The following is a 72,089-nucleotide window of genomic DNA, read 5'->3' on the forward strand; positions in this document are numbered from 1 at the left end:
AGGCTCTACTACTTGTGCCTAGAAAAATATTATTCATTGATAAATAGTAGTCCATGTATATGCATAGTTGTGCATAGAATTGAACTATTATTAAAAAAAAAAATTAAAAAGAGGCACCTGTGTTTATGGAACAAGAGGATCATCCATTACATAAGTTGCAGTGTCATCAATAGAAACATCATCTCTAATCATGTCAATCCTTTGTAATAATGAAGAGTGCAAAGAGATGACCAACCAAGATGGAAGCAGTGTAGAATCATTGTTATTATGACCAAATATCATCTCCATACATGATCCCACCCTAGTGCCAACCTCGATCTAACTCAATTATCATAGTTGCTTGTCCAGACTATTTATTCCATCAAGATTAATAGTAACATCAACAACTCGTATCCCCTCAACTACATCTACACTAGTTTGCAATGCATTTGAGTGTTTTAATGGGTGTTGAGTTGATATATGTATCGTGTGTTATGCTAAGTGATGACCACCAAAGTCTTGTGCACCCTATTGTGCATCTCTAATCCTATATGCAACCTCTTGTAAAGGTATCCTCTAAATATCGACAATTTATGAATATGCCTATAATAGATCATCTAAAAAATATAATGTCATATCTATATGTCTACATTCTCCAATAAGGAAACTTATATCTCTCAGAGTAGTAAGATGTGTGACTTTGTAAACCTCATCACTCAGCACGATAGGTGCAGTACTAGAAAATGCCTCTGAAGATGATCTAGGTTGACTAGGTCTTCTTATCATATATCTAACCAAAGTGTCATATGTAATGTTACTAGTAGCAATTTCAATGTGTCATATCCTATCAATTGCTTCCCTCTAGGAGCAATAACAACTCTAATGGCAATAGTGGCCATCACTGGGGTCACAACTAGAACCCTCTGACCCATTAACTATCAAGGTTGACCAGCCAAATGGTACTCATCATGATCTGCAACTCTGCCATGTTCTTGACCAGAGTATCCTAGAAGATCTAAATAGTTGACGTTCTACCCCAAATAGAAATCCACATACAGTTTCTGGGAAAAATATAATGGCATTTGGTCATTATTGGGATAACCACCATTTTTTGTGATAAATCAAAGGTATGTGATGCATGCAATCTATGGCACAAGACATCTTGTAACCTGCTAGGCCTTCACCTAGGCCCGACCCTCATAAAATGGGTAAAACTCTCATTTGATAATCTCCTTTAGGACTAGGGTATAAACTTGGGAAAATGACATATCACTCGAGACCTCTACTCTGAGGCTTGCAAAAATTGTTTCAATAGATTATGTTGAGAATGTAGTTCATGATCTCAGTTTATGACGAAGAACTTGAAGACTCATATAGATCTTCTCAAAAATACCTCTATATAAATGATCGACAGATCTATCAATCAATTGTCTAAGTCATGTCATGTTTGTAGTTGAAAAATGGAATATACTATCCATATTAGGAGTACAAGGGTGAACACGTGATCCCTATTCCTCTCCCTATCCCTCTCCCTCTCCTTGCCCCTATCCTAGCCCCTAACTGTAAGACTGGCCATGATCTTGACTCTGCTCATGTCCTAGTCCCTAATCCTGAGGTTGCTCATGTCCTAGTCCCTAATCCTAAGGCTACCCATGATCTAGTCCTTGAAGCTCATCACTATCATGTGAAGCCATCTACATGGGTAACATGTGCAAATAAAATGTTAAGTAGGTCCTATTAAATTCTGATACCTATCACATATTGTAAAACTTTGAAGGTGGACTATTAGGTTCTATTAGACATGTTAATATGTTATTTAAATTAAGATGTCCTATTAGGCCCTAAGAGGTATATCCTATTAAGAGATAATAATTATATTATGTCTTAATCTATGTCTTATTATAGGTTAATAGGTCAAAATAGGTGTTAATGTACATATAAAATTAAATGAAATGTCATCTACAAATGAGGAGAGAGTGAGAAGAGAGAGAGCAAGGAGAGTGAGTCAGAAGAGAGAGAGATATATATATAGGAGAGAAAGTGAGAGGAGAGGGAAAGTGAGAAGAGAGAGAGTGAGAGGAGAACTCGATAGTGAGGAGAGAGAAAGTTAGAGAAGAAAGAGTGAGAGGAGAGAGTGAGAAGAAGAGAGGGCGAGGAGAGAGAGAGTAGAGGAGAGAGAAAATTTTAAGAGAGTGACTGAGGAGAGGAGAGTGAGTTTAGGGTTTGGGATTTAGGGATTAGGGCTTAGGGCTTAGGGCTTAGGGCTTAGGGCTTAGAGTTTAATGGTTAAGGTTTAGGGTTTAAGGATTAGGGTTCAGGGTTTATGATTTAAGGTTTAGGGTATAGGATTGACTATTTAGGGTTTATAGTTAAAGGATTTGGGTTTAGGGCTTATAGTAAATGTATGATATTAGTTTAGGTTATAGGATTTACTATTTAGGGTTTAGGATTTGAGGATTAGGGCTTACGATTTTGGTTTTAGGGATTAGGGGTTAGGGTTTAGGGTTTAAGCTTTATTGTTTAGGGTTTATGATTTACAGTTTAGGGTATGGGATTTACTATTTAGGGTTTATGATTAGGGTTTAGGGCTTAGGCTTTAAAATATTAGTTTAGGGTATAGGATTTATGATTTAAATTTTATTGTTTACAATTTAGGGTATAAGATTTACTATTCTAGGTTTGAGGTTTAAGGATTAGGGTTTAGGGCTTAAAGTTTAAGGATTAACTAGGGTTTAGTGTTTAAGGATTAAGGTTTACAATTTACAGTTAAGGGTATAGGATTAATTATTTAGGGTTTACAATTAATGGATTAGGATTTAGGGCTTACAGTAAATGTATGATATTAGTTTGGGGTATAGGATTTACTATTTAGGGTTTTAGGATTAGGGTTTAGGGCTTAGGATTTAGGGTTTAGGGTTTAAGATTTAATATTCAGGGTTTATAATTTATAGTTTAGGGTAGGGTATAATTTAGTGGCTAATATTCATAAATTGGCTAATTTTAGAATTTTTTGGGTATTAATTGAGTTAATAATTTAAGATTTGATACAACTTAAATCACCATAGTTTTATAAAATTTAGTTCTAGAATATTTAAAATCGCTCAATAATTTATTTTATTGAAAAATTTTAACTCAAATATTCGCCACAATATTCATTACATGAATTGATTTGAGTTACCTAAATATAATATATTATTGGAGAAATTAAATTGAACTGACCAATAATTATCATAATTATTAGTTAATTTAGGGATATATCACCAATATTTATTATTCACTATTGATTTAAAGTATATGTAACACTTCTCATAACATTCCACAAGGTAAAAAAATGTTCAATTTTGATTTGTAATATTCCATGGTGATTAATGAACTTCCAATTATTATTGAGATTCGTCAATATTTTATACAAAAAAAATTATGATTCAAAAATAATTGCCAAAATTAATCATAGTTAGAATAAAAAATTGAGAGTTTCGCCAATATAAATAATTTTTTTTTTTCAAAATAATGAAAGATTCGCCAATATTTTATATCTTTTTTTGGAGGCAGCTTTCTTAAAGTTTACCCTAGTTTAGGATATATGATTTACTATCTAGGGTTTAGGATTAGGGTTTAGGATTACAGTTTAGGGCTTAGGGCTTATGATATTAGTTTAGGGTATAGGATTACAATTCAAGGTTTAGGGTATAAGATTTAGTATTTTTGGTTTAAGGATTAGGGTTTAAGGCTTAGGGTTTAAGGATTAGAGTTTAGGGTTTAAGGTTTAAGGTTTCGGGTTTACAATTTATGGTTTAGGGTTTTAGGATTATGGTTTTTGGCTTAGGGTTTAAGAATTAGGGTTTAGGATTTAGGTTTAGGGATTAAGGATTAGGGTTTAGGGTTAAAGATTTAGGATTTATGGTTTAGGGTTTAGTTTTTCCAACTATAGTTTTAACTATGGTTTTTTACTATACTTTATATTTTTCCAATATTTTCTAACACATAGTACTAGATTTTTGTTTTTTGTTTTCTATTGACCTAATTTTTTTTTTCTTTCACTTTCTATCTAGACCTAGAGTTTTTTGTCATTTTTTAAACCTATTATTTTTTCCAACTATTGGTTTCACTATGTTTTTCCAATATTTGCTAACTATATTGTTAATTTTAAAACTATGCAAAATAATAATAAAATACTAATTTACATAAAACTAACTATAATTTAACATGTAAACATAAAACTAATTAAAAAACAATAAATAACTATGTTTTTTCAACTATACTTAATATATTTCAAATATTTTCTACTACCTAGTAATAGATTTTTGGTTCTCATTTTCTATCAACCTTGACTTTTTCATTTTTCATTTCCTATCTAGACCTATAGTTATTTCATTTTTCAAACCTATTATTTTTTCCAACTATATGTTTCATGATGTTTTTCCAATATTTACTAACTATATTATTATGTTTAAAATTATGCAACATAAATATAAAAAAATGCTAATTTACATAAACCTAACTACAATTTAAGATGTAAATATAAAAATAATTAAGAAACAACTAAAATTTCATTAAAAAATAAATAAATTTTCATTAAAAAAAACTAAAAGTTCATAAAAATAATAATTAAATATTCTTTCAAAAACACAAAAATGAACAAAATACATATCGAAATGCTTGAAAGTAAAAAATGCAGATGGCAATGTTGTTTCCACTGCAGATGTCATTGGCTTTGCTCTAAGCCCTTGGGTCCTCAAGCTATAGTAGAAAATGACAAATAAATCAATGATTTGTGATTTATATTTTTGATGGCTTGTAGGGCTTCAATTGAAGCCCATTGTCGATGTGCCATGCAGGGCTTCGATTGAAGCCCAGGGCTTTGATCATAGCCCATACTATCTAGGCTTCCAAAAAAACTCTATGGGGCCTTCATTCGAAGCTCAGGCTTCGGTCAAAGCCCTTCAATGTGGGTGATCCCACTTTCCATCCAATTTCTTGGTGATGGATAGTGGGAAGCATTATTGTGGCTTCACCCAATCAGCAAAGAGAACGTTACATATAATGTCCATTCCTATGTTAATATTCCTATGTTAATTATCATTTGAATGGGAACCACCAAATAAAACATTCAAAATGAGCCTCATATGCACTTACATAGATATAAACATATAATGTGCAATTTGAAAATGACATACGTAGAAAAAATCTAAATTTAATCAAGCACAACTTTCACAAGATCTCTAAGGTAAATGTTGCTCCACCCCTACTTCTCATAGTAATCAAGAATTTGATAGTTTTCTTTGCAGATACCAAACACTCATGTAATTCACATCATTGTGCCATTTCTTAGTTGTAACATAACCAAGGAAGCATTTTCTAGTTTTAATATTGATATGTTATAGTGGGATGCCTAATTTCAACCACAATAATAATACATAGAAAATGAAGAATCTCACAAATGTCATAATGTTACCCTTACCCTAAATCAATTTAGGATTGAAAAACTATTTTCAATTATTTCGATGAAGTATAATTCATCTACATATCAGGAAAACTCATTTATTACTTCTGTGATCTTGATATAAAACATTAAAATAAAGATTTTGGATAATTGTCAAGTTTTTCAAAGATGGAAATCATAATTTCAGAATCCTTTTAACTTGGGTTAATCATTCTAAGAGTAGGTGAAATTTTTCTTTAAAATAAATTATGGATATCAAAAGAAAATTTTCACCCAAAGGAAATAAACATATAATAGGAGTCAATGAAGAGAAGAAATATAATTAAACTATCATGGAAAATATTCTTTGTACTTCTTTTTAAAAACTAATTATTTTGGGTGAAAATTTTACAAAAGGATTGGAACTACTTTTTGGCTTGTTTGAAAAGATTATTAGTCCTGCCTATATAGGTAGAGACTTTTGTTTTTACTTATAGTTTTACAATTAGTTTGCATAGAATAATGTGAATTGAACTAGATTTGTAATGTTATATAATAATTTTATTTTTATTTTAACTATGGTTGGTTTAAACTATTTACAAGTAGCATTATCCCTGTCTGAACATAATTGTTTGACATCTAATTTGAAGTTTTTAAATTTGTGGCACTTTTGCAATATAAAACAGTATACATTTTTGCAAAATTGAAAGTCTAGTTTCATAATGAATTCCTTAACATTTTAAGGTAAATTACTTTTACTTTTTCTAATTAAAATATTTTTTATATAATGGCTATCTTTCTTAGTCTAATCCCAATGAATTAAGTATAAAAAGAATAATTATTCTTCTTTTTAACAAAATGTATCTCTATTGGACACATAGTTGTCAAGGTTAAAGGTTAATACTTTTGTTTCATTATAACATACTTCCAATGTTTTGTTTCTATATTTTTTATAGATAATATCTTTATTTATATAAATTACATAATTCGTATTAATAGTTCATTCATTTTTTTTATACTGTCTGATTTCTTTTTCTTTTTCCATAATGTCATGATCAAAATTTATTTTTGATGTATTAGATAGCAGTCAAAACAAGGGGAGTTGACCCCATAGTATAGAAGGTTGGAGAATAGCTGGTAGTTAAGAAATATATTTTTGATGAAAGAAATTTGTTAACAAAGAGATAAATGTAGATTAAAGAATTTGTTCTTCCTAAATTTTTATCAATGGTGAAAATTCTTGTATGCTAAAAATCATATTTTCTTCCTGTATTAGACAATGTGAGTTCAATTATATTCAATACATTTAAGAAACATTATTGTAATATATAGATTTGGGATGCCACATTAGGCCTTTAATTTTGTTTTTCCATATGACTTACTTAGTACAAAGAAATATGTCAATTTAAGTTGCCACTGGTGATAAATCCACAATCTTTTTCCACATGACTAAAAAAAAATACTACCTTTGTTGACAAGATAACACTATTTTATTTTAAATACTACTAAAGAAATTTCTTAATGTACATAACCCCTCTCTTTTGACTGATATATAAATATGTCAAAAGCATACATCCAATTTCAATAAAGATTTCTACACAACAATTAAAATTAACTAAAACAAATCTTTCCTATTAATCTGGTTGTACTTTGCAAAGTGACATGCTAGGGAAGGTAATTGGGACATAATTAAATCACCTTTCATTACTTTTAAGGAGACTCCTTTCACACACTCTCGATACCTTCTACTATTTTGATATTACAATGCAAACTTTTAGATGAAATAAATGCATCTTTATTGTAGATGCACAACAAAGGTAGGATGTTTAATTTTAATCAATATGATTTATTGTAACATTGCAATGATTTATTAGAAAGATTATTTTTCAATAGATTATATTAATTTTCCATATACTAATTAAGTTATTAATTAAAATCAAAATAACTAATTTAGGCTAATATAACATTATGAAACTATCTAATAAAACCTACATTGTCATTTTTGTTTCCTCATGTAAATGAATATATATATATATATGTGTGTGTGTGTGTGTGTGTGTGTGTGTGTGTGTGTGTGTGTGTGTGTGTGTGTGTGTGTGTGTGTATGTATGTATATGTATATGTATATGTATATGTATATGTATATGTATATGTATATGTATATGTATGTATATGTATGTATGTATGTATGTATGTATGTATGTATGTAAATTTAGGACTTTATGACATTTGAATAAAGGTTAGTACCTTAATCTACCTTTTTCTTTCTTTCTAATGCATATATTTATTTATTTTTATACACTTCTTCTTATTTGTTAGATATTATCTTCTTCCAATTTTTTTTTTCTTTATTACTCTCTCAACATTTTGTCTTTCTTTCTATTACTTTTGTGTATATATTTGGGCCTTTCAACCCTTATGATACTCTGGCTTTTGACCTTATATTTCATCAAGGTATCTTTACATGGCTTCTTACTTCTCAAATATGGTTATATCTACATACATTTTAACTGCAAGGTAAACTTTAAGAAAGTCGCCTCCAAAAAAAGATATAAAATATTGGCAAATCTTTCATTATTTTGAAAGAACAAAATTATTTATATTGGCGAAACTCTCAATTTTTTATTCTAAATATGATTAATTTTGGCGATTATTTTTTAATCATAATTTTTTTTGTATAAAATATTGACGAATCTCAATAATAATAGAAAGTTCATTAATCAACATGGAATATTACAAATCAAAATTGAACATATTTTTACCTTGTGGAATGTTATGAGAGTCGTTATATATACTTTAAATCAATAGTGAATAATAAATATTGGTGATATATACCTAAATTAACTAATAATTATGATAATTATTGGTCAGTTCAATTTAATTTCTCCAATAATATATTATATTTAGGTAACTCAAATCTATTCATGTAACGAATATTGTGGCGAATATTTGAGTTTAAATTTTTCAATAAAATAAATTATTGAGTGATTTTAAATATTCTAGAACTAAATTTTATAAAACTATGGTGATTTAAGTTGTATCAAATCTTAAATTATTAGCCAAATTACTAGCCAAAAAATTCTAAACTTAGCCAATTTACGAATATTAGCCACTAAATTATACCCTAGTTTTAAGTCTAATATAATCACAACATCATCTAATGGGACAAGATTCATAAGAATGTTTCTAGTATTAAGTCTTTAATTTTGTTTTTCATGAGGCCATCTTAATAGTCTCTTAGAATATTACATAAGTTGGATGGTTTTAGATGTTTTTAGAACATTAAAAAAATAGAAATTAGTTAAATTTATTTGTTGGTATGTAGGAACTATTTCCAAAAGTAATTTAAGGAAGCTCAGTATGAACATCAAAGGCTTTGTAAGTGATGGTTCAATATAATGAAGATTGTTGCTATTTTTTGTTTACTCTTTATATTTTAGTTTTTTTTTTTAAATTTGGAATATCAATTTAGTATTTTGATTCTTAGTATGTTTAATATTTTTTGTTTGGAAATATTTTGGAACATTTTTCTAACAAACTTTTTTCATTTATTTATTAGCCTCAATCCTACCCAATTTATGCAAGGAAGAGGCTAGAAGATGCTATAGCATCTTGCATTAGAAAATAAAAAGAGAAAAAGAAAACTGGAGGCGAGGGAAAGTGACCAAAATTAGAGGAAAAATAATAAAAAAATAAAAAGGGGAAAAAAGGAGAAAAAAGGAATTTCTATTTTCAAGGTGCATAGATGTTGTAAATAGAAAAATAAATAAATATGGTTGTCATTCCATTTATCGAGGTGTGTAGGTGGAATTCTAAAAATTTGTGGAAATTTTCTTAAATCATGTATTTAATATTTGTTGGGCCACATGGTGGTGCTTAGTCATATTTGGGTGGGAATTAAATATTTGTTGTAAGGTATTTGAAATTACCTTTTATCCCACATTGGTTGTGTTTGTAACAACTTGGGTAGTAAGTGCCAATTTAAGCAAGGCATATGAGCATTTGTAATCAAGCTTCAAGGTGTGATCTCTTAGTAGAAGCTTGGGGAGAAGGAGGAAGCAAGGAGTGATTTTTCCTGAGTCTATGGATAGAGAGCCAAATGTGAGGCAGTTTACAATAGGATTGTGGTGGAGATGTGAGTTTGTGAGAAGAGCTAGTGGTTGCAATTTAGAAACAAGGAGATTGCTTGGTGGGCTTGCGAGTACTAGTTCGATCTTCCTTGGAAGTTTCTACTAGAGTGTGGATTTGGATTTTATCTCAAGGGATCTTGTAGAACTATTATTGTAATTGCTATTATATTTGGCCATAACTGAGAAGGCCTTATAGCGTGACACATTGCATGTAATTAGTTATATATCTATGAATAAATTATTGTGACTTGGCTCCAAATCTTGCATTGTTGTTTATCTTTTGTGGTGTGGTTATTTGTTGGGGGCTAGGACATCTCCTTTGTGGATTCTCCTACCTTGCACTATATCACTAGTCATGTTTCAGTATTCTAAAAAATAATCTTTAACATTATTTTAAAAATGACTATTGTTATAGACTAAAAAAATATCAATTTATATATATTTCAAAAGATATATGATATAATTGTACCTTTTATTCATATTTTAAATGATATATGATATGATTGTAACACTTTGAATTTAAAATATTGTAAAATGTTCCCCAGTGTATATCCACAAGAATAAAATAAAAAGTGGTTGAAAATGATGTAACATACTCAACGGGTCTTCTCAATTTTTTTTGGAATAAAATATAAAGTAGTTGAAAATAAAGTCATGATTGACATAGCATATTCACCAAGTCTTCTTTAATTTATTTTCAAATAAGTTTGACTTGACTAGCATTCTGTTTGATTTCACTCAATAGTTTCATAGTAGACAGTCACTTTATGCAATCAAATTTATTCCTTTCTTTGGAATTGACGTTCAATGATTGGCTTCTCCATGGCAGCAGTCTCTTCATTCATTAAAGATTAACACAATCAAACCATTGTAATTTTAGTGGATCCCCTTTTGATCCTATAGACCTTTGATCTTGTGAACATTAGTAAAACTCATTTCATTTTTTCATTTTCATTAAATTCAAGTACTTTCTATGAATATAATTACTTAACATGAACGTTACTTGTAATTTTGGTGTCAATGATTGAAAGTGTCTTGTATGGATCACTCACTCTTATCCCATTGGAGAAATTGTTATAAAAGAGTAGTGTGTTGATGGCACTAGCTATAGTGGCATCAAATTGGATACCCAACCTGCCTAAGTACCCCATACATCCATCAATTTCATTCAAACGATTAGACCTAACATGTCAGTTTTAAAAATTGTTAGATTCACTTTCTAATTTTTGTTTTTGTTGTTTTTGATATGCTCATGAGTGTATATAATAGTTTTAGTATATGTATTATTTCATAATAATGTTTAATTCTTTTATTATATATTTTAGAATTAGTTTTAATTCTTTAATTTTTTGGGTTTATGTTTATTATATTATTATTTTATTTTTTAATGACATAATGATTTTAGTATATAATTTTTTGTACAATAATATTTAATGGTTAAATAAACTAGTTTTAGAATTAGTTTTCTTTCATTATTTTTTTAACTTTATGTTCATTTTTACTATACTTAATAATTAAAATTTAATGTTTTATGTAATGTATTTTTATTATTTAGCTAACTTAATATCGATATTTTTTAGTTAAAATAGCTAACATACATATAATATTATTAATTTATAAATTAAATGTTATTTAGCTCAATTCAATTGATTAAGCTAATACAAATAATTAAACAAAATAAATCATTTGTTTAAGAATGAAACCCTACATGCTAATTAAATGTTAATAATTGAATACTAAGATAAAGAAAATAAACATTTTGTAATTTCTTTTAAAACTCTAAATTAAAGTGGTAGTTTGAACATCTATACATTATTAAAAAAAAAAAATTATAGCACTATGTAGATAACAAATTCAAAAGAAACTTTATCATCGTGTATTACAAAAAAATTAAAAACCATGACTTGTTGAGTCAATCTTCCATAACAAATGATGTCTCTATCTAAAAATTGTGCTCCCAAGAGTTTGGTAATAAGTAATTAATATATAAATATGAGATCAACATGTGATTATCCAAAAAAATGTTGGCCATAGTCCTCCATATGAATATTATCAACACCTGCAAATAAATGAGTTTGTTATAAGATTAATTGCTAAATTAAAAATTTAGAATTCATTATAACATTGAATAAATAATTTTCTTACTATCTCCACCTTGCATTGTGTCAATGATTGTTATTGTTTGGTTAAGATCAAGAGGAAAGGATAATACATGTTCTCGGATGTTGTTTTGGTTACTTATTGTTGTAATGACATTCACATTTAATAAATCAACACACAAACACATATATATTAAATACACAAAACATAACTTGTGCATTAAAGACACATAATTTATGAAAATACTTTTTAAATTTTTATTACCATTAGTAACATGCATTGCACCCATTGTTGTTGTCTTGAGTAGGATATCTTCTTGAGATTTTGGTCCAATATCTAACACTGCAATAACATTGTACATTTAACACATCAAATGAGATAAAATTAATATACAAAGCAAGGGCTCAAAAATATTTTTTTGATTTCGTAATTTCATTACCATCTTCGATTTGCATTGCATCTGGTATTTTTGGGTTAAGATCAATTGAAAAAGGTGATGCATTTTGTTGGTCTTTTCATTGGTCATCTAATGCTACAGTAATATTTGCATTTACACATAAACTTAGATTTAAAAAAATTATTTAAAAAAATTGTATTATTTAATTTATAATTGATGATCTCCAAAAAATGTATCTCGTGTGTTCATTAAATATGAAAATGTAATTTTCAAAATAAAAAAATTGACTAATATTTTTATAATAGTAAGAAGGAATATTTATAGTAAAAAAATTACCATCTATAACTTGTATTTCATTTATAATTGTTGGCTTCATATCAATGGAGAAAGGTAATTGATGTCATTGAGTACTTTGTTGATCATTCAAACCTACAACATAATAGATGTTTATCATATAGAAAAGAACTTATGTTATATATAAATTGTTAAAATACATTTGGGAAAATGCACATACCTTTATGCATAGTAACATCTCTTTCCTCTTGTATTCTTATGCCTGATCGATTGGTGAGCTTCTTTTTCTTTTTCCTTCTAGATATTATAGAGGGGATCTAAAAAAATTTAAGCTCCTTAGCTAGTTTACTTAAGTTTGTAGACATAGAATTATGTTTTTTTAAGTAAAATGGTGTTCACATATTTTACTTGGACTAAACCATGGTGATATGCATTTCATAGACATGTTCTCTGAGCTAGGGATTGGTTCAAATTTGAAAGATGAAGCAAATGTTGCATGAACATCTTTTCTAAATCTATCAAACATTGACTAAGCATGTTTTTTTTTCATCTTCTCTAGTTGGTAAATTTTGAAGCAATGAAGTTATATAGTCAATTGAATTTTGAAAGTTATCATTCGAAGCATTAAACGATTTCAAAACATCTGTAATAGAAATAAATTTGATCAAGTTAAAAATATATACATAAATTCTTACAATGAACATAATAAAATCATGGTTTTTAATATTACCAATACTTTGAGCTTCAGCCACATCGATAACCCCAAGCACATCTAGATCTTTTGATGGCATGCAACCATCTATAATTGGGAAAAAATATTATTATTAATTTTTAGAACCACAAATCATTTAATTATTTATTGTTAAGATATAAACATTACCAGTCATAGTATTTTCATTAATAGGACTCCCCCTAACTTCATCATTTTTACTAACTAATGGAGTCACATCATCTATAATTTAATAAAAATAATTCAGTAAGTTCTAAAAAATAAATAATCATTAAAAAAAATTGAAACTTACTATCAATTTGACTTTTTTGGCTTATTTTGTTTCTCTTTAAAAGATTTAGAACCTTCAACACATGTTTGCACATGTTTCCTTTTCTTGCCCATTGACAATCACAAACATGCAAATCTGGTCCAAATTTCCTTACGATGTACCATTGTGTTGGATTAGTTTGGCTTTTTATCCTATGTGTATTAGGAATAAGAATGTCGAGATAACAATCTAAATCTGCTATTGTTTTTCATATCCCTAAAGCAGTTATGTAATATCTTTCCTTTTTGAAGTTAGTTAAGAAGCCAAATAGCTGCAAATATTTTTTTTTTTTATAGTATGCCTCTACCCTAAGGAGAAGTGTATGAATAAGAAAATTTATTCTCCTTGTGCATTTCTTAGAATAGTCACTTAAATAATGACTCTTAATGTGAAAATGATATGACTCTATAGATGCATTTGTTTCTTTGTTTGCATGAAGAAAACTTTGAAAAACATTTGCCCACATCTCTCTACGAAAAAAAAGTCTAAGCATATAATATAAAAATGTTAAAAGATGTAAATAAAAATAAATCATGTAATGAATATTTAGATAGACTTACCAATGCAACTATCATGATTACACCAATTTTTTTGAAAATGCTCAATAAATTTCTTCTCATCTTTAAATTCCTCCATGAATTTTTTTACGAAATGAGTAATGGCGGCTTCATTTTGACTCATTGCATATATTATTTCACCCAATATATCAAAGATTTCTGTTCCAACATCCCTATTACTCACAAACCTATAGTGTAAAAAGTAATATTAGGTGATGATATAAGGATGTAATTTTTTCTATAGTTTAATTAAATTTTGATGTACCTATACACATTGTTAAACCATGCACTATGTACATGCCAAATACATAAAAGTACTTGATAATCAAAGGATGATCTACAAGTTATATTATAAAATTTTGATAGTGTTCTAACAAAAATGATTGCTAAATATTAATATATTGTTCACAACTAGGAAAAATATATTCTTTTAAACTAAAAATTATGCAATTATAATCTTATGTAAATATAAACTAAGGCTAATAAAACCTGATTGCTTCAATCTTAGCAGTAGCATCATCTGTCATGAATGCATTAACATGCCAATCTTGTTTGATCTACTTCCCTCTTTCAAAGACTATGGTTAGCCATTCATTTATATCCTCAATTTTATTTCTTAATGATATGACCCATGCAATTGGTACATTGGCCCCTTGTTCATCAAATACAAGCATGGTATATAACTCGTACTAGACATAAATAAAAAACTAATAAATATTGATGAGATAGACCAGTAACTAAATGAAAATCTAAAAGTACTTTTGTCATTTTTATACTTACACCGTATTAATTTGTTGAGAATGTTGAGTCCATTGCAATAATTGAGTTATGTGAATGCTTCACCATCATTTCTTGCATCCATGGTGTTTGAATACCGATGATAAATGGAACATTTTCCACATTGTTTGGTTTTTTATAGTAGAAAATGTTGTCTTTCTCCTCTAGAAGCCACAAAGTTACACTTTTTGAATCATCTTCATTTTTTTGGGACTGAATAGAGTGTACTCTTTTCCATGCATTTAATACATCTTTTCTCAACAAATATGTATCCATTTTACTCATAAACTTTGTCAAATTGTGATCTAAATAATGTTTCTCACATATGGTCTCAATCCTAACACCCATTTACAAAAAGGATTCACTATAGGACTTATATTCTTATGATAACCTTGGTGCAATTCTAGTCCTTGGATCAACAGAAGGGTCCTTCTTTCCATGATAAAATTCACCATTAGCATCCTAATGGCTAAATTCATTATATGTAATTATTGAAACATTTGGTCTACCATACATAACATTAACAATAAAGTGGGTTTGACAACCCCTTTTATGTGTAAACATTCATATTCTTTCCTTATTTTTAGGTAACCTATTTTTGTTATCCTCGAGACCAAACGAACAATTATATTTGTTTATGCATGTTAAATTATGTATATGTTAAATGGTATAATAAATGAAAATATGAAGTTGACATGCTTATGATTATATTAAGCACAAACAAACCTTAAATACAACTTGGTAGTTTTCTTTGAAGGATTTGTTGACTCAGACTCTCTGCACACAATTTGCATATAAATGTTGTTTTGGTATCATCTAATAAACCTTCTCCTTTAATAAATATGGGGAGTCTCTCAAGAGGGATGACAACACATAAGTCCATCACTTGACTGGCATCATCTCCAATGGGAGTCCACTCTAGGTCAACACTTGAAAAATAATTTCTTTCTTTGGAAATTTCTTGCACATCTAGTTCAATGAGTGATTTTCATTTATTCCTTTTACCCATCCTAAGTAATATTGAAATGGTTAGTAATCCTCTATATTATTAAAATATATGGGAACAACTATATTGATACCATTAAATATATTAAATAAAATATTTTACTAATATCTATAATTATATCATTTTTATAAATAAAATAAAATATCATATTTCATTATTGCAAGGTTTGTTCATTTTATAATAAGTTAATCTTTTTGAAAAAAAAAATTTATAGTTTTTTCAATAATCTTTTCAATCAATTATGTGTCATATCTAAGTTTAAGAAGAAAATGAAAAATAATAATCATAATGACATCCTAATAAATATAATTATCATAATGAATGATTTCATTTTTATTAATGTGTTTAAATGAAAAAAAATTAAATTAACTTGATTAAATTTTAATTTTAGTAAATATTTATCAAATCACTAATGGATATTAAAATTTTAAAAATACATATTATAAGCTAATTATATAGATTTATCAATATATTAAACTTTTAATTTAATTTTAACTTAAATATAACTAAATAAAAGTATGCAATTATTTAAAATAATTTTAATCATAATCATATTTAAACATTTATTTTATTTTGAATAATGAGATAAAAAAATTAATTATGTGTTTATTGTTACAGCATATTTATCTTAATTTTTTAATAATTGAATACCTTTGATTAATGGAGTAATAAGAAAGTGAGAAAAATAATTTAGTCCTAGGTATAATAATTTATTTTATATTTATAAATGAAAGTGATTTAAAATAATTTAAATTGTATTAATATATTTTTAAAAGTTTGATATATTAATTTTTATTAATATATTAAAACTTTGAATTATATGAAACTTTTATTTTGGATTAATAATATATTAAAAGAATTTATAATGGCTTAAATATGAAAAAAATTCTCACATGTAATGTAAAATGTGTATAAGACTTTATTTTGAAAAGTAATTTGGTTTAAAAATAGTTAAAAAATTAATATAAAAAATGATATAAAGTAGCAATATGTATTATGTATATTATGTTATTTTTGAAAAGATTATTACATCAAAATCATTTTATAAAATAAAAAATAAAAGAATGAAATAAAACAAATTTATTAGGAAAAATTGGTACTTTTTTAAAAAGTAGATTTATGTCTTCAATTTAACTGTAATCTGATAACCTTGATAACCTTAACCTCATATTGCAGAAAAATCATTGATTTAGGAGAAAATTACATATAATTAATTATATAAAAACAATTGATTGAAAAATAAAAAGTAATAATAACATAAGCAAATACAAAATATTTCACATAATCTAGAATTTAAATCAATGAATCTTAGCAGAAAGATCAAAGAGAAGAACTTATTGAATTGAATGGCAGCCTTCCAATAAAAACCATGATTTTTTCACCAATTTACTTTATTTTCAGGAGCATACCAAAAACAAAAGCAAAAATTAGAAAGTGAAAAGAACTTATTGAATTGAATGGCAGCCTTCCAAACAAAACCGTGATTTTTCCACCAATTTACCTTATTTTCCCACCAAAATACGCTCAGGAACATACCAAAAAACAAAAGCAAAAATTAGGAAGTGAACCTGACAGTATTTAAAACTTGACATGTCAGGTCTAATCGTTTGAATGAAATATATGGATGTATGGAGTATTGGGACAGGCGGGGCATCCAATTTGATGCCGCTATAGCCAGTGCCTCCGTTGACAATGGTTTGAATTTAAGTCATAGTGACACTTACACACAATGTCTTGTCAGATATCTTTCAGATTAGGTAATTTTGACCTTGTCAGAATGTAAGAAAACAATTATTTTATAAGCTCCTATCATGGTCTTCCACGACATTTATTCTCGAAGAACATTTATGTTTCTAACTTCTTGCTTTAACGCCCCGGGGAGGTTCGATCAATGGCTGAAAATTTGGCGATGAATAAGAAGTGGACAAAATCCCGGTTAAGACTTGTCTTTGCAGTTGCTGTGTTTATTCAAATGAGTAGCTATGCTGCAACAGTAGTCCAGGCCGGAGATACTCTTTCTTTGGGCGCATCGCTTGTTGGAAATCAGACATTGATTTCAGAGAATGGCAAATTTGAATTGGGTTTCTTCAGCCCAAACAGAACCGATAACTGGTACGTTGGAATGTGGTACGCCAATATGCAACAAAAGATGATCGTTCGGGTGGCCAACAGAGAGACTCCCGCGAGAAACAAATCTGGAGTTTTGAAGCTGTCAAGAGCAGGTGAATTGGATCTGTTGGACGCAGAGGGTGCGTCTATTTCGTCGGTCAACATTTCGAAGAAGGCATCCCGTGCTGTGATACTAGATTCTGGTAATTTTTTTGATGCTGAGCGCTGATGAAAACAATTCTGAAACGATTTCGCAGAGTTTAGACAACCCGACAGATACCTGGTTGCCTGCAATGAGATTTGGGGAACAACTAAAACTGGTGTCTTGGAAAAGCTCGTGGGATCCTGCTCCTGGACTCTTCTCCTTCCAGTTGGATCCATCTAACGCCAAAAAACTTGTGCTAATGTGGAATAACTCTGTCAAGTATTACTCGAGCGGAGTTTGGGATGGTAGAATTATCAGTCGTGTTCCAGAAATGACACACAAAAGGTTTTTCAATTGAAGGTAAAGAGAGACAAATACACAGAGATAATAACTGATTTTATTGCCTTACTGCCTTGCACAAATGCATTACATAAGGCCTCTATTTATAGAGGGTATGAGAACTCTCTACACACAACACATTTTACACATGTTACACTATATTAAATATAATATTACATATATTAAAAACATGGGCGGCTGGAACAGCAGAGTGTCTGCTATGTAATTCATTATAGACGGTGGATAGACGGCTGAGTTGTGGGCTGGAGTGTTGATTGTGGACGGCTGCATTGGGTTGGTTGTCTGCTTTTAATGATAGAAATTACTAACTACCACCAACACTCCCCCTTAATTTTTTTCATTAACAATTTTTGCATCAGTAATACCCAATTTCTCTCACAGATATTCAAAGTTATTCTTTGGTAATGCCTTAGTGAAAATATCTGCCAATTGATCTTCAGATTTGCAAAACTCAAGGTGGATTTCTCCATTATTGACCAATTCTCTGATGAAGTGGTACCTTGTATCAATATGTTTGCTCCTCTTATGAAATACATGATTTTTACATAATGCTATTGCTGATTTGTTATCACAAAGAATTGGCGTTGGTTCCTCCTGATGATGGTGAAGATCAAGCAAAATTCGATGCATCCATACCGCTTAACATACTGTGGAAGTGGCAGCTACATATTCTGCTTCAGCTGATGAGATTGTCACTATAGGTTGCTTCTTTGATGCCCATGATACAGCTCCTGATCCAAGGTGAAAGATATATCCAGAAGTGCTCTTCCTGTCATCAATGCTACTTGCAAAATCACTGTCAGTATAACCCATCAAATCAAAATTGTTAGCTTTGGAATATAGAATTCCATATCCCATTGTTTCTGCAATATATCTCAATATCCTTTTTCCAACTTGCCAATGAGAATTTTGTGGTGATTCCATGAACCTTGAGATTAAACTGACACTATACATGATGTCTGGCCTTGTAGCTGTCATATACATTAAACTTCCAACAAGTCTTTTAAACATAGTTGAATCAACATTTGAGCCCTTTTCTTCCTTGCTAAGTTTTGTTCCTGTTGCAATTGGAGTTGACACTAGATTGTAATTCATCATTTTAAATCTCTTTAAAACATCCTTTATATACTTGGATTGACAAATGAAGATACTTTTGTCACATTGAATAACTTCAATACCTAAGAAATATCTCATCAACCCTAAATTTGTCATTTCAAATTCTTTCATCATTTCTAACTTGAACATGTCTATTGATAGATTTTCAGTGAATATTAAGTCATCAACATACAAGCATACAATCAAAATCTAACCTTCCTTATTAGTCTTAACATATAACGTGGGCTCATTGTTACTTCTATTGAATTGATTACTTATCATGTATGAATCAATCCTCTTATACCAAGCCCTAGGAGCTTGTTTCAAACCATAAAGTGCCTTGTTTAGTTTATATACCTTGTTTTCATGCCCACTAACCTCATAACCAGGTGGTTGTTTAATATATACCTCTTCATCAAGAAAACCATTCAAAAAAGCTGATTTTACATCCATTTGATACACTTTTCAATCATTTTGTGCTACTATTGCTAAAATAGTTCAAACTGTGTCAAGTCTAGCAATTGGAGCAAATGTTTCATTATAATCAACTCCATATTGTTGTGAAAAACCTTTAGCAACTAGTCTTGCCTTGTGCTTAACAATTTCACCTTTTTCATCAAATTTAGTTTTGTAAACCCATTTGACTCCTATACATTCTTTTCCTTTAGGTAAATCCATTAATTCCCATGTGTTATTTCTTTCAATAGAGTCAATTTCTTCATCCATTGCCTTGATCCATTTATCTTCTTTAATTGCTTCATCAAAATACAATGGATCACAAGAAAATAAAGCAAAATTTGAGTAAATATCTACATTCTCTTCTTCTTGATCATATATTTCTTTTAAGCTTCTTGTCTTCTTACCTTTGTAACCTATTGTTGAGAATGTTGAATCAGATTTATCACTTAAATTTGAACTTGGAGGTGAGGCACCTTGCACAAAGTTCCTTGGTGGAGTGTTGGGTGTTGATTGAGTCCCATGTTCGTTTAATTCATCATCACCTTGTAATATTGGTGCTCCTCTTGTGACTTGTTTGTTATCATTTTCATGCCATGAATCTTCTTCTTCAAATTTAACATCCCTGCTAATGATCAATTTCTTTGAAACAGGATTATACAATCTATAAGCCTTTGATTCTTCACTATAGCCAATAAAGATGCATTTTTCACTTTTATCATCCAATTTCTTTCTCAATTTAGATGGAACTAATGAATAAGCAACACAGCCAAAAACTCTAAAATGGGATACTGTATGTTTCTTACCATTCCATGTTTCTTGTGGAATTGTGTTCTTAACACTCTTTGTAGGACTCCTATTCAAAATGTATACAGCACATGCTACTGCTTCTGCCCAAAACTCATTGGATAGATTTTTGACCTTCAACATACTCCTTGCCATTTCCATTATGGTTCTATTCTTCCTTTCTGCTACACCATTTTGTTGTGGTGTGTACCTTGTGATAAACTGCTTCTTAATTCCATGAAATCTGCAAAATTCTAAAAAATCATTAGAACTGAATTCACCACCTCTATCAGATCGCAATACCTTGATGTAGTAACCACTTTGTTTTTCAACCAAATTTTTGAACTCCTTGAACTTTTCAAAAGCTTCACTTTTTTGTTTGAGAAAGTATATCCAAATCTTCCTGCTAAAATCATCAATAAATGTTAAAAAATATATACTTCCTCCTAAAGATGGAGTTTGCATAGGTCCACATATATCAGTGTGAACTAATTCCAATGGTGCTCTTGCTCTATATGAACCTCCTACTGGGAAGCTTTCTCTATGTTGTTTTGCCAAAATACAACTTTCACATGAACTTGGTGGTTTTAGTATTTGAGGCAATCCTTTCACCATATTCTTCTTTTGTAATAAGCTTAAAGCATCAAAATGAAGATGACCATACCTCAAATGCCATAGCCACGACTGATCTAAGTATACTGTCTTGAAACTAACTTCTTTTCCTCCTTGAATGCAATGAATCTGAAGGGGGAACATTTGATTTTGTGTCATCTTGACCCTTGCAATTAACTTGCCACTAGGATTTCTATCCAATATTGTGCAAACATCATTATCAAAAGAAACTTTGTAACCCTTTTGTACTAGTTGACCAACACTCATGAGATTGTGTTTTAATCCAGGCACAAAATACACATCAGGAATATATCTTTTTCCTCCATTTTTTGTCAAGACATTTATAACACCTTTTCCCATTACAAAGACTTTACTATCATTTCCTAGCTTTACTTCAGATTTTACAGAATCATCCAAGGTAGCATAAAAATCTTTATTTATAGTCATATGGTTACTACATCCACTATCTAGGAACCATATATCACTAGAGCTTTCTTGAGCAACATTACAAGTTATAAATAAACTTCCTGAATTGTTATCAGATACATCTGAGTAATTAGCACCATTCTTTTCAATATCTTCTTGTTTCTTTCTACATTCACTTGCAATATGACCAAATCTCCTACAATAATGACACTGAATTCGAGATTTATCAAACCTTGATGATGGGTGTTGGAATGAACTTCTGCCATGTCCTCTATTAGAACTCTGAATGGATTGATTTGTTCTCTCTTCTTGATTTGGACTTCCACGTCCATCTATGCTTCTACCTCTTCCTCTTCCTCTATAGTTTGATCTTCCTCTTCCTCTGCCAAAAGATACCTATGATCTAAATGCATTCTCCAAAGAAGAATTGTTATTTCTATTCATTCTTGATTCATGAGATAAAAGTGAGCCCATCAATTCATCAATAGATAGTATTGTCAAATCTTTAGATTCTTCAATGGCAACAACAATGACATCAAATTTTCTAGGCAAACAACGAAGTATCTTTTCAACAAATTTTTGATCTGACAAATCATCACCATATGATCTAATTTGATTAACCACATTCATTACTTGATTTAGAAATTGATCAACTGAGTCTGAATCTTTCATACACAAATTTTCAAAATCACGCCTTAAAGTTTGCAATTTAGCAATCTTAACTTTTGATGTCCCTTGATATGTTGTTTCTAAAATATCCCATGCAATTTTAGACTTTTTAGCAGCACAAACCTTAGGAAAAATTGTTTCATCTAAAGATTGTTGAATTAGAAACAATGCTTTAGCATCCTTTTTCCTGTTATCTTGTAATTTATCCTTTTCATCTTGTGTTAATGTAGACTCATCTTGTGGTTCAATAAAACCCTTTTCAATAAGATCCCATATGCCTTGAGAACAAAATAGTGTCTTCATTTTTATAGCCCAAAATTCATAATTTTTACCAGAAAATATTGGAATTTGTGGTTGAGCTATACTACTTCCTGAAGCCATTTTAATACATAGTTACAACTACACCTTACAATTTTAAACTTTGCTTTACAAAGCAAATCCACCAAACAAGTCTAAGCCAATGACATATAGCTTAAACAAACAACATTATAATGCTTATTTTCCCCTTTTAACAATTTTTTTTTTTTTAACATTAGACTTCACTCCAAGAAATCAGCTCATACCTTCTTCAAACATTAAACTGGGATCTTTTCTTCTCTCAATCTTGGCAGCCACTAGTCTCCAACTTTAGAAGCTGATCTAATGATCTGCAATCAAGAAAACATTAGAAGCTCCATTCACTGCTACAGCAGTTATATATATCAACACATAATTTTATTGCTCCTAGGCCCAGCTCTTCATGCTCTGATACCAATTTGAAGGCAAAGAGAGACAAATACACAGAGATAATAACTGATTTTATTGCCTTACTGCCTTGCACAAATGCATTACATAAGGTCTCTATTTATAGAGGGTATGAGAACTCTCTACACACAACACATTTTACACATGTTACACTATATTAAATATAATATTTCATATATTAAAAACATGGGCGGCTGGAACGGCAGAGTGTCTTTTATGTAATTCATTATGGGTAGTGGATAGACGACTGAGTTGTGGGCTGGAGTGTTGATTGTGGACGGCTACGTTGGGTTGATTGTCTGCTTTTAATGATAGAAATTACTAACTACCGCCAACATCAATGTCAGTGTTGAAATCACTAGCTCTAGTTTGTATTATCAGTTTAACACCAATGCATAAGATGCATGTGCCCATGCATTTCATCTTGACCAAGTTCGGAGATATTCGACTTGCTTTGTTCGATGGGAATAAATGGAGCATGTTTTGGTCTCTGCCCAGTGACGAATGCACCGTGTATGGCCTCTGCAGCGCTTTCGGCGTTTGTAACTCCAATAATTTTCAATTCTATAGCTGTGTTAATGGCTTCACACCAAAAGACAATGAAGCCTGAGATTCACGGGAGTGGTTGTCCAGTGGCTGTGTTCGCCAGAGTCCCTTGAATTGCACTACCAACTGATTCATCGAGTCCAACGCAACATCGTGTAATGATTATGGTTCTTCATTCCCAGCGCCCACTAAGACGGATTACGAGAAAGCCTGCCTCAACAACTGCTCGTGCGCTGCTTATGCTTTCAATCCACCTTCGGGCCCCTGCCAAATTTGGTCCAGACCTCTGTTTGACTTGCGTGATTCTCTATCACTCTGTAGCAATTCAAATGTCTTCATTCGAGTAGGCGCTGCCTCTGCCCGTGCAACGTTTGATCCACCATCGTCATCCCAACGCAAAACCGTCATGCATCTTGTGACTGGTATTGTCCCTGCGGCCACCATTGCTTTAGCTGTCTTTTCATTTTTAATGTGGAGGAGGTGACAAGATCGACTACGATATACTATTGAACGTTGTGAAGAATATTCTTCTAACTCTTTTCTTAGAATGTTCAGTTACAAGGAGTTGAAGATTGCGACCAGGAACTTCAAGTCTAAGCTGGGGAGCAGAGGATTCAGCTCAGTGTTCAAAGGATCTCTTGTGGACGGTGCACTTGTGGCCGTGAATAAATTGGAGTCCAGTTCAAGCCAAGATGAGAAGCAATTCCGAGCGGAAAGCAGCTCACTTGGAAACATACAACATGGGAATTCAGTAAGGCTTCGAGGGTTTTGTGCACAAGGAGCCAAAGTATGGTTACTAGTGTATGATTACATGCCCAATGGATCACTGAGTTCCATACTCTTCACCAGCGACTCCAAAAGTAAAAAGAAGGTACTCGACTGGAAAGCTCGGTTCAAGATCGCCTTAGGCACTACTCGAGCTTTGTTTTATCTCCACGACGAATGCAGAGATTGCATCATTCACGGTGATGTAAAGCCTGAGAACATTCTGCTTGATGCTGATTTCCGACCCAAGTTGCCTGATTTCAGGTTGGCAAAGCTTTTGAACAGGGATTTAAGTTGTATTCTGACCACAACGAGGGGAACGAGAGGTTATTTAGCTCCGAAATGGATTTCTGGTGTTCCCATAACTCTAAAGGTCGATGTTTACAACTTTCGTATGACGCTTTTGGAAATCATTTCTGGGAGAAGAACTTTAGATTTAGATGTGCAAGATTCAAAGTATGTATTACTTTCCGCCATGGGCTGCAACCCAAATTAGTCAGGGGTATGAAAAATCTAATTATTGTAGTCACTGATTATTAATCTCCTATCATAAATGATTATTAAACTACTGAAAACAAATTCTCAGCTAATATTGAAAAATAACACAACTACAACTTCACTTATAAAATATAGAAAGAAATGCACAACACAATAAACACAATATTTTTGGACAAATTGTCCTTGGAAAAACCCCTAAGGGAAAACCAGTTCTACATATGAGAAATTATATTAAACTTCAGCAAATCAAGAGATACAAAAATTCCTTGCTTCTCACTAGTAGAATTCCGACAACCTCCTAATTTATTCTGCTGAAATTTCCCATTGCTATTCCCACGCTAACACTACGCCCTTGCTAACACTGCAAGATTGTTTGCTAACACTGCAAACGTTTCTCCAAATTTCATTGTTCTCCAAATGCCCCCTAGACCCCCTTTTATACTACTCTCGTTGGTAAACCAACGGCCGAGATTGATTTACAATCGACGGTGGAGATATAAAACAACTTACCAACTCTAACAAAATTGGTTTCTAGTTGCTTCTAAAAGAAGTCAATTATTTAATAAATAATTGTCCTTGCTCTAACCAATTTGTTAGCAAAAAAAATTAGATACTAAATAATAGCATATGGACAAACAGTTGTCCAAGCTAACAAAACTAACACTCCCTCTTAGCGAGGAAGTTGTTCTGTAGCTTCCTCATAGCTAGAAGGCTCACTATCTACCAACTGACTAACTAATGCCACATAGTCATTGAACTTGGCTAGTTGTCTTCGCTATCTAGTACTCTTCCTAGGAGCTCCCACAAACTCCTGAGTATCCCTTTGTGTATCTGGAACCACATGGTTCCCACTACCAACTATAGAGGATGAAATGTCAACCTCTAATTCTTCTAGATGCATTTCCTGTTGCACCTGTTGCTCCATACTTTGTGAATCTTCACTAACTGAGTCTACACTTGTATTGGTAACTGTACTTGAGCTTTGTTGCTCTTGTCTTGGTCTTGGAGCTTCTGTTGGCTACTCATTCTGATCATCTGCTGGCAAATCTCTGGATCTCTTGAATGCCTTGTCCTCTATGAACTTGACATCCCATCTGACAATAATTCTTTTAGTCCCCGGAATGAAAATCATGTATTCCTTTGAGGTCTCACTGTACCCAACAAAGTACCCCCTCTCTGCAGTCTGATCTAACTTTGTATGTGTATCTCCAAGAATATGACAATATGCCAAACTCTCGAATATCCTAAAGTGACTAACATCTGGCTTCTTCCCTGTGAAAGCCTCCTCTAGTGTTATCTTCCCTAGCACCTTGTGTGGAACTCTATTCTAAATGTAAATTGTTTTATTACATGCCTCTATCCATAAGTAATGGGGCATGTCCTGGTCATGTAGCATAGCTCTTGTTGCCTCTGATATAGAATGGTTCTTCCTCTCAACAACTCCATTCTACTGTGGATTGTAAGGAACAGTCCATTCTCTCTTGATTCCTTCTCTAGTGCAGAACTCCTAGAAGTCATTTCCTTTGTACTCGCCTCCATTGTCTGACCGAAGAACCTTTATCTTCTTTCTTGTTGAGTTCTCCACTAGAGCCTTGAACTCTTGGAATCAACTGAAAACCTCATCCTTAGTCTTCAAGAAGTATATCTAGGTCTTTCTAGAGAAATCATCAATAAAAGTAACATAGTACTCATATCCTCTGAGAGATTTTGTCGACATCGGTCCACAAACATCTGAATGTACTAGATCAAGAACACCCTTAGATCTGGTGTCACTCCTTGGAAAATATGCTTTCGCAAACTTCCCCAACATACATCCCTTACATACATCGTCATGCTCTATGCTCACCTCTGGAACACCTGTCACCATCTCACAAAGCAATCTAAGTGCTTCATGATGAATATGACCCATCCTCCTATGCCATAGCTCTCCAAGATCTCTAGGATTATTGTTGCTCATAAGTGCCTTAGGAGTATCAAACTGCAATCTATAAAGGCGACCACTCCTAACTCTAATAGTTATGGGTGATTTCCAATCCTTGTGCTTAATCAACACATTTGTCCCTCTAAAGAGTACATTATACCCCCTATCCTGAAGAACAGATACAAAAATCAAATTCATACCTAAGCCTGGCACATATAACACATCATGAAGTGGAATTATCTTTCCATTCTCCCTCTAAAACTGAACAGTCCCTTTCCCAACAGGGTTGAGTTTGGACAAGTTTCCCATAGAAATCTGGATGTTGGTGTCCTCATCCTTGTAACTAGAGAAGTACTCTCTAACTCCGGTCATATGAAATGACGCCCCACTATCTATATACCAAACACACTGTGAGGTTGAGCTAACCATAAAAGCTATGAGTGCAAACTCATTTTCCATTCTACTGGTGAGTTCCTCTGCACTTGTTGAAGCTGCCACCTGCTTCTTACCCTTCTTCCTCTCTGGGCAATCACTGACATAGTGGCCAAATTCATGACATCCAAAGCACTTGACCTTAGAAAGGTCCTTCTTCTTCTTCTCACTTTGTGAATTTGATGCTTTGCTAGATCCCTTCTTTTCTTTCCCTTTACCCGCTAGGGCAATGTTCTCTTGTTCCACCTCATTTTTCTGACTCTTGTTGGCCCCATTAACAAGACTTAGTCTAAACTCCTCTTGAGTGAAATCAGTCCATAGTCAATCCCAACTCAGTAAGGTATCTTTTCCACTGACAACTTGAACAAAGACACTCCATTGTTTAGTAAACCCATTTAGGGCTATTCTCACTAGCTCGTCATCACTAGGGCTATCTCCAATAGCTGCTAACTGATCCTTGACAAGTTTGAGCCTAGTGAGGTAACTTGTGACGTCTTCTCCCTAATTCATCCAGGTCTTCTTTAGCTTCTCTCTGAGAATCAATTTCCTGTTGGTGGTAGCATTCTGGTATAGATTCAGAATGGCATCCCACATCTTCTTCGTTGTATCTAGCTCCGAGATATGTGGAATAATATGATCCTTGACACCATCAAGGATTATCTTCCTCGCCTTGGCATCGTCCTTCCTATATGCTGCAAGTTATGTTGCATCCATTGGTACAGGTACAACACTAGTAGCATAATCTTTGATACCATTCTCTTCCAACAATAAAGAAATTCTGGCCTTCCAGACACCAAAATTTGAGGCACTATCCAATCTATCCTGATCTCTCAAACCAGCTGAAGCCATCCCAAGGGTTTAAAGCAATAATAAATCTAAAGAGATCAAAATTTCTTTCCTAGGGAAAAACTCTTCTACCCTTAACAACGCTCTGATACCATGTGAAAAATCTAACTATTGCAGTCACTGATTATTAATCTCCTATCATAAATGATTATTAAATTGCTAAAAACAAATTCTCAGCTAATATCGAAAAATAACACAACTACAACTTCACTTATAAAATATGGAAAGAAATGTGCAACACAATGAACACAATATTTTCGGACAAATTGTCCCTAGAAAAACCCCTAAGGGAAAACCAGTTCTACAGATGAGAAATTATATTAAACTTTAGCAAATCAAGAGATACAAAGATTCCTTACCTCTCAGTGGAAGAATTTTGACAACCTCCTAATTTATTCCGCTGAAATTCCCCACTGCTAATCCAACGCTAACACTACGCCCTTGGTAACACTGCAAGACTGTTTGCTATTACTGCAAACGTTTCTCCAAACTTCATTGTTCTCCAAATGCCCCCTAGACCCCCTTTTATACTACTCTCGTTGGTAAACCAACGGTTGAGATTGATTTACAATCGACGGTGGAGATATAAAACAACTTACCAACCCTAAAAAAATTGGTTTCTAGTTGCTTCTAAAAGAAGTCAATTATTTAATAAATAATTGTCCTTGCTCTAACCAATTTGTTAGCAAAAACAATTAGATAGTAAATAATAGCATATGGACAAACAGTTGTCCAAGCTAACAAAACTAACAAGGGGAACATGATTAATGTTGTGGAAAAGGGTGTTGTTGAGGACGAAGATATTGAAGAGGTGAGAAGAGCAAGTGTTGTAGCATTGCTCTGCATTGAAAGAAATGAGGAGATTAGGCCAACTATGGGGTAGGTGGTGCTAATGCTAGAAGGGAAGATGGAGCCATCTCCTTTGAAAATTAAAACCCCTGTGCTTGTTGACAATCGAATAAATCAGAGCTACACTACTGAGAGTGACATGGTTAATCTAGATTAATGTAAGCACTTTCAACGATGTGATTAATCTAGAGGAATGGAAAGCTTATATGTAAGCTACAGTTATTAGCTAGATTGAGAGTGATAGTTTCATTGACGTGGTTAAGCTAGAATAATGTAAAGTTATGAGTGATAGTATTGGTGACATGGTTAATCTAGAATAATGTAAAGCTTACATGTAAACTATAGTTATAATTATTAGCTATTCAGATTTATAATTACTAGCACTTAGTATTCAAATGAAATGTAAGGAAAATGTTTGATAGATGTTTGATTTCAAAGTGAATAAATTATAGGTTTATAAACATGTATCATTATGTAAAGTCTAATTTAGAATAATGTACAACTTACATGTAAGTTATAGTCACTAGCACTGGTACTAAACAGTGCAAGATTTTACCTGATATTAATTATAAGTTTCTATTTTTATTCTCATAAACAAATATAAATTTTTGAAGTCTAGATTTTTTTTCAATAGCAACCTCGTATTGAAAGTATCCAAATTATATTCTATCCATGCATTATAGTGGTAGCAGAGGTATGCATGCGAACATGAGTAATCCAAATGCAAGAAGGGGTCATTAGAAAGTGTCAAGGTACTACTTGGTTGTTGTGAGGTTTCGACACTCAAAAATATCAAGTTGTTACTTGGTTGTTGTGAAGTTTGGATGTTGAAAGTAGATATCGGGTCCAGAGGGACTGAAAAAAAGATTTTTTTAGTAGTCATCTTATTTATTTTTGTCAAAATACTATTTTTTATTAATTACATTTGAAGAATAAAGAAATATTTTGCCTCCACCAATAATGTAGTTTATTATTTCCATATGATGGAGCATGTAGAATTTTTAATAAATAAACTCTATAAGAATAGATTAAAATAATAATATATTATATTAAATTGTAATAGTTTTTCAAACAACACTTTGCACTTTCAATTGTTCTCAACTTGTTTTTGAGAAAAATCACCTTGGAAAAATTCCACAATTAATTTATTCAAAGATGAGGGAAAACCTTGCAATTTAATGATTTATTTTTTTAGATTTGATTTATGTATGAAGAAAATTGCAGACTTAGTCTCGATGCCAAACAATATACACAATCAAATCTTGAAACAAAAATCATAAAAATTGAATTGTGGAAATTTGATATTGTTTTTATTAAAATAGCTAGGAAGAGGGTCCTAAACCCAAATAAAAACAAAGAGCACATATCATATCTGTCCTAGATCATTATAGGCACATAATAGAGAAGCAAACACTAACCTACTATATTCACATCTTAGTGGGAAACCCACTTGATTTACATTAGCAAGCATACAACTCATTTTTTAATATTTCAAATACATTATTCTATTATACTTTAGGATTATTGGTACACTCCCAACAACATCTTCAAATTTTTCTCCAATAAAAAATTTGTTACTGTTAGCAATTATTCACCTAGGACAAAGTGTAATTTTTTAATATAATTGACAAGATGTATGTTCTCTAAATCATGAATCATAAGTTAAAATAAAACATGTTATCAAGTACCAAAATACTCAAAGGAGAAATAGTGAATGTATATCTATCAAATACATTTCCATCTTTCACATTCACCTGTATATATTGACATTAGTATTTCAAAGCATGACTATAATGGCATTTGAAATCATGACTCACAAAAGAAGAAAAATATTGATTGTTTGTATGAGATAGGTCATCCTCTATATTACACGAATAGATTAATAATGAAAACCTTATCAAATATAGGAAAGTTGGCTTTAAAGCAAGTGCATCAATTATTGCAATGTCTACATTAGTGATACATTCTTGTGAAACAACTAATTACATGAAAAATACAATATCTCAAACCTTGCAAATAATTTTTGTCAATATCTTTAACCATAAAGTGATTCAAATGGGATCTATTAGTTGCTAGTTCTCTTGCCAAATTGCCCTTGTTCATTTGGCTTGGTTAAGTTTCCACATTAGCAAATTAATAAGGAATTTTAGAGATCTCGTTGTAAATTGTATAGCTTAGCCTATGTAGTGCAACTCCAATTTTCCAAGGAATGTTTTTGTGAGAATGATGAATTCACTAATCAATATTATCTATGAATTTGATTGTTTACCAAACCATATTAAATAGTTCTCCAAAAAAATGTGTTTATATTGCATCTTTGACAGATATAATAAAGATAGTAATCATTTGATGAACCTTGCATTACCCACAAGCTACAACCTCTGCACTATATGCTAATATGAGTAATTAAATTTGATTCATAGGATTGTATCATACTATCCACTAACCTCCCCTGTTTCCTCCCTCTGCTTCTGCCCCATGGCGACAACAATTACCAAACTTTTCTATGCAGTCTAGATCGTCTTAAGATATTGATCCATATTCACAAAAATGAAAATAAGTTAAAGAAATTTACCGATACGAAAATACAAGATTAACTCAGAAATCTAGTTCTTGTGGCATCCTCAAAAGAAATTAAAAATGAAAATAGAAAATGAAAATGAAAAAAGAAAAAAGAAAAAAAATAAAAAATGATTGAACTAGTGAAGTTGCAAGACTACCTTAGAAAAATTGTTATGGTGGAATTGAAAGGCTAGACATAAATCAAAATAAGCTTTAGAAATTCATTAAAATGGAAAAGAGAGATTGCCAAAGAAATCAAGTCCTTCTTTCTAAATCATATTCTCTAATCTCTCAATGTATAAAACCAAAGAATCTCCCAAATGCATATAAAAATTCAAATATATGTTGTATTCTAGGAATATAATTATCAATTGAAGTCCATTCTCTGTTATCAGGATTGAATCTTTGATCCCCACCATTTTCTAAGTCTATGATGTGTGATATTCCTACAATAATAACACCTAAAACCCTCCAAAATGGATGTGGCATCCGAGAAAAATAGAGAAGATAAAAACTACGAGGCACACTAAAGAACACACCAAAATGAGTGTTGATGAAGACAGGCTCATAATTATATTTATAAGGAAAAACTACATTAAGTTGCATGCCAATGGCATGATTCCATATCAAACAACTATGGCTAAGAACATGAAGTTTGCAAGTGCATTAAATAATGCATTAGAAGGCTCAAACACCTATGTAGCCTATAATTAATTTATTCTGACATTCTCCCATAAATTAATTATATTATTTATTTAAAAGATCACCCCATAATCTAGAAAAGATGGGTCCTAGCCTAAAGCCTTGTTAGGTTCCCTTTTAAAATCATTTATTCACTTGCAACCATGAGATAGTCATTTGACTTCTCATAAGCCAAAAAGATTTCTAAGAAATATGTAAACTTAGTCTCACATAATGCCTTTGTAAAGATAGCAACAAGTTGATCTTTTGTCTTACAATATTGAAGATGTATTAGCTACTGCTAGATAAAATGTTGGATATAATGATGATACACATCAATGTGTTTTGTTCAACCAAGATAGATTGGATTCTTAGACAATATCATGGCACTTTGACTGTCATGATGAAGCAAAGAAGGTTGGGCCATTTGATGTTGTTTAAGTGCTAATAAAATAGCTCATACCTAAGTTATTTCCTTTGTTTCTTCATTTGCAATGGTATACTTAGCCTTTTTTGTAGACAAAGAAATAGTATTTTTCTTCTTACTACACAATGAAATAGGACCAGAACCAAGGCTAAGAAGATAACATGTAGTTGATTTTTAATCATTTGCACAACCTACCCAATCTAAATCTAAATATTTAACTAGTTGAAGATCTCCAATAGAAGAGTAAAAAATACCTAGATTCACAGTTCCTTGCACATATCTCAATATTCTCTAAGCTACCAACCAATGTGGAACCTTAAGAGAACTTAAAAACCTTGAAACTACACCAACTGCAAAATAAATCTTTGGTCGAGTATGACTTAAGTACATAAAACTACCAACCAACTTCCTATATAGAGTATGATCAACATCCTCACCTTCCATGGGTATGTTTAGGATCGTGATGTGCTAAAGAATGGCAATATGAAAAATATGTAGTTTTGAAATACCTCAAAAGCATTTCAAAATCTATTCCAACTTCTTTCCCACACATCCTAATCTCAAACATATGATCTCGATAAATTAATTCTAGCTAAGTTATATATGGTCTCACACTTTTCCAATTGGAAATGTCTATTAAATGCATGTTTTATACTAGTTTGTATCGAATTACTAAAAAAATAAAGTTATTTCAAAAAATTGGCATTTCAATAACTCTTAGTATTTTTTATGATATGTTCTTAGTAAAATATAAACAACATTTCATAGATCTCAAACTCAAGCATATTATCATATAGAGTTTAGAGTGTTTTAATTAGATATAGTATATTGTATTAAAAAATTCTACAAGGATGTATTTTAACACTCAAAAAGATGTTGATTTTGAGAAAAAAAAAATTAATCACATCAAAAAAATTTAAAAATTATATGACGTTCTAGAGGAGAGAATCTTTTTTTAAAATGTATAATTTTTCTTCTTGTTAGAATAGATTTGTTTTGAAAAATGTGGTGGGAGATGAAAACTATCGATTTTAGGTGAGTTGAAATTTGAATAACTATAAAGGAGAAAATATAGGTCTAAAGTCAATTTTTATTTTTTATTGTTCTAGCTATATGTGTTATCTATAACATAGTACGTGTTCAAATGAAAATAAGTTTATTTCTATATAGTTTTCTAGTGGGAACTAAACCCCTAATTTTCACAATTTTTCAACAACTAAAAAATTGTCTATAAAAATTAGGAAATTAAATCATTTCTTATTCCAAATAATTATTAAAAATTATAATCTTAAACTTCAACCATTTCTATACATTTCATTATTTTACTTTATTTTTAAATTCTAAATAATACTACCAATTTTATGTCATTGAAGATGAACAATTATACTTTTGTTAGCCTTTTCCTTTACAAAAGTGTGACATAGGTTTGTGTTTTTACCTGATAGTGATACAAATAAGGAGGATGTAGATCAACTTGAAGCACTATAAGCAAGAAGATTTCATAGAGGTAAAGGCAAGTTTAAAGGTAAATTACCTATCATTTGTTTCAATTGCAATGAAGTTGGTCATATTGCTGCTAGATGTCCAAAGAAGAACTATAGAGGTGTTGACAAGTAAAAAGTTAGAAGAGATGAAGATAGAAATGATTACAAAGACAAAGGCAAGAAGTCTTACTACATTTCTGAAGAGGAAACAAAAGATAATTGTGATGAACATGACGATGAAGTGGTGTATCTTGCAATGAAAGATGAATCTAATGAGGATGAGGCAATTGCACTTGTGTCTTGTGTGAACAATATTAATAAATGGATCATTGATAGTGGATGTTCACATCACATGACTAGAGATAATAGTAAGTTTATTACCTTGAATTGTTACATGATGGAAGTAGTTTAATATTTGGTAATGATGCACCATGTTTGATAAAAGGAAAAGGTTCTATCAAACACATATAAAAGATTTTATGTGACAATGTATACTATGTTGAAGGATGTAACTATAATCTATTGAATGTGTCACAACTAAATAATTCAGGATGTAAGGTTGAGTTTGAAAAAAAGATTGCTAAGATATATGATACTAATGGAAAATTGATTGGCAAGGGTGATCAAACTAGAAGTAATCTATTCTACCTTGATATAGAGTATACTACTTATCTAATTGTAAAATATGATGATGTATGGCTACGACACAAAAGGTTATGTCATGTTAATTTTGATAACTTGTTTAGTATAAGTAGCATGAGAAAAGTTAGAGGTTTGCCTAAGTTGAAGAAGCCTAATAATACAATGTGCAAAGAATGTCAGTTAGGAAAAATGACAAAGTCAAGTTTTAAGAGTAAAACTCATAGCTCTAAAGGAATACTAAAGATTTTTCATAGTGACTTGTGTGGACCAATTGAAGTGTAATGCTACAAAGGAGATAAGTAAATTATGCTACTTGTTGATGGTTTTTCTAGAATGATGACATTTATGTTTTTGAAATAAAAATTCAATGCTTTCCAAATGTTTAAGTGGTACTTAGCAAGAGTTGAGAAGCAAAAAGGTAAAAGTCTAAAATTCTTGAGATTTGACAGAGAAGGAGAATTTACATCAAATGAGTTTGGGATGTTCTGTAATGAAAAAGGTATCAAAAGGCAGACATCTACTCTTAGAACCCCTCCATAAAATGGAATTGCTGAAAGGAGGAATAGGTCTGTAATGGATTGTGCTAAGACACTTATGATGGAGAAAAATGTTGCTTTGAAATAGTGGAGAAAAGTTGTGAGTATAGTTGTCTATACCTTGAACCATGTACAAGTCAAGAAAGGTACTCATTCAACACCTTTTGAACTATGGTATGATTACTCACCCAATATAAAATATTTTAAAGTATTTGGAAGCAAATTCTTTATTCTCAAAGATTTCAGGAATGGCAAAATAGATGCAAAAAGTGAAGAAGGTATATTCTTAGGTTATTCCATATGAAGTAAAGCTTATAACTGTTTAAATACTAGCACTAATAAAATTGTCGAAAGTGAAAATGTGAAATTTGATGAATATACAAAAGTATATGAGGCTGAACCTATGAAAGAACTAGAAGAATACAAATCATTTGTATATTTTTATGAAGGTATGTCTACTGAAGAAGATGCTAAAAATCAAGCCACTAATTAGTTCAACAAGTTTTAGTGTCTGCTAAATCACCTACTATGAATGATAAGTTGCATTTAGGAACTGAGCTACATTTAGATGCTAACTTATAGAATGAAGTTGAAGCACATTTTGATTCAGAGATTAGTGTACATGAGAGAGATGCTGAACTACCTAACAAAGATGTACATATTGACTCTGAAGTAGATAGACCAAATGAAAAAATTAGAGCTGAACCAAGATTGTCCTTAAATATGTCAAGAGACATCATCCTACTACACAAATTATTGGAAATAAAGATGCTAGACCAATGAAAATAAACAAGTTGAGAAATGATACATGCTTGTTGAGCATGAAAGAGCCTAAAATAGTAAAAGATGCCTTAGAAGATGTGGAATGTAGAAAATCCATGGAAGAAGAGATTGAACAAATAGAGAAAAATAAGACATGGACTCTAGTTCCTAGACCTGAAGACAAAAATGTTATTGACACCAAGTGGGTATACATAAATAAACTAGATGAAAGTGGTGAAGTCATGAGGAACAAGGCAAGATTGGTCTATAAAGGATAAGAATAAAAAGAAAGAACTGACTATGAAGAAACAATTTCTCCTATTGCTAGATTGAAAGGAGTAAAAACTCTACTTGCTTATTTTACATACAAAGGTTTTAAAGTTTATCAAATGGATGTTAAACCTACATTTTTGAATGGCATATTAGAGGAAGAGGATTACATAGAATAGACAAAAGGATTTGTTGATGTTAACAATAAGAACATGGTATGTAGATTATACAAAGCTTTATATGGTTTGAAATAAGCACCAAGAGAATGGTATGAGAGACTTCATAATTATCTTGTGAAGATTGGATTTAAAAGGAATGATGATAACAACAATCTATACATGAAGATAAAGAAAGGAAAAGGTTTTTTTTTATCTGAAATTTTATTGACAATATCATATTTGGAGCTCAAGGTGCTTTATGTAAGGCTTTTGGAAATGAAATAAAGCAAGAATTTGAGATGTCTATGTTTGGAGAGATCAAGTTCTTTATGGGTTTGCAAACACATAAAATGAAATATGATATATACATCACCCAGTCAAAGTATGTCAAGGAGATACTGGAATTTTTTAGATTTGAGGATTCTAAACTAGTAATTATACCTATGGTGATTAGACGTAAATTGTCAAAGAATGATGATTCAGCTAAGGTGAATCAAACATTATATAGGTCTATGATTGGCAAATTACAATATGTAGTACATAGTAGACATGATATTGTATTATTTGTAGGGATAGTTGCAAGATCCTCTACTAATCCTAGAGAGAATCATTTGATGGTTGTAGAGAGAATAATGAGATATCTGAAAGGAATAGAGGAATATGGTCTATACTATAAGAAAAATGAGAAATTTGAATTAAGAGCCTATACTAATGTAGATTGGTCTAGAAACATTGATTATAGAAAAAAAACACTAGTAGAGGAGGATTTTTCTTAGGAAAGAGACTAGTTACATGGACTAGTAAGAAACAAAATTGCACTTCACAATCTACTATTGAATCTAAATATATTGTTGTTGTTGTAAATTGTACAAATATTATATGGATCAAACAGCTACTCAAAGGTATGAAGGAAGAGATCACTAAACCATTGATACTTTATTGTGATAATACAAGTGCTATAAATATATCAAAGAATCCTATCATGCACACCATGACTAAGCACATTGCAATCAAGTATCATTACTTGAGAGAATTAGTTCAAGATAAAGAGGTGAAGATGGAATACATTAACACAAAAAAGAAAATTGTTGATATCTTCACAAAAACATTACCTAAGGATGCTCATGAGTATCTAAGAGGTAAATGATACCCCTATCAAAGGCTATCTAAGTAACAAAAGACATGCCCTACATCAAAAAAACTAATTTCTCTATTTTACAAATTGATGCAGTGGATCTTACTTTAGGAGCTACCTAAAGTAGTCAAAGAGTTGAAACTATAAATCAATCACAAGCAAGGTGACAAAGGGAGAAATTGAAAAAGTTCATATCTACAGATTAAGATGACAAGTCTTTGAAATTGTTGTTAAAGGGGGAGAAATGCAAGAAAGAGATTGAACAAAGAGGGAGAAATCCTAATTCACAATATGAAGGAGAAATTTTGACAGTGTATCTACTGATTATATTTACGTAGCAAAAGGAAGATAATGTAGACAAGTAATTCAGAGGGAGTCATAAGGATGATAGAATAGATTTTTGTAACCTATTAAGAAGATGAAAGTTATTGATAGAGGAAGAGATTTTGATACAAGGAATTATTTTCTTTTTGGTATTTTTTTGGTCTTACTATTTTAACCTAGTCAGTTTGGTTGATTAGTTTGGTTTTCCATCAATGTCAAAGAGGGAGACTATTGAAGAAGGAGATTGTTGAAAATAGATTGATACAAGTATGATAAATGTGTTTCAATTATTATTATTTTATTAATGTCAAACCTGTTATTTTGCTAGTAAGACTACTCCTTATATGATTTAATTGCTATCACTTATTTGATTGATGAAGAGGATTTGATCAAAAGATGTAACAATCGCACCTAGAGGAAAGGTTGAGTTATGATATAAAAAGGAGTACAAGAATCAGTTAAGACAGTGATATCATAGTTCATTGATAATATACTCAAGGTTCCAAAGGTTGGTTACTCTAGGCAAGTTCAAAAGAACACGTTAAAAAAAAAAAATTATGTCAAGCTTGACTGAATGGATAGTAGGTGTCAAGCAAAGTTAGTGCAAGTTGAGCAAAAAATCTGTTGGAGCCGAGTAAAAGTCTATTTTAGTGTATTATGAGAAAAACAATGGATGTCGAGTAAAGTTTAATTGATGTCAAGCACTAGTAAACTTTAGCTCATGCTAAGTGATTTTACAAAGGATGTCAACCAAAAATAGTATGTGTCGAGCGTTAGAAGGTAGTTAGTGCCGAGTGTCAGCATTATTGGAAATATCGTGAATTCGATGGATCTGAGCTTAAAAGTTTGTTTTCTTGGATTGTGTGAACTAGGTGGAAGATAAGATTCATGAGTTGGTGGCACAGAATTCATGGTAAACCATTTTGAGATGAATTCAAAGAGGATTGAAGGAGAAGTTTCTAGAAGTGATATGAAATGAGGGGTAGATTCATTGAAGCCTACCTAATCTATCCTAACCCTAAATTGGATGATGGAGAATGAATAAAAAAAGATATTAATTCTCTATTTAAAGGGGTGGCTAGTCAAAAGCAAGGGTTGTCATGTGTGAGAACCTAAGAAAGACAAGGAGTCAAGGGTATTGCTTCATTCAGTGACCTAATTGAGAGTTTGCATTGGCATGTTGAGAAAGAAGGCTTAAGGTTATGGATGCTTGAAGGGTGAACAAGCTGCCAGAGCTTAAATGTGTAAAAGCCAAGCAAAATGGAGGATTGAAACACAAGTTTGTAATCTACAAATGGAGTTGTAAGTTTTAATTAGATCAAGCTTTACTGTTACTCTCTAACAATTATATATGTCTAAGGTAAATCCTTTGGATTAAGGTTGACCTAATAGTCATTTGTAAATTCTTTAACCGAGCAACATTCCAAGTGAATGTTCTAAAGTCCTCTAAAAAGGTTCATTCCTAAGAGGGTGATTGAAATTCTTTAAAAGGGTCACATTTAATCATGTATATTGTAACCTTTAACAGGGTTGGCCTTTCATAAGGCATCACTTCAAAAGAGTGAAAAAGAGTAGCATGTTACTGGTGGTTTTTTCCAAATTGGATTTCCATGTAAATCATTGTGTCAAGTGTGTTGCTAAATCTATTATGTTTCATATTTACATTTCTACAAATTGATTTGATAGTAACCTACAAGTTTTAAGTGATTTCATAATCTTATGGATGCATGCATGATGATAAATGTTTTATGGGTTCACTAAGCTGTGAAAATTTTTATTTATACATCTGGACCTTGGATAACTGATTCACCCCCCCACCCCCCACACCCCCCTCCCACGTCTCTTAGTTATTCTAAATAATTCGAACAACTATATCCATTCCTGATCAAAGATGCCAAAGGGAGAGCTACCAAACAACTATCACCATATAAGGAGAATCACTCAACTTAGTCATTCACAAACTTATATATCAAGATTTACATAACTACCGATACCAAATTACAAAAATCCTAATAATTGTGGGTTAATAGGGGCAAAAAATAGAGAAAAACTAGCCTATGGCCTAACATTTGGGAACCACACAGGTTTAAACATATGTCCTAAATAACAAAACCCTACACATAGGAGCCATTGCTACTATTTTAAGAAAAAGATAGAAAACCAACTATCTATATCCCATCCTATTTAATGTATACCATGATATCATCTAAAGCTTCTCTATTGTTAGTCATAGGGCATCTAGGAGGAAAGGTGAAGGTGCTCTACTCTTTACTAGATTTGTATAGATTGGGGAGAATGAATTCTACATTCTTAAAGTTTTTCAAATCAACCTCAGGCTCCACATAGACAACGTAGAGATTCAGTTAGCTTTGGAGCCATTCCACATTTTCTTCAACCACTATTCCTCTCCAACGTAGAAGAAAGGAAATATTCACCTCTATTTTCTGCCAAGCTTGATAAAAATTGACATTGTCCCTAATTGTTAGTATGGGGCAATTGAAAACCTTAGCTTGACCTAAACTACTTGGTGGGTGGCTCATATAGACCTCTGAGAGTGGAATCTCCTGGTTTACAATGATTAAGACCGCATGTTCCAGCCCTTTCAACCAAGTTAGGTAAAAAATGTCATGCCATAGGTTTATGATGAGACCTTGCTCTATGTTTTCCATGGCTAGACATGCTATGAATCACCCAATTATTAAACCATTCATGTTCCATGTATAGTAATAGTTGAGAATTTGTTTACCTAAGACTCTACTAACAACTACCCTAGAGAGACCATCCATCAAATTCAAAATCTTATTCAACCTTTTTGGTTTTACATTTCCTCTGAAAGCCATAGTCCTAGCTTCAAATTCATGGAAAATGATGACAATAGTTTGCATGCTAACACCTATGCTAAAAAACTATAATAATAGATTACACTTTCCACTTTAGGAAGGAGACACTTCCTTTATAAATTAGAAGGAGCCGAAAGCTCTAGAAGGCTTAACACCTAATGATGTCTATTCTCAATCCTTTCTAATTTACCAATTTATAATGTTTTTTTCCATTTATTATTTAGTGATGTCTAATTATAAACTTATTAATTTTTATTAATATTAGGTAATTATATTAATTATGATATTTAATACTGAATTCAATTTTCTTGATTATTAAATATTATTATTTCTTCTTGACCTACCACTTTGTTTGCTAAATAATCAACTTTTTAGTTTCCTTCTCTAAATATGTGTTGAATTTTAGTTTCCTCAATGAGATCAAATAACTTTAAAACTTCTTCTAGTTTTGAGTTTAATACCCAATTTGGGTTATTCCTTTTCCTTAAGGTGTTGAGCACAATTTTTGAATCCCCTTCTATTATAAGTCTTTTAATACCTATGTTAATGCATAATCAGAGTCCTTCTACGAGGGCTTCTAGTTCTACTAAATTATTCATCATGTTTCCCATATATTTAGCTCTTTTGATGATCCATTTTCTAGAACCCTTGTTTATGATACAACCTATACCTAGTTTACCTGGATTGCCTCTTGATGCCCCATCAAAGTTTAGTTTAATCCATCCATTTGGGGGTGGTTCTCATTTACACTTATCACTTGCCTCTTGACTACCTTTTTTATAAATTAGTGGTGTTGATCAATTTGTTCCATTTTTTTTTCATTATAGCATCCCATTCTGAGAACACACCTTCTTCCTTTGTTGTTTTTCTTAGATGAGTCTCCATAACTTCTACTATGCATGCTTCTATTTTATTAATTAACATGTAACTTGTCACATCCTTTTCATAGAAAATCCTTCTATTTCTTTATTTCCAAATTTCCCCCTAATGGAAGGACAAATGTTCCAAATTTTATCATAGATATTATGAGGTTTATCATTAGGCCATCCATTCAAATTACTCTCTAGATTGCTTGGTAAAAGCACAGACAAGGAAAGCTTTTTCCTTAACCATTCCCAACAATCTTTAGTGTACTTGCATTGGAATAATACATAATCAATAGTTTCAGTGTCTTTCTTGCATCGAACGCATATTGACAGTCCCTCAAAACCTATTTTCCTAAGTCTATTGGCTGTTAGAATCCTATTTTGGAGGACAACCCAAAGGAATATACCTACTTTTAGAAGGCAAGAAAAATCCCAACATATTTTAAATGGAATTTCTACCTCTTCCCATCTCTATGATTGAATAATAAGGTTGTAACCTTTTTTCACATTGTATCTTCCATCTTTGGAGGCTCCTCATATGAGTTTATCTCCTCTTTCCATTTGATTTACTTTTCTCTTTAGGAGGGTACTTTCAAATACCTCTTTTTCTAAAGTGTCCAGATCTATATTTTATAGAATTTTCCATGCCTATGTTTCTCTTTCATTTTCCTCTTTCAAGTATTTATAATTGCAAACTTTTGTCCTCCATAACTTTACTAATACATTTTTAACATTGATCAGAATGCCTAAGCTTTCCAGGTGGGGTGAACATCCCATGAATCCTCTAAGAAGAGAGCTTCTTCTCCCCTTTCTATATCCCAAGCAATATATTCACTAATCAGTACTCTACATTTGACTATGAAATTCCAACTTACTAAACCTTTGGATAAATGGTATATCCTATAAAGGGAGGTAGGATATGTTACATTTAAGTATTTGTTGTAAAGAATCTTTGCCCATTTTTGGTCCCTTTCATGATATTCTCCACACCAATTTAGCTCCTAGGGCTTCATTTTGCCAATTTAGTTTTTTATCCCTAAACCACCTAATTCCTAATTGGGTTTCCTTATATTATCCCATTTTATTAATGCCAATTTCTTATGTTCTTCTGTGTCATCCAAAAATAGCTTCTTAGCTTTTCTTCAATATTCTTGTTCATTTTTTTATTTAGTGGGAGACATGATAGTTGATATGTAGGAAGAGCTAAAAGAAAGTTACTTTTATCTTTGTTACTTTACCCACTTTTGTTAGCAACTTCCCTTTCTAACTTTCCATTTTCTTATCTATTGTTTCTAGAATGTTGTTTTTAGCCTTTATTATTTCCCAAACTATTTTCTAGTTCTACACCTAGATATTTACATGGAAATGTTCATTTTTTATAACCCATTATATTACAAATCTGATCTTCTAGTTTAGGTTTTGTATTGATAAAGAAGATTTATGATTTTTCAGCATTCACTTTCTGAGCTGATGTTTCCATATATATCTAGATTATATTTTTGAAGTTTTATGCTTCCTCTAATGAGCTTTCTCCTAGTAGAATTGTATCCTCTACAAATTGTCGGTGTGTCATGTTAGGGACATTGTCTGTCACTATGATTCCATTAATTCTACCTTCTATCTGTGTTCTTTTATTGATCTCCCAAAAGCTTTTTCCATGATTATGAACCTTATTTTGAAACATACACATCTATGTAGATTTGAAAATAGCAGCAATTTCCATATTCAAGTAAACAAACAAAACCAAATAACCATTAAAACACTAATTTAAATTAGAGGATGTTCTATTTTGTGTAGAGTGGCGTAGCTAGTTTTTGTTAATCAATATTATATACAAATATCTACCCAAACATGGGATCAATATCTATCATTTCCCTTTCCATCGTAGCTTACAGACAAAGAAGCATTGAATGCATTGATACCAAATGAAGGAGAACCAAGAAGAGAATATAATAGATAGAGATATATTAGTCTAATGCCTCTTGCGATGTCAAAGTATCCTTTTGGGGTCCCATTAATGAGGAGTGATATTTTTTATGTAGAAGTGCATTTGAAAATGAAATTTATCCATTGGTGGGAGAAACCAAAAGCTGCTAGTGTTTTGCATAGGAATCTCCAATCCACCATGTCATATGCTTTCTGTATATCCAATTTCATAAAGATACTTGCCCATTTGTTCTTGTTTGTTGAATGCATCATTTCTTGTATAATAATTATAACATCTAAAATAGATCTACTAGGGGCAAATCCTATTTGTTCCTCTAAAATAATTTTGGGAAGAACCAACTTAAGGCATCTGGATAGTGTTTTAGATATGATTTTATAAAGTGTTACAAAGAGCTATGGTTCTAAAGTCCCCTGGATTTTCATATTAAGATTTTTTGGGTATGAGTGCTAAGAAAGCATGATTGATTTCTAATAATAAAGATCCACCACTCCTAGATGCTTTTATAGCTCTCTATAAATCTATCCCAATGATATCCCATCACTTTTTATTAGAAAAGGTATGAAATCCATCTTGCCCTAGTGGTTTATCTGGATTCATAGTAAAAAGTGTTGATTTAACTTCTTCAAGGGAAATGGGTTTGTTCAACAATTTGTTGTCTTGTGTAGATATTAGTTTTTGAATTTATTCTAAAATTTTAATTTGTGTAGACCTATAGAGCTATCATAATTATTAAGAATGTTTTTGAGATAATCTACAAAAAGTTATGCTATATCTGTCAGATTTTTTATTTCATTACATGTTGAGTCTTTGATTTTTGATATCTTATTCCTGGATCTTTAAAACATTATACTATTATGATTTTTTTTTGAATTATGACCCCCTTCTATTAACCAAGTTTCTCTCAATTTGTGCCTCTAAAAAATTTCTTCTTTTGTCAATATCTCCTATTTAGCAAGCAGTTTTGTTTTCTTATATATATATATATATATATATATATATATATATATATATATATATATATATATATATATATATATATATATATATATATATATATATATATATATATATATATATATATATATATATATATATATATATATATATATATATATATATATATATATATATATATATATATATATATATATATATATATATATATATATATATATATATATATATATAATGTTATCCATTCCCTTTTTTTATTATTTCTTAATTTAAGAATTTTAGCTTTTCTTCGTTGTTTAATTTTTCTTTAAATATATTGTTGAAGTGTGTTTTATTCCATTTAATTATGTATTTCTTTAACATTTTCATTCTAGCCACAAAGCAAAACATTTTGGAACCTTTAAAGTTACCTTGTTTCTACCATATTTTAATCTGGTCCATGAAATTATTGTCAAGGAACCACATTTTTTCACACTTAAATGGGTTTCTTTGTGGTTTTTTGGTTTTAGTTAATTCAATTATTATTGGATAATGATCTAATCCTACTATAGGCAAAATGGTTGATTGTAGATCCATATCTCTATTTCCTAATTCCCCATTGAAAAAGAATTTGTCCAATTTTTCTACTATATAGGTAAAGTTTTTCCTCCTATTGTTCCAAGTTTATGTTCAATTTTTGATAGGGATATCTAATAATTTATTGAATTCTATCCAGTTTTTGAAGTCTATAGAAGTTTGTGAGATTTTCTGCATATCTCCATATTTTTCATCTAAATTTAAAATTACATTAAAATCTCACGCTAATAGTATGAATTCATTACTATGATCTCTCATGAATAAGCTAATTTCTTCCCATAACTATTTTTTGTCAGCACTCTGAATCATGCCATATACATTAATTATAATTATTTGTAGATTGTTCCTAACACTCTTAATTTTACAACTCACCTAGTTTTGATTGGAGTTTATTAAATCTAGGTTTATCTTCCTTATGTTCCATATCATGCCTAACCCTCCTAAAGTTCCTCTTGATTCTTGTGGAATTATGTTCCAACTATCTCATTTCTTTTCTAATTTTAGACCTTCTTCTTTGTTCAATTTAGTTTCTTGGAATAACATAGTTTCAAATTCAAATTGTTTTAAATTTCCCTCTATTAATCATTTTTTATACTATGTTCATTATCTAATTCATATGGTATTCTTTGTTCTATATCCATTAGTATGCCATATTCTTCCCAACTCTGTCATAGTTCTTTCTCATTCTCTTTTGCTAAATGTTGACCATTGCTTTGTTCTAGATACTTTGATAATTTTTCCATTTTTGTTGGACTGCAATCTTTTAATTTTTCTACTGGCTCTCCTTCCTTCTTTGATTTTGAGTTATCATGTGCTTCAAATGGATCTACCCCATTTGCTCAGGTTTCCCAAAATTTATAACTTTTTTTTTTAGATCTTTTTCTTATGGTAGCATTGCACCATTGAATGGATGATGCTAGAGGAATTTCTTCATGTGAATTTTGTTCTTCATTTGCTTCTCTAGTTGCCTCATTTAATGATACCATTTTCATTCTTCCTTTATTTTGTTTTGGTATGCTCCTATCCAGTCTTTGTAGTGTCTTGATAATGAAGGTACGGCTCTGATACCACTTGATGTCGGTACACTCTGATACCACTGAAAAAGGGCCACACCACCCTTACCAACTCACAACCAAAAATGCAACAATATGAAGACAATTTTATTATACTTAAAAATTCAATAGTAATTATAATAACATTTTTGCAAGATCTCTCAAGATCCAATCCAAGCCTAAGTTAGTCCAAATCCACACTCTGGTAGAAACCTCTGAGATCTCAACTTGTGCTCGCAAGCCACCAAGCAACCTCCTTGTTTCTAAACTGTGGCTAGTAGCTCTTCTCACAAACCTAATCCAAGATCCAAGTGTAAACTGCCTCACATTCGGTGCTCTGTCCACAAACTTAGGAAAACTCACTCCTCGCTTCCTCCTTCTCTCCAAGCTTCTACTAAGAAGAGATCACACCTTGAAGCTTTCACACCTTGAAGCCTTCACACCTTCCAGCTTCCACTACTCAAGTTTCTCCTTGAGCTTCTCCTTCCACAACTTCTACTTCTCAAGCTTCTACTCCTCGAGCTTGATTACAAATGATAATAAGTCTTGCTTAAATAGGCACTTCTAACCCAAGACATTACAAACACAACCAATGTGGGATAAAAGGTAAATACAACTATCTTTAAATAAATATTAAATTCCCACCCAAATACAACTAAGCACCCAACAAATACTAAATACATAATTTATCCAAAACCTTATAGAATTTCCACCTACACACCTCAATTAATGGAATGACAACTATTTTCCTATTTATGCCACCCATGCACCTCAAAAATAGAAACTCCTCTTTTCCCTTTTTTCCTATTTTCTATTTTTAATTATTTCTCCTCTAATTTTCGTCACTTTCTCTCTCCTCCAATTTTTTTTTTTTTTCAAATTTTGTTTTTCCCAATAATTTTTCCATGCAAGATGCTCCTACATCAGACTCCCCTAGTAGATAGAAAAGTGTGTCCCACATTTTGACACCAAAAAAGAAAGATCTACCACCATCTTCATCTTCACCAAAGGTTTCCACCTCAATAGAGACAAAAAAACCACCATGCAAATCCTCCACACCAGCATCTCAACCATCCAATCAACATGCTCATTCCCAAGAACAAACTGAACATAATGCTTCATTATTGAACTCTCATTCACATCAACAACTAGTGAATCCACACCAGTAGCAACAAACCCTGCATCAGCCACAAAAAACTCCATATCAGCACCAACATGTAGATCTCCATTAATACATGCCAAACTCTCAACACCAACAACCTCATTGCTCACAACAAGATGCTCTGCAATACATAACTCAACTCCAACAACTGGATCATCCACGACCAAGTGTTCTGCAATCTCTAGGTCAGACTCAACCAATTGATCATGAAAACCAATCTCCATCCCAACATCAACAACATTAGGAATATCCTCAGCAACAACCTCTATTTTCTCTACAGGTTCTGCATCAGGCTCCACAAACTGATCAGCAAAACCAACCTCTTCCACCTTGACCTTCTTAGCTTGATTAGCCAATCTAGCATCCACCTGAGAAATCATCTTAGAAAAATTTCTCTCCACTATATCATGGATTTTCTCAATCATCTTAGGGTCCAATCCTCTCGGAGCCATCTCCCAAGATCTTTGTAAACCCTTTGCAAAAAATCCTTCCTACGCTCCTTGTGACAACCTTGAATTGTTTGCAAGTCAGATCGCAACCTACCACCTCGCATGATCAATCAGGAACCACATCACAAGTCTAGGACCACGGATTTGCAATCCACAAGCTCTCTACGATCATGTCTTAACAAGTTCAGTCTTCCATCTCTGCATCCATCAATCCATCTACATGTCCTCCCAAGGTCCTAGTGCAAACTGCCTCAGCTTTGGCAATCTGTCTACATGCTCAAGAACTCCCACTCTAATAAACTCCACCCAACCAAGGTCCTGGTACAAACTGCCTCACTCCTCAGTGATCTGCTTGTACACTCAGGATCTCCTACTCTAATACCACTAATGAAGGTACAACTCTGATACCACTTGATGTCGGTACGCTCTGATACCACTGACGAAGGTACGCTCTGATACCACTAAAAAAGGGCCACACCACCCTTACCAACTCACAACCAAAACTGCAACAATATGAAGGCAATTTTATTATACTTAAAAATTCAATAGTAATTACAATAACATTTTTGCAAGATCTCTCAAGATCCAATCCAAGCCTAACCTAGTCCAGATCCACACTCTGGTAGAAACCTCTGAGATCTCAACTTGTTCTCGCAAGCCACCAAGCAACCTCCTTGTTTCTAAACCGCAACTACTAGCTCTTCTTACAAACCTAATCCAAGATCCAAGTGTAAACTACCTCGCATTCGGTGCTCTATCCACAAACTCAGGAAAACTCACTCCTCGCTTCCTCCTTCTCTCCAAGCTTCTACTAAGAAGAGATCACACCTTGAAGCTTTCATACCTTGAAGCCTTCACACCTTCCAGCTTCCACTACTCAAGTTTCTCCTTGAGCTTCTCCTTCCACAACTTCTACTTCTCAAGCTTCTACTCCTCAAGCTTGATTACAAATGATAATAAGTCTTGCTTAAATAGACACTTCTAACCCAAGACATTACAAACACAACCAATGTGGGATAAAAGGTAAATACAACTATCTTTAAATAAATATTAAATTCCCACCCAAATACAAATAAGCACCCAACAAATACTAAATACATGATTTATCCAAAACCTTCTAGAATTTCCACCTACACACCTCAATTAATGGAATGACAACTATTTTCCTATTTATGTCACCCATGCACCTCAAAAATAGAAATTCCTCTTTTCCCTTTTTTCCTATTTTCTATTTTTAATTATTTCTCCTCTAATTTTCGTCACTTTCTCTCTCCTCCAAATTTTTTTTTCTTTTCAATTTTTTTTTTTCCCAATAATTTTTCCATGCAAGATGCTCCTGCATCACTTGAAGAGCCATAAATTTTCTATGTCCTTCATTATTTGTTTCTTGTTCTTCTCTTGTTCCAAATAATTTTCATTGCTTAGATGCCATGTTTGAATCTATTCTTTTTTTTATTGTTGTTGTTCATTTCCTCTAATCTGCAGGTTTATTTTCCTCTAATCCTTTCTAATTTTAGAAGGAGTTTTATCTTTATTATGGTTTTCCACATCCTCTGATATTTGTATGATTTCTATTTGATCTACAGCATCATTAATTTTTAGTGTTAATTCTTCATTGAGTGTTTTGATTTCTCTAATGTTCTCCTCAAGTTCCTAAATTTCTAATTCTAATTGCTTGGGGTCTCCTTTTAAACTTTCTTCTTTTTTCCCTATTGCATTTAGGAGTTGGATTCCTTCCCTATATCTTCTTTGAGTAATTTGGTTGATATCTTGTTCCTCTACTTTTTTTAATTTCTTTTCAATACTTCTAAGGACACTCTGAATGATTTGTGGGTCTGTAATCTCACCCTTTTTAGTCTCCTTGTTCTTTGTGATTATTATGTTGTCTATTTTGTTCTATATTCTACCTTTTTTGTACGCGTTGTCTTATTCCCTCATAACCTCTTCTATGATCTATTCCTTTGTATTGTCATCCATTCTTACTTCCTTAAAATCTAAGCTGCTTGATGCCATTCTTCTTCCTTCTTTTAGATATTTTACATATCTAATTTTTCTAGTGTAGATGGTATAGTTGATTTTATATAATGATCAATTTATTATGATCTTAATTTTCTCTTGTTCATAAAGATCTTATTTGAGGTTGACTAGTAATTTAACATTTGAGGATTTAGAATGATTTGGTTCATATCCCTTGATTCCTCCTAGTTTCTCTCCAATCTTAATAAGATATCTATGTCATAGAGTTTTGCTGGAACATTATCTAATGTTACACATATCGGTAAATTAAGATTTTTTTACTACTATAATCATTAAGATTGGGCTTCCATTTCAAGAAGTTTAAACTATAACCTTTTATAAGTTGTAGTTCGCTTCTAAGAAGATCTGTTCTATATTTTAAATCTTTAGACTTCATATAAATTAAAGAATCTGAAAGGAAGGATATACTTACCTGGTTTGAGTTCATAGATTTGAGCCATTTCACCATTTTTGATCTCTTTATTGTTGGACCTGTCCAGACAACATATAGTCTATTTCTTTCACATTCAAATAATTTTTCTTCTATTATTTTGTTACTAATGATGATCATATTTTCCATCTTTGTTTCTATTTTATGGTTTGCTTGCAATTGATTGACTATTTTTTCATAATGAAATTCACCAAATTGAAATTTTGGTTGGTAGGATTTGTGGGCTTCTCTGCAGGGAGGCCATTTGACGATAGTTTTGTGATTATGCAAGGGTTAGAATTTAATGGTATACTATTAGCTTTTGAGATAATAGAGGTCTTGGAGCAAATGTGAGCAACAAGGTGATTTAGCATATGTTTCTTTTTTGATGGGTTTCCAAAATCTAAATTCAATTCTTAAGCCTTCTTTGCATACCTAGTTTTTTTGAAGAAGACAACTTATTTTTTTAGTATTTCTTTTTTATTTTGACTATGATTCTAATGTGTTCTCCCTCAATCTCCTTTGATAATTTTTTTCTTTGAAGTGTTCTTTCTTCAGGGTTCAACTTGCATCCACCCTTCCTCTTTTGCCACAATTTTTCTTTGATTTATTAGTTCATTTGATTGAGGGTTAGGGTTTCGAGATGCTCCTAAGTCATTTTTCTAATGTTGTGCTACTATTTCCTTGATACACTCTTCATGCCTCCCTATTAGAATGTTAAATTTATTATTAAGTGGGATTTACTTCATTTTAGGGCATTTTTGTGTCTTAACTTTTGTTGTCACAAAACTCTTCTCCTTTGTCTGATGTGCTCATCGATGTATAGTGTTAATGTATTTTATTTTAACCATATACTTTTTGCTATTCAAAATATTCATTGCTTCTGAAATGTCTACCATAGTTCACAATTTTTTTAAATAAAGATAATTTTTCAAATATAATAAGTCAGTATAATGGGCACCCCTGGATGTCCCAAAAAACTAAACCAAATTGTAATTACTTGAGCAGTATTGACATAATACTCCAGCCCATGTTTTCGAACTTTCTGCTACAATACTTTGTCCTTCAATCAGTCCACTACCTTCATAATACCATTCCCTCAAAGCGGCATAAGCGTCGGACAAGTAGTGAAGAAGATATGAGCAAAATACCAAATCTGCCTGTAGCCGAAAATGCAACTAAACTGCCTGATAATGAAGCCAATAACAAAGAATTTCACAGGCCAAACCCCAAGGGAATGACATCTAGAATGTTACAAGAGAGGATAGACGTCCTCAAATTCCAAGAACGGAGTTGCAACTCACACACCAATTTTTTCTTATATTCAACCTGCCTAATGAAGCCACAAATGCTTCCTTTTATTCTATTTCCAAGGGTCCGCTCAACTCATATGGGCAATGTGGGATAAAAGATGTGTAATATATAAAACATATATTAAAATACCCCTTATGTCTCCCTTGGGTACACATCACCATAAAATAAATATTAAAGTAACACTTTAATATTTTACAATTAAATTAGACGTTACTTTAATAAAACTTTAGGCATTAAAATGTATTAGCAATCGAACTCCAAATAATGCGAGTGATAGCTCATCGAAAAGCTCTCACCAAGGAGTATCAAATCCAATCACCAAAATTGACCTACACTGTGTCTTTCCGACTTAGTAAAAATAGTAAGTATGCCTAAAACTAAGTAAATCAACTTCTTTTTGGCCCAAACTGGAAATGACTAGGCCAAAACACTCTAGGATCCCATTAAACCCTTCATTAGCCCTCGGGACCATGTAGAACAAGGCTAATGCACACACACTTGGTCAACTGCTAAAATGGGGACATTACAGTCTGCCCCTCTTGAAATTGCTTGTCCTCAAGCAATCTCGGTCTAGCCTGCTGAATAACCTGCTCACTCTCCCATGTAGAATCTTCCTCCAGCAGGTCTTTCCATATGACCAAATACTCCTTCACTATCCTATTTCTAAGCTTCCTCTCTCTGGTGTCCAGAATAGCCTCAGGTACTAACACAAGCTTCCCCTCCTCATCCAAAGGGGGTAAATCTGCAGAAGGCACTACACTCTGACCAATGGCTTTCTTAAGCCTAGACACATGAAACACATTATGCACTTGATTGCCCTCTGGAAGCTCAAGCTCATAGGCGACTTTGCCCACTTTGCGAATCACCCTATAGGGACCATAAAATCTAGGTTTCAACTTTTCAGCTCCGCTCTTCTTGAGCGATGACTATCTATATGGTTGTAGCCTCAAGTAAACCATATCCCCTACTTCGAAGCTACGCTCTATTCGGTGCTGATCAGCATACAATTTCTATTGATTTTGGGCCTGTTGTATATTCTCTTTGAGCACTTTCAAGATGTCCTGACTATCTTGTAATAATTTTTTGGCTTTGGGCACTCTATTGTCCCCCAAAACTAAATCCATGAAGCTAGGTGCTTCATAACCATAGAGTGCCATGAAAGGAGTCATCTTGATGGACATATGATAAGTGGTGTTATAACAATACTCTCCCATATGCAACCATCTGATCCAAGCCTTTTGTTGTGTAGTTACATAGTTCCTCAAATATCCTTCCGCCCATTTATTCATAATCTCTGTTTGCCCATCTGTTTGCAGATGATAACTAGTGCTAGGTGTAAGATCTGTACCACACAACCTAAACAACTCTTGCCAAAAAACACTCATAAACTTACTATCCCGGTTACTGACAATGAATCTGGGCAGCCCATGTAACCTGAATATCTCTCTAAAGAAAAGAGCTGCCACCTGTGCTGCTGTGTAAGTGGACAGAATAGCAAAGAAGTGAGCAAACTTCGTCAAGCGGTCCACCACCACATAGATGCAATCCCTTCCTTGCACTCGTGGTAAACCAGTGATGAAGTCCATCGAAATACTTTCCCATTTCCTATTAGGAATGGGCAAGGGTTGTAATAAACCTGCAAGAAATGTGTGATCTCCCTTATTCTGTTGACAAACCACACACTCCCTGACATACCTCTGAACATCATCCTTGAGCCCTTTCCATGAAAACCACTCTCGGATCTGCCTGTAGGTCTTGAAGACCCCTGGATGTCCAGCTGTGGGTGCATCATGAAATGCCTTCAGTATCGCCTCTCTCAAATGTGATGACAGAATCAAATAAACCCTGTCCTGAACTCTGATCAATCCATCTATCACCTCATAGCGATCATCTTGTATGGTACCTGAAATCAATCCAGAAGCCCAAGCATCTCCAACATACTCTGCTATAATCCGATCTCTCCAATCTCCTAAAATCTCTGCCAGAGCACATAAGTGAGGTCTCCGAGATAAGGCATCAGCCAGCACATTTTTCTTACCTTTGACAAACTCTATGTCAAAGTCATAAGCCTGCAATTTAGTCACCCATTTTTGTTTCTGGTCATTAAGATCACGCTGGCTCATGAAGTATTTAATACTGTTGTGATCAGTCTTGATCACAAAATTTCCACCTACCAAATATGATCGAAATTTGGCCAATGCATGCATTATGGCCAACATCTCCCGGTCATAGACAAAATAACTTTTCTCAACTCCCCGGAGCTTCCTACTCTCGAATGCAATGGGATGCTTCTCCTGCATCAATACTGCTCCAATCCCATCACCTAATGCATCACAATGAAGCTCAAAAGGCTTCGTGAAATCCGGTAGAGCTAGAACTGGACATGAAGACATTACCTGCTTGAAATGCTCAAAACACCTCTGTGCTGCCCCTGTCCACACGAAGGCTCCTTTCCTGGTAAGATCTGCCAAGGGTGTAGCAATCTGTGAGAATCCCTTAATGAACCTCCTATAAAAACCACATAAACCAAAGAATCTCTTAATCTATGTAAGGTTTGTGGGAGTAGGCCACTCTACAATAGCTCTAATCTTTTCAGGATCAACCCGAACGCCATCTACACTAATGATATGCCCAAGGTAAAGGAGCTCAGTCATGCCAAACTCACATTTAGATTCCTTGGCATACAATGACTCTCTCTCCAAAATAGATAATACCTCCTCCAGATGATGTAAGTGCTCCTCCCAGGTCTTACTAAAGACCAAGATGTCATCAAAGAAGATCAAGACAAATCTCCTCAGCTGCTTCCTGAATACCTGGTTCATACAACTTTGAAATGTAGCAGGTGCATTGGTTAGACCAAATGGCATAACCATGAACTCAAAGTGGCCATAGTGACATTGGAAGGCTATTTTCTCAATGTCCTTTGCTCTCATCCTGATCTGATGGTATCCGGATTGCAAATCAGTTTTGGTGAAGAAGCATGCCCCATGCAACTCATCAATCAGCTCATGAATCCTAGGAATGGGATACCTGTTTTTAATTGTTTTCTTATTCAGTGCCCTGTAATCGATGCACATGTGCATCGTCCCATCCTTCTTCTTTACCAATACTACTGCTGAAGCAAAGGGGCTCTTACTGGGCCTGATATGCCCCATCTCCAACAAATCCTTAATCGTCTTCTCTATCTCATCCTTGTGTTTCTTAGGATGACAATAAGGAGTAATCATAACTAGTTTGGCTCCCTCCTTGAGCTCAATAACATGTTCCATCCCTCTGTTAGGAGGAACCCCATGAGGAATATCGCTAAATACTTTAGCGTGTCTATCAAGTATCTTCTAGATATCTGGTGGATGACTCTTTTCTTGTGCCTTTGGTGAAGTTGGCATAATGTAGCACTCTGTCGCCCACTCTATGTCATCATGACGAAAAAATCTCTGCATTCTCCTCAAGGACACTACTCTGCAACCTCCATCTGAAAGTCCTCTAAGTACCACAGCTCTACCTTCATGCTGGAATCTCATCTCCAATTTCGCTAGATTGAGTGTGAACTCAACTAGTGAAGCCATCCATGTCATGCCGAGGATGACATCATAATCTCCCATGTCCACAACATAGAACTCATCCTCCAACTCGTAGCCATCTCCAAACCTGATGCGAAGATTAGATATCTTCTAAGTGCATAATAACTTATCACCATTAGCCACCATGACTCTAAACCCATCATGCTCCTCTATCTGTAACCCTCTCCTGGCTACCAACTGTGCATCTATGAAGTTATGTGTATCCCCAGTGTCAATAAGAGATATCACTTTTTGCCCCTGGATAGTACCCCTGACCTTAAATGTGATTTCCTTTTGGGCCCCTGTCAAGCATGCCAATGATCTATCATCCTTAGGAATGTTGCTCTCCTCTATAGTGTTACCCTCATCTGAATCAGAGTGCTGATCCTCCCCTTCTAACTCTGACTCTTCTACTGAAAAATACTCCATTTGATTTGCCTTAGCCTTGAGAGAACATTTATGAGATAAGTCCCAAGGCTCTCTACAATGGAAGCACAGCTTCTTCTTTCGAAGTTCATTCAAGGTTTCATTGTCTAGTCCTTTTGATCCTTCTTTGGGTTTGCTATACTCTTTCTGAAATGGTTTTTTGTCTTTTTCCTTGCGGTAGGAAGAATCTATTGAATGGTTTTTTCCTTTGTATACCGAAGGGGCTAAATCTCGTGCCTTTTTAGTTGCTTCAACTAAGGTGAGTGGATCATGTCCCTTCACCCAACCTCGTAATGGATCAGCAAGACAATCACAAAATAACACCACCAATCTCCTAGGAGAGATATCAGTAATAAGTACAGACAAACGCTGAAACTTGGCAATGTAAGCATCCACAGAACCTGACTGTTTTAACTGTGCTAGCTCCTTGAAATGTAACTCTGGATCCTTAGTGTCAAATCTCTCAATCAATGTTTCGGTGAATTCCTCATAGGATGTAATCTGATTATGCCCCAAAGTCACCATGCCATGATGCCGCCATTCATGTGCAACGCCATCCAAGTGTATAGCCGCATACTTGATAGCCTCCTCCTCAGGCATAGGATTTAGCTGCAAGTATGTATCTACCTTCTGCACCCAAGCTCGTGCAGTCATCTTCCCTGAAGCATCATAATAAGGTAAAGAAAGTTTTCCAACTTTCTTCCTCAGCTCAAAGTTTTGATTCCTCCCTCCTGCTTTAGGCATGTGTCTCATCCTCAAGTCCATATAATCTCTAAGGGAAATATCCACCTGAAACTCCGGTCCACTAGCCTCCCAGTGCCTCCTGAACTGATCCTGTAACTCGGTAATCTGTAGTTCGTTTACTGGTTGAACTGGATCTCTGGGTGGGAAAGTGGGTAGAAGAGGTCTCGAGCTCGCAATCCGTGCTGGGCGTGCAATGTGTCTAAAGTTATCAGCCTCATTCCCATTGTTGCTATGTCCATTATTACCATTAATGTTATTCTCAGGACCATTGTTGTTGCCTTGGCCTCCATGGTTATTGTTTCCCCTGTTGTTATTGTTTCCCTCGTTGTTATTGTTTCTGTTGTTGGCATCACCTGGATTAATATTGACACCCATCTGTCTAGCCATGAGCTACAACATCATGTCCATTCGCCTATTCTGCTCCTGCTGCATACGTTGCCCCTGCTCTAATGTATCCAGTAACTGTCTGAACAGTACCTCCCCCTAATCTGGACCAGCTTTTTTGCCTCCGTCTAATCCTGTATTCCTGTCATCTCGATCACCCATATTATTGTCCTGATCAAAGAATATCTCCTCTGTGTCTGTATGGTTGGATTCAATGTCCACCTGCATGGACGTACTAGATTGTTTGCTTTGCAAGTTTGAAATACTATTTTGTCTTGTTTTGGTATCGCGGAAATTATAAGACCCCTGTCGCATGCTCAAACATAAATGCTTAGCCTGTGTTTTTTACTTATTTCTGATTTTAGTGTTTTGACATTTCATCAAACACTTTTTCCCTCTATCTGGCTATTCCAAATTTCCTATAAGACCTCCATAGGATGGCAAGACTTATAGCTCTGATACCACTGTAATGGGCACCCCTGGATGTCCCAAAAAACTAAACCAAATTGTAATTACTTCAGTAGTATTGACATAATACTCCAGCCCATGCTTTCGAACTTGCTGCTACAATACTTTGTCCTTCAATCAGTCCACTACCTTCATAATACCATTCCCTCAAAGCGGCATAAGCGTCGGACAAGTAGTGAAGAAGATATGAGCAAAATACCAAATCTGCCTGTAGCCAGAAATGCAACTAAACTGCTTGATAATGAAGCCAATAACAAAGAATTTCAAAGGCCAAACCCCAAGGGAATGACGTCTAGAATGTTACAAGAGAGGATAGACGTCCTCAAATTCCAAGAACGGAGCTGCAACTCGCACACCAATTTTTTCTCATATTCAACCTGCCTAATGAAGCCACAAATGCTTCCTTTTATTCTATTTCCAAGGGTCCGCTCAACTCATATGGGCAATGTGGGATAAAAGATGTGTAATATATAAAACATATATTAAAATACCCCTTATGTCTCCCTTGGGTACACATCACCATAAAATAAATATTAAAGTAACACTTTAATATTTTACAATTAAATTAGACGTTACTTTAATAAAACTTCAGGCATTAAAATGTATTAGCAATCGAACTCTGAATAATGCAAGTAATAGCTCATCGGAAAGCTCTCACTGAGGAGTATCAAATCCAATCACCAAAATTGACCTGCACTATGTCCTGCTGACTTACTAAAAATAGTAAGTATGCCTGAAACTGAGTAAATCAACTTCGTTTTGGCCCAAACTGGAAATGACTAGGCCAAAACACTCCAGGATTCCATTAAACCCTTCGTTAGCCCTCGGGACCATGTAGAACAAGGCTAACGCACACACACTTGATCAACTGCTAAAATGGGGACATTACAGTCAGTAAAGATTATTAAATTATTTAACAATTTGATTATTAATGAGTAATTTTTAAATAATGTTATGATGCAGATTTTTCTTATTTATTAAAAATAAATCTAATATTGTTGATCAATTTTAAAGTACAACTTAATATATTAGTGAAATCATATTTGTTTACATAGATTAAAATATTATTTTATAATTAATAACATATAATGTTTTGCATATTTATTATACTAATATCTAATGTAGGCTAAGACCATTTTACAAAAAAAAAAAAAAATCTTGTTTTTATGGTCATTATAAATAATTATATATACTGCAAGGATTTGGTAAAAAAATTTATGTCCATTTATTTTTAAGAGGTGGGAAAAATACAATCTGTGGGAATCTAGTTCTACTGTGATTTAAGAATTTTCTTGTTTACTATCTTTAGGTACCTTAAGAAAATCTAAGTATGTTTAATATTTTTGTTGGGAAAGATTTGGTAACATTTTTCTAACAAACTTTTTTCATTGCTTTATTAGCCTCAATCCTACCCATTTTATACAACATGTTGTTGAAGAGGCTAGTCATGTTTAAGTATTTTTAAAAAGAATATGTAACAATATTTTAAAAATAACTCTATTATTATAGATTAAATAAATATTTTCAAAAGATATATGATTGTAAGATGGATGAACTTTCCTTTTATTTATATTTATATTATAAATGATTATGATATGGTTCTACCCACTGTCCTTTTAATTATATATGAAATGACATATGATATGATTAATAACACTGAGAATTTAAAACCGTAAAAAGAGTGTAAAATGTTATCCCGGTATTTATCCACGGGAAAAAGGAATAACATAAAGAGTGGGTGAAAATAAAGTCACGATTGACGTAACACAGTCACCAGGTCCTCTCAAATCTATACAAACCCTGTCCCACGCAACATTACAACGTGCAAGAAGATATTTTTGACCTTCCATTGGTTACGACACTTCTCCTAACGAATTTGTTTTGAGCACCACTCTGATCGACACCGCTCATGTACCTATCATCACTTTGGAAATACTTCTCTTGAAGACTTCTTGTTTTATTTTAATGGCAGTGGACGTTCATGTAACAGCTAACGCTCTGGAGATGGCCGAAAAGAGGACAAAGCTCATCGGATCCCGCTCCTGGGCTTTTCTCCCATCAAGCGAGCCGATCTGGAATAATTCTGTGAAGTATTGGGAGAGCGCATGCAGTTTGGGATGGTAAAATTTTCAGTCATAATCCACAAGTGGCGAACAAAGAGTTCTACAATGTCAGTGTTGGAATTACCAGCTCTGGTATGTACGTACGAATGACTACGACTCATAAGATGAATTACATAACCTCCATCTCCTTCAAAGATGGACAATACAACAAACCGAAGAGAAACTACTAGCGATAGCAATGGCAATGACAGGAGGCTCGCCTCGTGTTGCGAAATGAGATAGTTTTATTCTTCTAAATCCACTGTAAGTAGAAGCTAATGTTATAGGCGACATATTTTATTCTACCTCTGAACTCAAGTTCCTCGACTGAGGGTCCGTTTGGAGTTTGCATTTCTACTGTTTTGGTTGTCATTCCATTCTTTGGAGGTGGTGTTCAATGATTGGCTTCTCGATGGCAGCAGTCTCTTCATTCCTTAAAAATCAACACAATCAAACCATTAAGTTCAACTACTCTCTATGAATTTTGGTGTCAATAATTGAAAGGGTCTTGTACTGATATACCCATTCTTATCAGATTGGAGAAATTGTTATAAAAGACTAGTGCGTTGACAATGCTTTGCGTTGAAGCCATAATGACAAAAGGAAACCTGTAGACTCGATGCCTCAGTATTCATCCCAATAATTTGGCACTTACCTACAAGAATTATTTTATAACCACCTGTATTGCCCCCATTGATAATCAATCCACCAACTTCTTGCCTTAAAGCCCGGTTAAGCCTTGTTTTTTTGCAGTTGCTGTGTTTATTCAATTGAGGAGTTATCGTGCAACAGTAATCCAGGCCGGAGATAGTCAATATAGTCAAACTCTATAAGAATAGTCAAACTCTATAAATAAATATATAAATGAACTCTATAAGAATAGATTAAAACAATAATATATATTATATTAAATTGTAATAGTTTTTCAAACAACACTTTGCACTATAATTTTTTCTCAACTTGTTTTCAGAAAATCACCTTGGAAAAAGCCCACAGTTAATTTATTCAAAGCTAACGGAACAACCTACAATTTAATAATAAAAAGATCTAGATTTGATTTGTGCATGAAAAAAATTGCAGACTTAGCCATGATGTCAAAAAAAAATACACAATCAAATCCAGAAATAAAAACTATAAAAAATGAACTGTGGAAATCTGATATTGTTAACCTACTTTATTCACATCTTAGTAGGAAACCCACTTGATTTATGGCACCAGACATACAACTCATCACTCCCAACATCTTTAAATTTTTCTCCAATTATAAATTTGTTATGGTTAGCAATTATTTACCTTGGACAAATCATATTTTTAAAATATTATTGGAAAGATATATATAGCTTAAATCATGAATCATAAGTTAAAAGAAAACATGTTATCAAGTACCACAATGCTCAAAGGAGAAATAGTGGATGAATATCTATCAAATACATTTCCATCTTTCATAGGCACTAGTATATTGATATTGGTATTTCAAAGCATGACTATAATAACATTCAAAATCATGACTCAGGAAAGAAACAAAATCTTGAATTTTTGTATGAGATATCACATCCCCTATATTACCCAAACAGATTTAAAATGCAAACCTTATCAAATATAGGAAAGTTGGCTTTGAAGAAAGTGCATCAATTGCAGTAATGTCTACATTAGTGTAAGGTTCTTGTGAAACAAACTGATTACATAAAAAGGTTAATATTTCAAACCATGCAAACATTTTTTGTAAATACTTTGAGTTATTGTAACAATTGAAGGATTTAACTTTGATGGTTGATATTTTGATAATTTAACCATTAAGTGATTAAAATGGGGTTTATTGGCTACCAGTTCTCTTGCCAATGGCCCTTGTCTATTTGACTTGGTTAAGTTTCCACATTGGCAAATTCGTAGGGAATTTTACAAATCTCATTATAAAATTGTATAGCTGAGCCTATGTAGTGCAGCTCTACATTTCAAAGGATTTTTTTTGTGAGAATTATGGATTTGCCAATCAATATTAGCTATACATTTGATTATTTTCTAAGCCATATTAAATGGTTCTCCAAAACTATGTGTTTCTATTACATATTCGACAAATAATGAAGATAGTAATAATTTATGAACCTTGCATTAGCCATAAAGTACATGCCCTACACTTTATGATAATACAAGTAATTAAAATTGGTTCATGGGATTGTATCATACTATACACTAATCTCCTTCATTTCCTCCCTCCACTATTGTCCCCATGGCTGCATCTGTTGAATAAATTTCCTTTATAGTCCAAGTGATCTTAAGAAATCCATCGGTATTCATGAAAACGTGAATAACTTAGAGAAATTTGCTAATATGAAAATGTGGGATTAACTTAGAAATGTAGTTTTGAAAAATATTTTGTGTCAAAAATAATTATTTCATTATGGTTAAATTTTTTGCAACAATTGATAATTATATTTGAAAAAGATACTTAAAGTTGTTAACATTCTTTACTATTTTAAACTATCCTAATTATATTAGTATATTATACTCCTATTAATAATTAACAATAGTTCAATGTAATTTCTGATTCAATTTTTTTTTTTTTGAAAGAAAGATATATTCCAAACAAATACTGAAACAAAAAACCTTTAAGATGTGATAGTAATATGTTCAAAATAGAGTAAACATTGTCATTTTTTTTCCTAACTATGCCCAATCAGTATCATGCTTGGCTAAGCTAACTTTCATGCTCAAAATTGATAAAATAGTCATTCCCTTTTTCCATCATGTCAAGGCCTTAGATCTCAAATAGAATGATCAAGGAAAAGGAAAATATGTCCATGCATTTAAACACTTTTTCTTTTCCTTTGTCCTTTGCTCTAGGAAGACACCCTTCTTGAGCTTAAAATTAAAAGAGTCAATTCAAAACAACCCTCAATGCCTCCAACTTTTCTACAAGATATGTCTTCATTGAGGATGTTGTAGAACTTCACCAAATCAAAGAGCTTGGAATCATGATCCTAGCTTCAATTCAAGATTTGGGTAACTTTTTTCACTCTATATTATACTTTGATTGACGATTTCCAAATTTAGTAGGTCTTCTGCAGATTTTCTTTAATTATGAAACCTTAATTTTTTTCTCTAGATCTTTTCAAAAACTTGGTACATAGAGATTAAAATGATTCAAATACACCAAAGTGTTTTTATCTATGACCTACTCTATTTCAAAGGAAGCCTAAAATCTATTGTGATTGAACACTAGTATCAACATAGATTAACTATTTTAGAATAGCAGATAGACTTGAGAGAAATAAATTATCATTGAATCCATCACCTTAATATGATTCAATTTTGATGATTTTTTGATGCTTACTATATGTCTCAATAAAATTTCTACATTTTTCTAAATTTCTATAAGAATTTTTTACCTATACTATAGTTTTGAACTGTCATAACACTATTTTTGTATTATATTCAATCCATATATAAAATTTAAGTCCAAATTATGATTTTGCATTGTAATCATGTCAACTTTCAGTAAATATTTTATTGACAAACATAAGTTGTACTAGTTTTAGGATCAAATTTAAAACCACAAATTTCCAAGGATAAGAGAAAAGCCTAATTTGTGTCCATATTTTGCATACATGTCTACATGAGAAATTACAAATACAAAATTTAGGTTAGATGTCAGATATAATTAAAACACATGAGCACCAAGAAATCTAGAATTAGCTAGACAGAGGAAGCACAACACACCTAATTACTAGATAGAAATTATAATATTGACATTTTTAAAGTAGAAGCTTGAATATTTTTTATCGATGGATTAGGTTTAGTCTCATCTTCTCTAACTCATGTTATCAAAGAAGTTACTTTTGAAAGAATAATCAGTGAAGAGCAAGAAAAATTCCCAAACATACAGCTTGAATCTTAGGATTGCATATACAAGAACTGGTCTGCTGAGATTTTGTAGGCCAGAAACTATATATTCCTTGTTACTAATGGATGTCCTCAAACACTTAAGAATATAATTTATTTTCTCCATAAAATATATCTGATTGTATAATTTATTTATTTTTACTAATTGCACTCTTTTGTGTAATTGTTAATGAACTAATACCTCTACCTTGTACTTCTTTACATATTTACAATCTCAGGCTAGACATAAACAAATTTCTAAACAATTCTTTTTGGTTGCAAAAAATAAAAGTAGACTAATAGTTAAAAATCTTGATCTCTATGTCATTTAGTGTTACTCATTCCTCTCATGGCCTTGACCTATGATTTCTCATGGGCATTTGAAAATTGTGAAACAAAACACAAGAATCACATGCAACTATATTTTAAATGACTTCTCCATAGAAGTTGACTCATTGAATATCATTTTTCAATCTTTTTAAAAAATATGTTACTATGGGGTACTCTCAATTTCTAATGTAACTAGCCATATACGAGTCAAAAATCAGACCAAGTATTATGACTTAACACTTTTTAACTAGTCCAAGGAAAACTTAAAAAGATCATATGGCAACTAAATTGTATTAGGAAGAATATACTATTGTGCATTTCAAAACTTCAACTCAAAAGGGTTTTGGGTATTCCAATTTGGTCTTCTTACCATTCTAATGATTCTTTGGAAAGTACTAAAGAACAATCCATTCCATCAGGCATGGGGTAGAGAATTTCTTTGCATGCCCAAATTCAAAATTCTATAAATGAGGAATAGTAGTATTAAGACAAAAGAGGAGATTTGAATCATTTAAATAAGAGAAGCAAAAAACACAAATATTTGAAATAGAAGACAAGGCTATTTCTAAGAAAAGGAAAACTAACGTTGAAAATAAAGACATTCAAGACATAGAAGATGATGCTCCTAAATCAAATACACCTAGAAAATTAGAAGAGTAAGAAAATTCATCCACATAGATGAAGAAGAGAAAAAAGTGCGAAGAAGAGAAATGACAAAGTTATAGCACTGATTGACAAATCAAGGGAGAAACAATAGAACAACTGAACACTTGAAATTATTTAACAAGCATTCATTTATTTCTTAAGTGTGATATACATTAACAAAAATCTATTAGTTTTGAAAATTATTTATCTTATTATTCATTTTTTATATGTATAAAAAATTTGAGTTATTAGAGTAAGCCAATGTCACCTTGTTGAATTGTGTTAGACAAATATAGAAAAGATAAACTTTTCTACAACCCAAAATCGTAAGGACATGTAAAGTATTCGAAGAGAAATTTCACATAACAATGAACAATCGATGAAAGATAAATTCAATGGCACAAAAATTGTGATATAAATGACTACTGGTATTCTAAATACCAAATAACTCACCACTATCATATAGACAACTATCAGAATCCTCAATACCAAATAAGAAAATATATAAGGTGAAATTAGTGTTTAAGGATGAAAATTGTATGACCATTCTACTCAATGCCAATGATTTAAAGACTCACATACTTAGCTCAAATTATTTCTAAATCTATACTTTTAGAGGAACATACCTATACCAAGCATAATAATTCTTGAGCCTCCTCTCTACAGATATAAAAAAGATGACAAAAAATAGTTTCAAGAGTTAGCAAACCACAAAGTGCTTATATTACTGAGTGAAGACAGTGCAAAAATAACAACTACAACATGATAAAATCACCCACATGGTGAAGAGACAATATTTCAAAATCTGCAACAATGAATAGAATGCTACCTAAACAAAGATAGCTATTGAGAAAGCTTTCCTTTGTAACTATGCACACCATGAAGAACAACATGTGAATTGTAGAAATACAAAAGCTACCATAAACACTAATTGAAAAAGAAAATAAACAAATTGGATGGTTTTGATATGAAATAAATAGAAATTTACCTATCCATACCAATAGCTCTAGATTGATGCTAGATAGAATTAAAATTATGATGAAATCTTACTTTAGGTTCCCACATAAAACAATAAACAATAAACTATGAAATGGGATTTTATTCTCTTTTCTTCTCATGTCTTCTAATTGTATTGCAATGAGGAAGTAGGGTTTTCTTTCTATTTCTTTCTTGTAGTATTATTTGTCCATATTTTATTTAAAGAAAAGGAATTGATCATTTTAAGGAGACATAGTTTTCCTCTCTATTTTAATGTGATGAAGAATTCACTCCTACCTCAATCCTAGTTTGATATTCCAAAACATGGACAAGTTAATATTCACTAAGAACAAAATTAAGCTATGGTTTGTGTTAGAAATCAAAGGTGTGAGTTGATGTAATCATATGGAGAGAAAAAGGGGAAAAGTGAAGTGGACTATGCTTTCTTTCTCAGTTTACAAGGCTATACAAATTTCAAGGGAAAGGGTGTATTTTTTCCTAAGCTCTTCCAACTTCTTATATTAAAGGAAGGGGCAACACATTCAATCGCTCACAATTTGGCGATGGATGAGAAGTGGTTAAGACTTATTTTTGTAGTTTCTCTATTTATTCATCTAAAGAGTTATGGTGCTTCAGTCCTGGCCACCAGAGATACTCTCTCCTCAAGCACCTCACTGGGTGGAAATCAGACATTGATTTCAAAGTGTTGGGTTATGAATTCCAATAGTCACATGATTGTTCACTCTCCCTAAACTATTTGTATTTGCAGAGCTCTGTATAATGGTTATGTGCAGCCCATGTAATATATTAGTTAATTAATATAAGTGATTCCCTACTAAAGTGTGGATGCGGGCAAGTTTTGCCGAACCACGATAAATCTGTGTTATTATGTGTTTTGTCTTCTTTGATTCAATTTCTTTGCTTGTTATTATATTTACAATTGGTATCAGAGCCAAGGTGAAGCTAGAGCAAAGATGGAAGACAATGAAGTTGATTTTATCATCAATGAATTTCTTAGAAATTTAGGCTTGGTAGAAAATGAGGTTGTGCATGCTAAGAGCAAAAGAATCCACCATGTGCACTAGTGGGATGGCTAGGAAAATAAGCCTGAAGATGAACTAGAAGATTTAAAATCTCTTAAATTTGAGCTTAATGCAATTCTTGAGTGCATAGGCATGCATAAGAAAATTGTCATGGATGAATTGCGGAAGCAGACAAGAGAAGATAAGATCAGCAAAATGTTTAGTATTGACATATTATAAAATAAATTCTCTTATTTCTGATTCCAACTTCGATGACACAAATAATTTTGCATCCAGAGTTCATAGGATGCTGCAACTTGAATACTTTGAAGAGCATGCCATGTTTCCACTGAAAGAAGATGGAAGGGTAGACGTCTGTTATGAAAGAAGATAAAGGGGCATGTGAGAGGTTTGTTGTAGGAAAATATGAAGGTTCCAATTTTTTTCCATTAGAGTCTCGGGTCAATACTGATATGGAGTTTGCCTCTCAAGTTGAGGGGGATGCAACTTGCAAACATGCTGCTAGGCATAGGAAGCTGGTGGAGGCCAAAAGGAGAGGCCTATATATCGACCAAGGAGAAGGTCAAGAAGTGCAAACTGCTACTCATCAGCAAGAAAAAGAGGCATATAATCTATCAATGTTGTCTTCTGAAAATGAAGGAGCTCAAAGCGAGCTAGGTAAAGGATCTCACAAGATATTGGTAAGTGAGAGGTTTAATTTTCCTTCACATGCGAAAGACAATGATTTTACCAAGAAAATTTATGGATGCTCTGTGATGCATGACACATCAAGCTGGGACGGGGATGACCAAACCTGCAACCAGGGCAATGGGTAGATGTATAGACACCTGAGTGAATACAAAATGGACAGGGGTGTTGTTGAGACATTTGAGAACCACTGGCTTGAGGAAGTCATAAAGTCAGAGCCGATGATGGAAGGTTAATTATGGGAATTATTACAACAAAATTGAGTGTGCAGAAGTCTGTCGACTATCCATCGAGGATTGTGTTCATACTTTCAAAACAAATGAAGGCAACGAACATAATTTGGTAAATTTGGGGGTCACAAGATTTGATCCATGCTTGTATAGTAGTCTCCTGCATGGATAACACCCTTGGGAGGATGTAGGTGGATCGCACCCTCTGCAGCAAGGCAGTACAATGGGCAGTCAATAGAACAATGATGTCTTTTATGTGTTCGAACAAGAAAACAATGATGACCTAGGCAAAATTATGCGTGATAAGGATTCTGCAGTGAATTGTATTGGTTTTGAGGCAAAGTTGATGATTATGGCATTGCTGAGATTTGAAAAAGGGAAGAGGAAAATCGCAGTAGAAGAATCAGTCAAATTCATCTTGGCTGGAATATATTTTGGCTTTATAGGTTAGATACAACAGCAGAGAGCTGGGAACGATGTCAGACTTAAATTGGGTTCTAACGGAGAATTTATAAATTTTGATAATTTTGACCACAGTCATGGCAATACTTGTTGTGTATGTCTCTTACTTGGCGTAGAAGAGGGAAGGATCGACACTATAGAAATAGTTGGTCATTGTAATAATCCATATTTGACTGATTAGATAGTTATGTCGAGGTCATCAAATTTTCCCAAAGATGCAAATAATCTGAATGTATCTGCTATTTTCCAGCAAAGAAACATTCCTCATGGTGTGCAAGTTATTGAATTTGATAACTATGGTTTTCTTTGTGCAATGCGGGGGTATGGAAGAGCAATATTTGCTCCAATTATTGCATCTACTATAATCCACAAGATGGTTGTATTTATTCCTCATAGAGAGTAATTGCAGGTCTAGTTGGTGATCTCAACATGGTGGAGCCTAGTAAGGAGTATGAGAAAGAAAATAAGATAAATAATTCAACTACATTAGAGGAGCCCTCTCTTTCATATATTTTGTGATGTGAACATCGATGGAGTTTGATGAAATTTGAGAATCTCAATTTCTCATTTAAGGACATTGCAGGAATAATTAGTGGAGAAGATATTTATAATTCTGATTTAATGTGGAGAAGATTCATTCAGAGTGTTTTGGAGCAAAGTCTGGCAGCCTTGAGATCATCTCAAGGACTCATTCTTCTCTGAAATTCAAAATAGGTAGTAGGGGATGCTACTGTGCATGGCTATGCCAGTTGGATTTCACAGGGGAGATTGTTGGGTTATGAATTCCAACAGTCACATGACTATTCGCTCTCCCTCAACTGTTCGTATTCACAGAGCTCTATATAATGGTTGTGTAGCCCATGTAATATATTGGTTAATTAATATAAGTAATTCCCTATTGGAATGTGGGTGTAGGAAAGTTTTACGTAACCACAATAAATATGTGTTATTGTGTGTTTCGTCTTCTTTGATTCAATTTCTTTGCTTGTTATTATATTTACACAAAGAATGGCACATTTAAATTGGGTTTCTTCAACCCAAGTGGAACCAATAACTAGTACATTGGAATATGGTATGCCAATATGCCATAGAAGACTATCATTTGGGTGGCCAACAGAGAGACTCTTGCGAGAAACAAGCCTGACATTTTGAAGCTGCAAAGACAATGTAAATTGGACCTATTTAATGCAAAGGTCACATCTATCTGGTCAGTCAATGTATCAAGTAAGGCATCCAGGGTCGTGATATTAGATTCTAGCACTACTACATAAAGGGTGGATTAAAGACAAATATAGAGACAATTGTTGAGATAATTGTCTTAAATTGAGGTGAAATAAAAGTTGTTTATTGTCATAAATATTGTCTTTAATTATTGTCTCTTAAAGACAATATAAAAAAAAGGTACTTATTGTCTTGTAGAGACAATTTCACTTGTGTCTTTGTTGGAGACAATAGTTCTTTATTTGTAACTATTGTCTCTAGAAAGGCAATATGCCTTTAAATATCACCTATTATCTCTAGAGACAAAATGAATGAATATATAAAAAGAAAATTAATTTTATTATGATATTTATCATTTGAAGTTTCTCAATATCAATAATTTAATTTTAATATAATTTTTAACATTTAATATTTTTAGATATCAACAATAGAATATTCACTATAATTATTCCTTATATTTTATTGTTGCAAAGCACTTAACAAAATGGCATAAAAATAAATGAATTAAAAAAATCATGTTTATTGCATTTATTATCCATGTTGTCTTACAAAATAATGTGGGAGTTTGTCCACAAGAAAATGAATATACCATGAACACAACATTTGATGCTAATTCATCAAACATTTCAACCTTACAATTAACTAGTTAAAAACTCCTTTCATACAAAATATTTCCACCAAGTTCACGTAGTGTTGCAATAGTTTTAAGACAAATTATAGAAATGCTTCATTTTCAATATGTTGAAGATCACTAGTAGATACAATAACCCATCATTTTTTTAATCAAACAAGAAACACATAAGATTCTCTGATAGCCTGAAAGATAAGAAAAAGATGTGTAAGAATATAATGTAACTAAAGATCCACAAAAACAATCTAAGAATAATTAAATGAATTTTCTCATAATGCCAAAATCCATCAATAGAATTAACAAATTATAATGAACACTAGAACAGATAACTAAAAATAAACTAGTTGGAATAGTTAGTTATTGGTGTCACGTAGACAAAAATTGATGCATGTTAATTCATTGTATATGAACTAATAATAATTATCCCTAGAAGAGGTTTAAGTCATGATTAAAATGTGCTCTACAACTCCACTACAATAGAAAGTACAAAGTGTATCACAAACATTTTTTGAAAATCATTGTGGAGTTTAGGCAATATTAATGATGGAAAAAAAAGAACATTATATGAGATTGAAAACTTGAATTTCAATAGATTTGTATCTAGAGGTGTGATTTAAACATGCAAGAATAAACTTATAATGCTAACATGAAAATCACATTAAAAAGAGAAAGTATTCATTACTTGTAGTGAATAAGTATAGAACCTGAACTATGCTAATGGATCCATCAGATGCAATATATTTTTCAAGTAACCAATCAAATTTTAGTGATTTATATACATGTTTTAAACAGTATATATATATATATATATATATATATATATATATATATATATATATATATATATATATATATATATATATATATATATATATATATATATATATATATATATATATATGTCATTGGTTGTTGAATAAAATTGTAATCTCTAAGAAAAGTCGATAAAACTGTGTTGTTTATCTACTTCAAGTTGGTACAAGAGCAGCCAACACCATTTATTTTATGCAGCCTTCCACTACTTGTGTTAAGTTTGCATGTTTCTTTTGCTTTACCCAATGCTTCATCAATGATTCTCCACAAAATCTAAGAGGTAAGTTTCTAATTTTTATGGACAAATTGGCTTGATAAGATTTTAATTGTGTTTTATGTTCTGGTTTCTTTCATTGTCTTTATGTAGTTCCAATTTGAGCTACCATAAAGATTGTTTTTTTTTTCATTATTGTGTTTGGGAATGAAAGGTCATGAAACAATGTTTTGTAATAGTCAGTGAAGGGCTATAGAAAATACTTAGGTCATTATCAGTGAGACCCAACAAATAATCAAGATTACAATTAAAATTTAAAACTACAATCTTTATCCCTAGTATACTCCAATACATCATACTCATTACTACTTATTCCTCTATCATCAAAACAAGAAAGGCTTGAAGATATTTGTTCTTAATTGTCATATCCCACAACAACTCTTCTTCTATTATTCAAAATCCAAACACTTGCCTCATCCATCTTAGTAACATGATTATATGTCATTTGTATAGATTCCATATGCTTATCAAAACCAGAATGCCTCATTTAATTAATAGAGCTGATCAATTCACCAATGTCTCGTGCCACTAAAATAACAGATCTCAAGTTTATTAATCTAGAAATACTTAGAAATGTGTTTATAGGGGATCCTATATAAAGCACATCATGAATATATATATATATATATATATATATATATATATATATATATATATATATATATATATATATATATATATATATATATATGATTGAAATTAGTTTCTCATAAATTATTTTTAAATCTTTTAATAAATAATATCTAGTAACTGATATTAACATGAATGTTGCAAATATTGCTAATATAACAACTAATATTGACATGAATATTGTAAATATTGATAAGAAAACATTGATTAGAATAAATACTATACTCACTTGAAGTCACTGGTGATTTATAAATCCTTTTCACCATATTGAACTATTTAGTAACAATTTTAGCTAATTATATATGTACATTAGCTATTTTTTTGGAAAACCGCCAATTTTCAATTGTCTTAAAATTCATTTTATAAGCGCCCAATAAGATCAATGAAATATATCAATAATAAAATGGCTAGAAAGGAATCTAACAAGTTGCAACCTGAAAAATCTAATGTCACATTGCAGCCACCTTTCACCCTGGGAAGAGGATCAGAATATGCATGGTCATTAAAATTCTCTGATTCTGCCTTTATTCCTACAACGCAATAGAGATGCGAACTATTGGGACATTCATAACTAGAGCCTGAAAAATATAATGTCACACTGCAACCAACTTTCATCGTGGGAAGAGGGATCAAAATATGCATGGTCATTAGAACTCTTTAATTATGGCTTTATTCCTACAACACAACAGAGATGTGAACTATTGTGACATTAATAAGTAGAGGTGAATTCTGAAGCTTCAGATAATTTTGTCTTCTTTTCATAGTTTCTTCTAAAACTCATGTTATTAATGAAATCAATTTAACTAAGAAAAAGATACTGCAGAATAATGGGATCAGAAGGAAGCAGAATACTTTTCCAATTCCAGTAATTTGCCTATTGCATATATGATGATTCTGACTGAAACCTTATCAGTTCTGCAAAGAATGATCAAGAATTTCCATATTTGAATTTGCACTATGGCAAACAGTTTCCCCCAATTTGGATTATTAAAAGCTTCTTTTATACACTAGAGAGGTCTGAAATTACTGTTCA

General features: G+C 32.3%; 1 protein-coding gene and 1 pseudogene across 1 annotated transcript; both read left to right on the top strand.

Annotated features, from left to right (window-relative positions):
• Nucleotides 1-17,593: 17,593 nt before the first annotated feature.
• On the top strand, nt 17,594-19,000 carry LOC149539409 (G-type lectin S-receptor-like serine/threonine-protein kinase B120). Its single transcript, XM_089802572.1, has 4 exons — nt 17,594-17,998; nt 18,069-18,301; nt 18,757-18,811; nt 18,893-19,000. The coding sequence occupies exons 1-4, from the start codon at nt 17,594-17,596 to the stop codon at nt 18,998-19,000; spliced, it is 801 nt and encodes a 266-aa protein (XP_089658698.1).
• Nucleotides 19,001-23,565: 4,565 nt separating this feature from the next.
• LOC149539410 (G-type lectin S-receptor-like serine/threonine-protein kinase At2g19130 pseudogene) lies at nt 23,566-24,911 on the top strand (annotated as a pseudogene).
• Nucleotides 24,912-72,089: the final 47,178 nt, after the last annotated feature.

This window comes from Cupressus sempervirens, chromosome 9 (genome assembly GCF_028749045.1).
Source record: "Cupressus sempervirens isolate cs-2001-9-10 chromosome 9, ASM2874904v1, whole genome shotgun sequence".
Classification (NCBI taxonomy): Eukaryota; Viridiplantae; Streptophyta; class Pinopsida; order Cupressales; family Cupressaceae; genus Cupressus; species Cupressus sempervirens.

What these genes read in the sequence shown, in the direction of transcription:
- LOC149539409 (XM_089802572.1), top strand. Translation starts at nt 17,594, where the DNA reads ATGGCTGAAAATTTGGCGATGAATAAGAAGTGGACAAAATCCCGGTTA. An exon ending in CGAAGAAGGCATCCCGTGCT is followed by an intron (nt 17,999 to 18,068) that starts GTGATACTAGAT and finishes ACGATTTCGCAG; the next exon opens with AGTTTAGACAACCCGACAGA. An exon ending in ACCAATTCTCTGATGAAGTG is followed by an intron (nt 18,812 to 18,892) that starts GTACCTTGTATC and finishes GTTATCACAAAG; the next exon opens with AATTGGCGTTGGTTCCTCCT.